This window comes from Physcomitrium patens, chromosome 4, assembly GCF_059467195.1.
Source record: "Physcomitrium patens ecotype Gransden chromosome 4, ASM5946719v1, whole genome shotgun sequence".
Taxonomy (NCBI): Eukaryota; Viridiplantae; Streptophyta; class Bryopsida; order Funariales; family Funariaceae; genus Physcomitrium; species Physcomitrium patens.
Genome location: NC_143413.1, coordinates 16998511 through 17058915, shown reverse-complemented (window position 1 = coordinate 17058915; position 60405 = coordinate 16998511). Strand labels below are relative to the sequence as shown.

General features: G+C 33.0%; 4 protein-coding genes across 5 annotated transcripts; 2 read left to right on the top strand and 2 right to left on the bottom strand.

The window, feature by feature from the left end:
- Window positions 1-11062: 11062 nt before the first annotated feature.
- Window positions 11063-16916, top strand: LOC112281799 (CDPK-related kinase 5). Its single transcript, XM_024518695.3, has 11 exons — window positions 11063-11956; window positions 12554-12684; window positions 13180-13221; window positions 13531-13639; window positions 14006-14084; window positions 14450-14746; window positions 14913-15022; window positions 15277-15384; window positions 15600-15662; window positions 15857-16024; window positions 16219-16916. The coding sequence occupies exons 1-11, from the start codon at window positions 11411-11413 to the stop codon at window positions 16357-16359; spliced, it is 1794 nt and encodes a 597-aa protein (XP_024374463.1). The 5' UTR covers window positions 11063-11410; the 3' UTR covers window positions 16360-16916.
- Window positions 16917-22388: 5472 nt separating this feature from the next.
- LOC112281760 (rho GTPase-activating protein 5) lies at window positions 22389-26545 on the top strand. Of its 2 annotated transcripts, XM_024518634.3 has the most exons (7): window positions 22517-22658; window positions 22982-23062; window positions 23382-24020; window positions 24185-24305; window positions 24505-24624; window positions 24876-25106; window positions 25301-26545. In XM_024518634.3, exons 3-7 carry the CDS (start codon window positions 23758-23760, stop codon window positions 25934-25936), a joined length of 1371 nt encoding a protein of 456 aa, XP_024374402.1. In that variant the 5' UTR covers window positions 22517-22658; window positions 22982-23062; window positions 23382-23757; the 3' UTR covers window positions 25937-26545. The 2 variants fall into 2 exon arrangements, with proteins under 2 accessions (XP_024374401.1, XP_024374402.1); XM_024518633.3 differs by lacking the exon at window positions 22982-23062 and having other exon boundaries at window positions 22389-22658.
- A 4274-nt stretch (window positions 26546-30819) lies between these two features.
- LOC112281593 (lachrymatory-factor synthase) lies at window positions 30820-31977 on the bottom strand. Its single transcript, XM_024518244.3, has 3 exons — window positions 31633-31977; window positions 31303-31402; window positions 30820-30857 (listed from the first exon to the last, which is right to left on the bottom strand). Exons 1-3 carry the CDS (start codon window positions 31975-31977, stop codon window positions 30820-30822), a joined length of 483 nt encoding a protein of 160 aa, XP_024374012.3.
- A 6982-nt stretch (window positions 31978-38959) lies between these two features.
- Window positions 38960-39921, bottom strand: LOC112281152 (co-chaperone protein p23-1). Its single transcript, XM_024517369.3, has one exon. The coding sequence runs from the start codon at window positions 39721-39723 to the stop codon at window positions 39253-39255; it is 471 nt and encodes a 156-aa protein (XP_024373137.1). The 5' UTR covers window positions 39724-39921; the 3' UTR covers window positions 38960-39252.
- Window positions 39922-60405: the final 20484 nt, after the last annotated feature.

Below are 60405 nucleotides of genomic sequence, written 5' to 3'. Positions count from 1 at the left end.
AGCCCTTTTATTTTATTTTTCTTCAATTGCTCAACGTGACTAGATTTTTTTGTTTTTTTTTATTATTATTTATTGTTGTTATTTAATTATATAAATACAATCAAGGTGCCTGAAAATGCATGTGATTTAAGTGTCAAAAAGGATATTTACCCTAAAAAACTGACCCGGAAATGAAAGAAGTTTGATATTTAAAAACACATACAAAAAATGATTTAGACTTTCACATATTCAAATATTGGTTGTTGAGCACTTTGAGTTCTTGTATCAATTAAATGCAAAAAATTAAAACATTATAAATGATTAATACAATATGAAGCAAAACCTATTAATAAATAATAAAATTTACCATTTGAGTTGAAATGCATTGATTTTTCATAAGACCACAGATGAATAAACTGTACATATATATATTTATATATATATATATATATATATATTGTTTTACTAAGTTCAAGTGAGACCAAAGAGACATGTAAAGATATAAAATTTATAATTGGTAAATATATTAAAAAAAACCTCAAGTTGGTTGAATTTTATTTCAATACCAGAAAAATAAAGTTCATGTATGTAAAGACAAGTTAATATTATTCTTGTTAACACAAAACCAAGTTAGAATGTCATACAAATCTAGATTTGAATTTCTAAATAGATTTTGAATACGCTTATTTACTAAAAAAGAGAATATCTACTAATTGATGTTCGACTCAAAATTTTAATTCTAATTATATAAAAATATTAAATAAAATAATTATTTTATTTTTTGTATAAATTATATATTTATGTACTACTGGTAATATTTAATTATGCAGGAAAAAAATTTTAACATCCACAAACTTGGCATAAAGTGGCTTAGACAGTATATCCATTCACAACCAAGAAATTAGCATTTAAAAATACCAAATTATGATTATAGTCTATCTGAGGAAGCAGTCTTAATTAAAATAATTAATTACAACTTGCAGATAATAAGTCAAGACTAACACCATTCTCAATCTTTTCAACATCCCTATTATTATATAGTCTTCAGTTTCTAATTTCTTTGTACTCAAAACAACCCAATTTAGTTTTGTTCATCTGTTAATTTTAACTTTTCATTCTTAATAATTTCTTTTCATCCTTAGTTTTATAATTTAAGCTATATTTTTTCTATTAATATATGTATATAACTAATACTATTAACGGTTTAGAACTAGTGCTATAGTTAACATTATCATTTTACATTCAAAGCAAATGAGAATAATATTTCTCCTTGGAAGCATGAAATTATATTGGATGGGTTAGATTATCCTCATATAAATTCACATTGTCTCAAAAATAAATAAATAAATAAATCAATCAATGCTAATGTAGAAATTCCTAGTATACTAAAGGTCGCATATTCATGGCATATTCAATAAACATAGGAGTTTTGTAGCAAAAATACAACTACATGTTTATTTGACTCAAGAATTTGATTATCATGTTTATAATAAAATTTCCAAGTGGACATATGCTTCTTGGATTTTATTCTTTTTGGAAGAAAAAACTGTATTTTTTTAATACACACACACACACACACACACACACACACATATATATATATATATATATATATATAATAATCTGGATTCATTTCTAGCAAAATTCAATACTTGAGATTCTTCAAAATATAATATCTTATGTTTAAACAAAAAGTTCATGGTAAAAGTAATATATACAAGTATTTAATATTTCTATTTTATTTTAAAAAAAAATTAAATGCTCTAAAAATATAGTTATACAACTTAACTGTTACATGAAGAATTTAAAACATGTCAAGGATTAATTTTAATAAATTAACCGTAACTACACTGCTTTAATTATTTATGATTATATTTTTAATTTTCTTTAAAATTTTATTAAATGTATCATATGATTTTTATCATTCAAAAATATAAATATATATATAGGTATACATATTTTGATATTTGGTTCTTGTTGAGGTTTTCAAGATGTGAAAAAGTTCATCTATTAAGTGAAATCATTTAATCAATTATTTAAAAGTTTATAATAAAAAATAATCCAAAATATCTTTCTAAATTTTTTTGGTATAAATTTGTAAATTTACAATAATACCATAGTATAGTAAAATGTTCAGAACAACTAACAATTATTTTTCAAAAAATGATTTTTAATGTTTTTCTTACCATTTGTAAAATAGTTTATGACAATGAAGTATCTACAATGAAATGTAGTGTATTTTTTATTTTAAGAAAATAAAATAAACAATTTTATTATCACAACATATTCTAGTTATGTACACTATCTAAGCAAATGATTGAACACTAAACCTAATTCATTTGAATAAAAGAACTATTTAGAGAAAGTATGAAATTAACAAATCAATTCAAAAGCTGTTGTCTAATCTAAAAAAACGTAATTGTAAAGGCACATGGGTTTCTTCAAAAATATTTATATAAATTAATATTAATATGCAAACAAAAAATCAAAGATTATATTGTATAAAAAAGATTATTAAAGTTTCTTTTAATAAGAAGCTAACCCTTAAGATATTTATAATTAGAAAAAAGAAGAAAAAATCCAATAGTAGTTTTTTTTTTTTTTTTTTTTTTTTTTGCAATCAAGTCTTGTCATTAGAATATTAGATTGTCAAATTGAAAGATCTACATGGATTATCAACATCCCAAACTTGAGATTTCTTTGTTGTAATTGTTTGTTATTTTAGCACATAAATGTCTTTAAGATGAGGCAAGACTTTTTGAGCATTGGATGTGATCTTGCTACAAGGACCACCTCATACTATGGCCAATTATTGAGTGGACAAAATAAAATCAATTAAAAAAAAGGTGTGAAATGAATTTGGCCATTTTTTATCTGATTATTTAACTTAATTTTAAAATATCACAGTTTAAATGATAAAAAGATAGCCAAATTAATATAAGATTATATATATATATATATATATATATATATATATATACACAAAATGAATTTATTTTTTAAATAATTCCAAAATTAAAAATTAAAAATATTTATTATAATAATAAATAATACATGGAATTCAAAATTTCACAAAATATTCATTTGAGATTATTTGTGATTTTCACTACAAACTATCGGGGTTGTTACTTTACTTTTATTTATTTATTTATTTGTTTGTTTGTCTTGTTTCATTCCATCTCACATGATTTTGACATGTTGATGAATTATATTCTACCATAGTTGTCATTCATTATTAACATTCATTTTTCAACAAAATCAATGCTTATAGTGTGTTAATCATGATATATATATATATATATATATATATATATATATATATACTTACACACACACACACACATCTATTACTTATTTATGTTGTAACCACTTCCATTAATATTTTAGTTAAGCTTATGTTGTGTGTTTGTGTCAAGGACAAAGACTCGATGACGGAAAATATACACCAAAAGGCTATCTCGATATAATAAGTCAAAATATAAACAAGTAGGTATATTAAAAGGAAACTGGAATGGCTATTGCCACAAGACAAGAAACTAAAGACTCTTGAACCTGGACTAGAAGCAAGAAAGGAGTTGACAAGAGTGAAGAAGCCTTCACTCTTGTCTCTATATATACTATCTAACTAGGGGCTATGTGGCGACGTTCTATAGGACCTCCAATATGTGTTGACTTTGTAGGACACATGCCTTGACTTACAAGACAAGTTTTTCTACGTATGGGCCACATAGTTAGCTTGATCTTCAAGCTAACAACATGTGTGGCACATGGCCAACTTGTTGATCACGTTTCTAATCCAAAAAGTCAATTAAAGACACCTATGAAGTCAAAGCAGCGTCTAGGAAGTTTCTAAGAAGCTTCTATATTAAATATTATACAATTAACTTACTTTTATCTACTTTTACTTACTTCTACCTATTTCTATATGTAATTATTAGCTTACATGATTATGGCCGTGACATTACCCCCCCTTCTAGAGACGAGTTCCACGAGGAGCGGTCATCATATGTTGAGGAAATCTATGATGCGACGAATTGTATTCGCCACATACTCTGATCTTTGTTCTCTTCGAAGATGATTGATAGGGCCTCTCAACCATCGGTAGTATCCCATACCAGAGCGGGAAGACCACCCAGTTATTTGATCATTGTTGAGGCCTTCGTAACTTCCTTCGAATAGAATATTCGGAACACCATCAGGAGTTGTTCCTACTTCTAGCAAAATCACCAAACATCGAGAGTCCCTTCCCAAATCGTGATACCAAACGCGTTGTATCTCACCATCTGTTCGAGGAAGAACATGTCGTTCTTGAAGATCTTCATCTCGATTGCGTCGTCTTGAAGGTTGTGACAATCGTAATGTCTCGTCCGATAGGTCAGCAAACGAAGGTTCTTGAGTTGAATCCGCTGGTTGTTGGCTCTCCATCTAATTAGCGTCACAAATGCAAAGAAGTTACAAACAAGGATAGGAAATTGAATGTTATCTTGCGTCAATCTTGTCTCTTTTATAAGAGAGATTTTCATCTTAGTTTTGATGGATGTCGTTGATGAAAAACTTTGACTTTAGCTGATGCATTTGCTAGATTCCTGGATGGCTCCCATGTGCGTTCACTAATATCATATCCACGCCAATGAACAAGATATTCCAGCTTATTTCGGTGTCGCCTTGAGTCTAATATCTCTTCCACCTCAAATTCTTCATTATTATCTACTTCTATAGGAGGCGGTGGCATTTGTCTTCTTCCTTGTATATCCACTGTCTTATATGGTTCAAGAAGAGACACGTGGAATACAAGATGGATCTTCATTGACTCCGGTAGATGTAACCGATATGCAACTGGGTTGATCTGTTCAGAAACAGAAAAGGGGCCAAGCCTACGATAGTCCAACTTGTCACAAGGTCGAGTAGTCTTGATATTGCGATGAAGTAGCCATACCTTATCACCCACGTTGATTTGTGGTTGTTCCTTATGATGTAGATCTACGTTTATCTTTTGTCGTTCTTGAGCTTCCTTCAATTGCGTCTTCATTATTGCATGTAACTCTAACAACCGATTTGCCCTATCTTCTGCTGCAGGATTATCAACTTTTGAAAAATCAAAAGTATCAAGTTGTGGATGATAGCCATAATTGGCAAAGAAAGGTGTTTATTACGTAGAAGAATGTACCGTATTATTATAAGCAAACTCTGCCAATGGCAGAAGGGTTGTCCAATCATCTTGTTGGTAGTTGATAGTACACCTTAAATATTGCTCCAAGACTTGGTTTACGCGCTCTGTTTGTCCATCAGTTTGAGGATGAAAAGCCGAAGATAGTTTTATGTCCACTTTTAAAATCTTGAAAAGGGTCCTCCAAAATCTTGACACAAATTGAGTTCCCCTATCTGATATGATATCTTTAGGTAATCCATGATAGCGATAGATATTATCAATGAAAAGCTTAGCTGTTTCTTCACCTGTGATAGATTTTGTACATGGCACAAAATGTGCCATCTTGGTGAAACGATCTACTATCACAAATATAGAATCATAAGATCTTGAGCTTGGAAGATCTGTGATGAAATCCATAGAAACAAAAGACCATGGTTGTTCTGGTATAGGTAATGGCTGAAGAAGTCCGTAAGGTCGATGACGAGGAATTTTTGATCTTGAACAAATATCACATGATTGTACAAAGTCTTTGACTGACTTCCACATTTGTGGCCACCAAAAATCTTTTGATATGGGTTCCAAAGTCTTATTATATCCAAAGTGCCCTGCTGCTGGAAAATCATGACGTGCTTGAAGAACACGTAAACGTGCTTCTCCTTCTGGAACATATAGGCGTCCTTCAAAATATAATAGATTATTCTTGAACTCGAACTTAGAAGGATCATGAGACTTAGAAGAATTATTCTCGATATCAAAAACAAGAGGATTTGAGGACATACTGGACTGGATTTGCTTGAGAAAAGTTGAATCAACAGTCAATGTTGATTTCATTGCTCGGAGATGAAATTGCTCCGGTTTCAAGAGGACCGTTCTTTGTTGCTCAAAAGCTGCATCTCCTTCTTTTGGTGCAAAATAAGAATGTTTAAATAGGGCATCAAACAAACCTTGTTGTTATCTTGGCCGATAAGTGATAATGAACTCGAATCTTGATAAAGACATACTCCAATGAGCTTGACGACGATTCAATACGCGTGCTGACATGAAATACTCGAGGTTCTTGTGATCTGTATACACAGTGACTGGACTAGAAGCGCCTTCTAGATAATGACGCCATTCTTGAAAGGAATCCACGATCGCAAGAAGTTCTTTATCGTGGATCTCATAATTGATCTCGGCTGCTGAGAATTTTCTTGAATAAAAAGCTATCGGATGAAGTTTGTCATCTGTTCCCATTTGTGATAAAACTGCACCCAAGGCAAAATCTGATGCATCTGTTTCCATAAAAAATGCCTTGGAAAAGTCAACACGATATAAGACTGGTGCAGAGACAAACGATGTCTTCAAGGCTTCAAATGCTGCTTCCCCTTCTTGATTCCATTGGAATTTATCTTTACTAGTCAAGCGTGTAAGTGGAGCTGCAACTCGTGAGAAATCTTTGATGAAGATCCGATAGTAATTGGCAAATCCCAAGAAACATTGGACATCTCTTACTGTCCTTGGAATCTTCCAATCCATGATTGTTTGGACTTTCTTAGAATCCATCATGAGACCATCATTTGAAATGATGTATTCTAAAAAGTCAACTTGAGTAGTGTGAAATACACACTTTTCCATCTTGGCGTACAATCCTGCATCTCTAAGTTTTTGTAATACTTGACGAACATGTATTTCATGTTCTTCGACGTTCTTAGAATAGATCAGGATATCGTCTAGATAGCAGACAACAAAATTGTCTAAGAATTCATGAAATACATCATTCATGAGATGTTGAAAAGCAGCTGGTGCATTCGTGAGTCCAAAGGGCATGACATTATATTCGAAATGTCCATACTTGGTTCGAAACGCAGTCTTCCATTCATCTCCTTCTTTGATCCGTACTAGATTATATGCTCCTCTTAGATCTATTTTTGTATAGATCTTAGCTTGATTCAACTGGTCAAGGAGTCCTGATATCAAAGGTAATGGATACCTGTTCTTGATTGTGATCTTATTGAGTCCTCGATAATCAATACACATTCGTAAAGATCCATCTTTTTTCTTTACGAATAGAATTAGAGCTCCTGCTGGAGATTTTGAATGGCGTATAAAATTCTTCGCTAAATTCTCGTCAATATATGTCTTGAGTTTAGCCATCTCATCTTGCGATAAACTGTAAATTGGTCCAAATGGTGGCTGAGTTCCTTCCTTGAGGTCGATTGAACGATCATATGGGCGATGCTCAGGAAGAATATCTGCATTCTTTTTCTCAAAAACGTCTTGATACTCCTGATATTGACTTGGAATGCCAATTGAAGTCTTTACGTTTTCAGAAATAGGTGCAGCATAAATAGCAAAAGTTGATCCTTCTTTTGCTGCGTGTATAAATGCTTTTGCACCTATCAGTACGGGTTTTACTATACTAGAATTATAATTTTTTACTTGGTTGGTAGAACTATTAATAACGCTTTGGGAAAAGTCAAGTTTACGCGAATTCCAATCTATTCGAGGGTTATATTTTTCTAGCCAGGATAAACCTAAAATAACTGGATTGGACGGGGATTTAATTATGTTAAAAGCTATGTAGCTATCATGACCGTCTATTGTTACTTTTATAGGATGAGTTTCATGAGTGACATCTCCAGAAGACAAGGGACGATCATCTATGACTTCTACATGTACTGGTTTAGGTTTCTGTACAAAGGGTATTTTACGACTTTTAACAAATTGTTCATCTAAAAAACATGCTGAGGTTCCCGAATCTAATAAAGTAGAGGCTTTGTAATTCTTAGGTCCTAAATATAAGTCTATTATAAAACAAGGAGAGGGTTCTGAGGAGAGGATAGGACCTTCATTAGGAATTGTACAAGGTTCCAGCTGCACGGTCCCTATTGTAGCTGGACGAATCCGTTTTCCGACATGTTGTCTTCTTTGACCGTCGTACCCCTCATTTTATAGTTGCGTCGTTTCTTTGGACAATGTTGAGCAGTGTGCTTAGGTTCTCCGCAATATAAACATAATCCTTCTTAACGACGATGAATCTTTTCTTGCTCAGTTAGGGATTTAAAATGTACCGCGTCAATTTGCATGTCTTCTGCTTCTGAATGTACGTTTGGCAAAGATGTTGATGTTGCCATTGAGTAATAATATTGAGGTTTCCGTGAATGATTCTCGGATCGAAATTCGAAAAGTCGATTATCACATTTTACCGCAAAATCGATTGCTTGACTCAAAGTTTGAGGATCAAGTAAGTTGAGCATCAATTTCTTTACTTCGTATTATAATCCATAAAGAAATTGACTGATGAGTGCAGCATCATCCCACTTCATGTCAATTGCAAGTTGTCAAAATTGTGAAGCATATACTGTTACTGAGCGATTTCCTTGTCGCAGAATTCGGATCTTATTTGTTGCAACACGAGTTGTATCGTGTTCACCATACATAGATCGAAACTCCGCCAAAAAAGCTTCCAAATTGTCCAATATTGGATTTCGTTGTTCAAGAAAAGACGAAAACCACGATAATGCAGAATCAGAAAGTAGAGTGCCAATAAACCTGACTTGTGATCCTGGAGTTGGATAGCTTTGCGGTTGAAGTTCAATTGCCAATTGTACTTGATTGATGAACCCTCGAAACTTTGATCTCGTACCATCAAATTTCTTAGGTAAGACAATTCTTGGTTCTCTAGTGCTTATAGGGTGTTATACAATTGGAGAAGGAACGTGATTTGTTGTAGATATTGAAGCAGCTCCGATCATCTCTATATCTCCACTTTCTGCTATTCTTGTTCTTTCCTGTGTTGGTGAATTGAGTTGATGCATCGCAAGCATTAACTCCCTCATTTGCTCTTGCATTTGTGCCATTGCACTCTTCATTTCAACAAGCTCTGCCATAATGACACTAAGAAGAAAAATTTGTTTGATATTGCTCAAGACAAAAGAAAAGAAAGACTTCATATCAAAGAAGATACTAAGAACAATATCAGTTTAGAAGTGGGTAATCCGCAAACTTCTAATACGCTTATGTCTTGTCAAGAGAAAGGGGTAATCCACTCTTACTCAAGAAAAAACAAAGCTCTGATATTGTAAGTGTACTCTTCTCAATCTGTCAAGGACAAAGACTCGATGAGGGAAAATATACACCAAAAGGCTATCTCGATATAATAAGTCAAAATATGAACAAGTAGGTATATTAAAAGGAAACTGGAATGGCTATTGCCACAAGACAAGAAACTAAAGACTCTTGAACCTGGACTAGAAGCAAGAAAGGAGTTGACAAGAGTGAAGAAGCCTTCACTCTTGTCTCTATATATACTATCTAACTAGGGGCTATGTGGCGACGTTCTATAGGACCTCCAATATGTGTTGACTTTGTAGGACACATGCCTTGACTTACAAGGCAAGTTTTTCTACGTATGGGCCACATAGTTAGCTTGATCTTCAAGCTAACAACATGTGTGGCACATGGCCAACTTGTTGATCACGTTTCTAATCCAAAAAGTCAATTAAAGACACCTATGAAGTCAAAGCAGCGTCTAGGAAGTTTCTAGGAAGCTTCTATATTAAATATTATAGAATTAGCTTACTTTTATCTACTTTTACTTACTTCTATTTATTTCTATATGTAATTATTAGCTTACATGATTATGGCCGTGACAGTTTGTCATAAAAATTGTTTTTTTCATGCTTCATGATTAGCACATAAATGTTTTTCGATTTAAAAAATCTATATCATATGGTCATATGGTACACTATTTTATTTGTAGCACTGAGTTGTTGGTGGTTGAATTTTTACAGTTGCTTTGAAAAATCTTATTCTGTATCTACACAAATCCACATTAATAATATCTAATTTCATATATATCTATATATATAAATTTTTCCCCAATTTAAACAAAAAAATCACAACAGTTTATTTATCAATGATGATATTCTCTTCATTTCAAGTTTGAGTTTAATATTTTTGTTCAGTTAGTATGTAAAGTTGGTACAAAATTCTAATTTTATCTGAAAACTTCATGACAAACAAATAAAAATCTTGTATTTACTTTGGAGTCGAATGTGCTCAAAATCAGATTTATCAAAGAGTTTGCAAAATCACAACAACAATACTTTTGTATTTTTCATTCTCATTTTTTGCAAAATGCATTTCCTGTAATCATGTGTTCCAAATTTCACCCAGCCATAAACAATCTGTTATCACACTGTCTGAAAAATACATACCTCTAAAACTTAAAAAAGCTTACTATATACACGTATAATTAACAATTGACTAAAGCATGGATTTTTGACAAACTAAGAATAATTAACTACAATAATAAATAAATGTCTCAATAAATAAATAAATAAATAAATATATATTGATATTGCTGCAAAATTTCTTAGTGAGTTAATTTATAGCAGTTAACAAAATATCAGTCCCAATACTATTCAATGTTTGCAAGTGTTCACAATGCTTAGAGTATGTATCATCCAAGATTATTAGTTGACAATTCATACTAAACTAAGCCATAAAAAAAGTCGTATTAAGATTCTTAAAAAACCCTAAAATGGGTAAAATCAAGAGTCACGAACGCTAACAAAAAAAAAAAAAAAAAAAAAAAAGAGAACCAGGGAAGGGGATCTTTTGAAAACGCTTCATCTAAAAGGTCATAACACGGAAGAGGGCTATGACCAAGGAAAAGCGGTCTTAGACACCCACGAGAATGAGGTCGACTTAATCCCATCTAAATACCGTTACAGCATGGTGGTGGGGTCCGTCAAACGAACGATCGATATCAACGGATGCGGAAAGGTGGGGGCTCCGTCGGCCACGCGACGAGAGGAGGACGAACCTAACCGACGAAGTCGATTTCGACGAAAACATATGAACGAAAAGTTGGTCAGTCGGACGAAAGCACATTCAAAACGCTGGGGGGTAAAGCTCGTCGTCGTCGGCGTCGTCTGTGTCTCGCATCTCTAATGGAGCTGCTTGTTAACTCATCAGCCGGCAAATCTTAAACGCACTCAACCTCGCTTGCTCGCTTGCTTGCGCCCGTGCGTGCGTGCGTGCGTGCGTTTCTACCGTTGGTCGGAGTAATAGTGCTATGGCTATGGCCATTGCAATGGTGCTGGAAAAGCAGAGGTCATGCGAGGAAGGGAGGGAGACACGAGCACGGAGCAGCGTTGCAGAAAGCGAGATCGTGTGTTCGGTGAGGGGCGCGTGATGAGGAGCGGGGGGGATTTAGTGTTAGGAAATGTGTAGCAGAGAGTGGCGTGAAGTTTGTTAGAAGATAGGGGGAGGTGTAGGCGGGCGAGGTTCGATGCAATGGGGCAGTGTTATGGAAAGTTTGATGATGGAGGCGAAGGGGAGGATTCGTTTGAGCGGCAGAAAGTGCAGGTTTCTAGGACGCCAAAGCATGGATCGTGGAGCAATAGCAACCGAGGGAGCTTCAACAATGGCGGGGGGGCCTCGCCTATGAGAGCCAAGACGTCGTTCGGGAGCAGCCATCCGTCCCCGCGGCATCCCTCAGCTAGTCCGCTCCCTCACTACACGAGCTCCCCAGCGCCTTCGACCCCGCGACGGAACATTTTCAAAAGGCCTTTTCCTCCTCCTTCTCCCGCGAAGCACATTCAGTCCAGTCTCGTGAAACGGCATGGCGCGAAGCCGAAAGAAGGAGGGGCGATCCCTGAGGCTGTCGATGGTGAGAAGCCCTTGGATAAGCATTTCGGCTATCACAAGAACTTCGCTACTAAGTATGAGCTGGGGCATGAAGTCGGTCGCGGGCACTTCGGTCACACATGTTACGCGAAAGTACGGAAGGGCGAGCATAAGGGACAAGCCGTGGCAGTGAAGATAATCTCGAAAGCGAAGGTATGGCCGTCGCCTTTTGTTGTGGATGTTGTGGATCATTTGATGTGTTGTGCTTTAGCTGAGATAGGGGGTGAACTGATTTTGTTAGGGATCGCGGGATGGAGGGGGCTGATTAAAGACTGTAGCAAGTATGGTGTTTGTTTCATGAACAAAAGATAGTTTCTACTCGCTTGTTCATTGGGAGAGCCTGTTTTGAGTTGGCAGCAGAGGCTTCCGTGACTGAACCTCCTTGATAGAGGGGTTACTGTGTTCGAAAGTAGCGTCAGTCGTGGAGTTAAGGATTAGGTCGTGGATGGCCATCTGGCACTGTTGGTTGTGGAGAGAGGAATGTGAAATTTTTTTGCGCCCAGGCAGTCTGGTTGTCGTCCTGTGGGGACGGTGGATGCGAGGTGTCGATGAAGCATATGGTGTTGAGCACATGGATGAACGTAGTTTTTGTTGTATACAGTGTGTGCAGTGATAGACTAGTGGTTACTTATGGGGTGCATGTCGGATCGGGCAGTTGACACTTGGCTCGGTGCATTACTGAGCTACTTTTATGATTGGTTAGATAGACTTTTAGTTGTTTGATCTGAAGCTCTCGATGAGTCGTGGCAGATGACGACTGCTATTGCGATCGAGGACGTGGGACGAGAAGTGAAAATTTTGAAGGCTCTGACGGGACACCAGAATTTGGTTCGATTCTACGATTCCTGCGAGGACCATCTAAATGTGTACATTGTTATGGAGTAAGTAGTCATGTACCTGGTGAATGATTTTTGTACACAGACGATTGTGAGTGGCAATGTCGACGATGAACGCGAATTTATCGCATCTTGTAATTTTGGAGGAACTAGTTTTTTTCCTTATTTTCTGCGACATCCAGTGATCCTTAAATTCGGATTCCCTATTCGGCCCTTCAAAGGGCTTGCAATACTTGTTGCCATTCTTAATTTGTTTTGAATTTGGCGTTGTTGGCAGTTTTTTAGCCAGAAATCACTAGATGGTTTTCTATTGCCTTTTAAGTCAGAAAAAAGGAACTTGATTAACATAGTGATTTTTATTTTATATCTCATTGCGTAGCGATCAGTTTCAGCATCATGCCAATGCAACTGGGTTTTGGTTCCGAAATATTACATTTTGTGGTGTAACTTCGGGCTTTGATCCTTGCTCACTCCAGTGTCTTGCCTTGCAAGCTGCCCGAAAATACTATTTTTACCCACCGTGTCATAAAATTCGTGCAGATTATGTGAAGGAGGTGAATTATTGGATCGAATTTTGTCTCGGTAAGGATTTGTGTTTGCTTATTATGTCTGCCATCTAGACATGATCTGTGTCGATGTCTCCAGTGACGTTGCCATTGATTTTCTATGCTCTAGCAGTCGACAGCGTTGCATGGGTGGTTTTCTGGGTGGACAAGCAGCCTCAGTCGTTGAGGCTCGATTGTAGTATTCATCGGACTCCAAATGGGGCAGCCATGGCATGGCCAGCTGGTCAACGATATATATATATATATATATATATATATTTTGTGTGTGTGTGTGTCTGGTAGTGCACAGTGAAGATCTGTCTGATCTCTCGATGTGACTGATTAGGGGAGGGAAGTACTCGGAGGAAGACGCCAAGGTTGTTGTGCGGCAGATTTTGAGCGTTGTTGCGTTTTGTCACCTGCAAGGCGTTGTTCACCGAGATCTTAAGCCTGAGGTTTGTGTACTTTCAACCTTGTAGACCCGCCATGACTATAGCGCCCGTGTTTACAAGGAGGTGATCGAGAGCCTCAGCATTTTAAATCTAAGATTTCAAACTATTGATGATAAAATTGTAGTTGTAAGTATGAAGTCATACGTTAACTAAAAGCAGGGGTGGTTTACCTTATTTATTTTGAATGTTGGAGGTGTAGATTCTCCCCCCCCCCTTCTTGAAATAAGTTCTGCTCTCGCGCAGGAGTCCCCAGGTTTCTCTGGTGTTAGATCCTTGAACTTCTAAGTACCGCTACTCTGTCTTTTTGATAGTTTGAAGCTAACGCTGTCGTTGACTTCAGTTTATTCTTTTTGGAAAATTTGTATGCAGAATTTTCTGTTTACCACGAAGGATGAATATGCTCAGCTTAAGGCCATTGATTTTGGATTGTCAGATTTCATCAAACCCGGTAAGATTCCGTTTTGTCCAAATTAAACATCAAATCAAATACCTTTTTTAGGGTGATTGTGTTCTTCTCTTCGACTTTCGTATTAGGAGTGAGTACTCTTCTCTCAGAGAGTGCGATATTATTCATCTCTCATAAGTGCTGCTGTGCACGATTTTAATCTTCCGCTCAGAGTTTAGGTTAGTTACAGGTTTTCCGGCGAAGTACATTGTATGAGTTTGGTCTGTGATTTCTCTGCCTATCTTTTTGAGCATTTAAGGAATGTACTATGAGAACGTGCCTGTATACGGCAGCTCCAATGCGGACTTCGGTTCTGTTTGTGTCACCTACATTCAGAAATGCTAACAGCTTTGGTTGTCGCTTTTCAGATGAAAGACTGAACGATATCGTTGGAAGCGCATACTACGTTGCGCCGGAGGTATTGCATAGGTTATATTCAATGGAAGCTGACGTATGGAGCATTGGAGTCATCACGTACATTTTGTTATGTGGTAGTCGACCGTTTTGGGCGCGGACCGAGTCGGGCATTTTTCGTGCGGTGTTGAGGGCTGACCCGAGCTTTGAAGAAGCCCCTTGGCCTTCCATCTCTCCCGAAGCCAAGGATTTCGTGAAGCGTCTCCTGAATAAGGATATGCGGAAACGCATGACTGCTGCACAAGCTTTAAGTATGTGCTTGCTGTACAAGTTGTTAACTATCTTCATCTTGTTCTGAATTTGCCGCATAGTGACTGTTCTACTCGGAGCTCGTTGTTATATTTTTTTTTGTCGGATTAGTACAACGAGAACAATTTGTGTACGATCCTTATTTGTCATCACCTTTTGGAGTTGCAGCTCATCCATGGATTCGAAGTAACAACGTGAAGATACCTCTGGATATCTTAGTGTACAGACTTGTGAGGAATTATCTTCGTGCATCATCCATGAGAAAGGCTGCTTTGAAGGTCAGTGTAATGAATCAGTCTTCTCCCATTTCCGTCTGTTGCACCAGTGTCTGGAGGAATTATGGCTTCACACACGTACTCGCGTAGTATGAAAATCTGTTATCCGGAAAGGTTTGTAATCTGTTGGGGCATCTCTCTAATGTAATGGTTTGTGACGTCCTTCCAGAGCTATAGTTATCTCCTGGGTCGAGGCCCTTTGTACTTCACTGAAATGAATTATGTAGGTGTGTTGATTTGGGATTGGATTATCGCAGGCCCTGTCAAAGACTTTAACCGAAGACGAGACTTTTTATCTACGTACTCAATTTATGCTGCTAGAACCAAGTAACAACGGTCGTGTTACTTTTGAGAATTTCAGACAGGTAGGTGGACATCTCCCTGGAAGCCTTCTATTTGCGTTTTGTCACGTCAATGGGCAGAAGGTTTGGACATGGGTTTTGCCTTATCTAGCACAATATGTTCCCTCATGTGTTGTGGGATAGTTACTAGATATGAGTGGGTTAATGCCTTTCATCCCTCCGTTTTGCTCCATCCCTACTTGGTCTCCTCATCTTCTTGCGTGGTTGCTGATGGCCAGGCACTGCTGAAAAATTCAACAGAGGCCATGAAAGAGTCACGGGTTTTTGAAATTCTGGAATCGGTAAGTTTTTTTTTGAAAGTATCCTTTCCGTACAACTGATTCAGATTTTATATATCTACAATTAGAAGTGCTTTAGTTCTTCTGTTCGGAAATTATGATCTCATTCATGATGGTTTTTGAAGGCCACTCTGCTGTTCTTTGCCTGAGGAGGAATTAGTACCATTCTTACCTGGAAAATGCATGCATGTTTGCAGATGGATGGTCTTCATTTCAAGAAAATGGACTTTTCAGAGTTCTGTGCAGCGGCCATTAGTGTTCTCCAGTTAGAAGCCACAGAACGATGGGAGCAGCATGCTCGCGCAGCTTACGACATATTTGAGAAAGAGGGTAACCGAGTCATTTATCCTGATGAACTTGCGAAAGTAAGGCCCATTATCCCTCTCGCAAATAATTTCTGGCTGGTTTGTTCGTGGGTCGCCTTCTTTCTGATTCAATCAGAACATTCCTTTCCTTCTGTTACTATGCAAGTTTATGATCACTTAATGATTCAATTCCACTACAAATCCATTTTTAAGTTTTTTTCTTTTTTTTTTCTTTTTTTCCCCCTTTTTTTCAGGAGATGGGACTAGCACCAAATGTACCAGCCCAAGTGTTTCTAGATTGGATTAGACAGTCTGATGGTCGGCTGAGTTTCACTGGGTTCACCAAGCTGCTACATGGAATTTCCAGCCGTGCTATCAAAAATCTCCAGCAGTGATTCTTTGCATCGTACAGTTCGGAATGGAGTTTTTAAGCTCTTTTAGTTTCACTTCCGTCTTCAACTGCTGCTTCGCCTCGTCTCTGAGCTGTGATAGCGTATCTCAAGCATATGCACAACTCGCATTTTTGCTGAAGTGATTTGTCACCTCACATTAGTCGGGCCTCTGGAACTTTCACTTATTTGGATTATTTATGTAGAAGTCCAGATCAAAAAGCGAAAAGGAATGGCTAGATATTGTCACAAGAAGTAACATAGTCAAATTCAGGAGCACTTAAGCACACATTGAGTGCTTTTTATTGGAATTCTTAGATATGGAACTGATGTTTCCAAGGGAAGGGTCTATGAGGCAGAGAGTGGAATGTATAGACTGGCATATGGTTAAGTGATCATTGGACTGCCGTTCTACTCCGGTTGTCACGATCTACCCACCACGTCCGTTAGTGGTGGCAGCCATTATTAGCTTGATCCAATTTCCGAGATGATCCCTCCTCCCACATTGTATCACTGGAGATGTTCAATTATTGTTCATAATTTTGTGCCCTGATTTTCATTCATCTCTCGTGTTCTTGTCAGTGATTCTTGGTTTGGTTGACACGGGAACCTTACTTCCAGGGTCAAGAGTGGCGTAGGTTGTTGATCATTCTTGGCGCAGGGTCACGAACTGATGATTCGTTGTCACAATCAGAACCTTAGTGTTTTAGTGCCTAACTTCCTTGTGTAACTTGTGTGTTGTGCAACGGAAGTGTTTCATTCCTTCGAAAAGGAGCGGAAAAGCTCATGTTGCTGATGCAAAGCATTACTGGTATGTTGACTCCAAACCATAAGCACCATCGTGAGAGGGAAAGTGGGAGGTGAGTTGGGGCCGTCTGTGCTCACTTCTGTTAGGTTTCTATCTGCCCCAAGTTGACCCAGTGGATGGAAGAATTACGTGGGCCACATTTTGCAGGATACTCTATATTCCAGTGGTGTGAAAAGTAGTCAATCATCTATCTAGTCTTCTGAGAAGAAGAGCGACGTCGAGGTAATTCCCAATCTCTAATGATCTCAACAAACCAAATATGATTTTGACCAAGAACCCATGAATATCTACCGGTCTTGTTCCAACTTGTGGATGAGTTGTGTTGAACATAAGGAATGTGTGCAAGCTTGGACTATCATGCCCCATTCCAACCCCAGCTTTTGCCATCATCTTATGTCTTACTGTCTTACTGACTGCTCTCTTTAAGAGGATTCAGACTTGGCACTTCTGCAAAACCAAATAATTGGGGTTCAGCAGTGATATTTCCAAGATTGTGCAAAATGTCAAATCCAAAACATCACCGTTCAAACTTTATTACCACCTTCAAGTTTTTGAAGTATCACTTAATATTTTGGTGATTTGGAAAAGTCAAAGATCAATGTAGTATAGAGTCAATGGGAAGACAATTAAGGCAAGCAATACAATTTTTGATATTTCACCCACACTTCTTTTGATATTTGGATTTCAAAATCACCCCTTATTATGAGGATTTAAGTTTCCAAAGCATCACTTCATATTTTGGTGATTTAGAAAAGTCAAAGAGCAATGTGGTATGGAGTCAAAGAAGAAAGATAGTTAAGGCAAGCAAAGTAGTTTTTGATATTTTACTCGCTCCTCTTTTGATATTTGGATTTCAAAATCACCCACCTTGCAAGGTAGGTGATTTTGAAATAAGTTTGATGGGTTCAGATTTGTGAGCCTATCAATGGACGTTATGTTGAACACTATATACATCCAAACCCATGGAAACTATGCTAAGTTTTTCCACCAAGTTGTGTGATTGATGTTATACATTGAAAGTTAAGTTTGGAGCCAACTTTTACTCTTCTTCATCATTTGAATAAGTATTGAAATGTACCTTAATTACATGTAGTTTTGATGTTATGTAGATTATCACACTACCCCACAAAGCAAGAGATATTTTAAGAAATAAATGGATTATTTTTAGGTATGAATACAATCACAATCTATTTTATATTTCATGCATTTTGACTTTTCATGTCCATGCACCATCTCTTATTGAAAGCATTTTTTTTTTCTATTTCAAAATTAAGATTTACATACATGTATGCATGTATGTATACATATGTATTTACTCCTTCTTTTTGACAATTAATTAACAATTGATTCAATTTCTCTAAATATTTTCTTCAATTTTTCTTACCAATGTAAAGTCATTTTTGATATGAGATGAAATTATAGGTTGGTAGAATGACTCCATTGAAATCAATTAAGTTGCAACCTTGAATTTTATTATTATTCACATCTATTGAAGTGCAACCTCAAACATACATACATACAATAATTTTTTATTTTTTATTTTTTTTGTTTTTGTTATTTATTTATTTTTTATTTTAGAGTTTTAGGATAGAAAAATATAAAATAAGTTAAAGAATTAAAGAATTATTGTTTTTTTTACCAACCATGTGGAACACACGTTTGTGTGAAAACGGATTTGTGTAATTGGCTTTCTAGTTCAATGTTCAACTTATGATCCTCTTACCATTCCATTAAAACTGATTTAGAAAAGAATACAAAGTAGAGGAAGACTCACCATTCTACTATTTACCACTTCTAAAGATACTATGGTTTCACCAAATGAAATGAAAATGTGGTTATTAACAAAAGTCGTGCTTTTTTATGAGTATTTGGGTACCTCATAGTGACTAATCTGAGGGGAAGAGATTATTCTTTCTGTAGCATTTTGTGAGGATTTTAGCAACTTTTTTGTTTTGTTTTGTTTTTTTTTCTATTCTAAAACAAAAGTAAAGATTCAAGACACAGTTAAGCTTTTCTAAAAGTTGTTTGTTGATATATTGTTGTTTTTTGGTGTTGTTTTTTGGTGTTTTTTAGAGATCATATCCTACTCAATAAAAATAAAATAAAATAAAATAAACTAAAAATGGAATGATACCATGAATCACTGTTTTTTCGTTTGTGATTGTAACAATATTATGAAGAATTAAACCAAATATTAATAATAGTAATAATAATTTTAACTTGTTGCATTATTTGGTACTACACATGATTTTCAATACCATACAGATTCTAAACAGCTTTAATACTGAACAATTGGATTTGGAAGTGAAAAGCTTTCATTCATTTTGATGAATCAATTGGACTTCAATAAATGAATGTGTTCCTTGTGTTTGCACCATACAGTTCATGTGGTTACAACATGCATCTTTATTGATTAATCCTTAGTTTAGGTTTATTTCAGTCTGTTACTACTTTTTTATTCTTAAGTAGTAATGCTAATATTTTTTTTTTTTTTCTGTTTTTTCATTAACACTAATTTAACTTGAAACTATAGTAGTTCATACTTACCAATATATAATAAATAAATAAATAAATAAATAAATAAATGAAATAGTATGATTTATAAAAAGCATCATGTTTATTGTTTTTGCATCATTTGGTGTAATACTTTGTAAAAAACAAATATTAAAATGTTACACAATAGATACTCAAATCATAAATTATAAATATTAATTGTTTAAATGCATATTAATCATAGTCTAAGCTATCAATAGGCAAGCCTCAATGCCTAAAGCTTTGTGCCTAAGCAATCTCTTCTTTATGCTTGTGTCTTTGCTTATTGCCTCTCTGCATCTCACTTTTCAAACTTCCACTTCTTCTTTGTTTGTTTTGCTTCTCTTTTTGCCATTGTACTTATTTTGTATCTTTAATGAAGCTTCTTCTTCTATACTTTATCAAGCTATTCATGCTTTTTTAATACCCATACGAATTATAAGTTGCATTGATTCATTAAAAAGAAAATTTTGAATAAACATTTTGTTTGAAATTGGTGATGGATGCCTCATATTTTATAAAAATATTATGTTTTCGAAGTATTTTGAACTTTGTCGTGAGGTTTTGAATTGAAGTGCATTTTTGAGCTTTTGTATAACAAACCATTTGATTAGTAGTTTGCTCCGGTTGAACACAATCAAAGAAAATTGCTTTGTAAAATTATAGTAGTCATCTTTATAACCATAGTGACTAACACATAAATGTAATAATGTAGATTTTAGAGTTGGATCAATGTTGATGATGATCCAATATTTTGTAATTAATGTTCATATATTTCTAATAAACTATAGAACATAATTAGATAGTAGACTACAATTTTAAGAATATGTACATGAAAATAGCATAATTTGTCTTTAAATTAAAAATAATCATCCACATAAATATTAAAATGATCTTTTTTAAAATGGTAATAACAATAATAATATTTTTTTATAAATATAATTACAATTTTATCTATTAATATACTATTTATAATAATTAAAGATATACTAATGTTTAACCTTTTTTTATTTTTAATATTATATCATCATATTATTTTTTTATTTATCAAATATATTCTAAAAATAATCTCATATTAAAACAATATAAATTGATAAAACAATATAAAATCATAAATTTAAACCAAAATATTTCTAATTTCTACGTAATTTTTCTTTTTATTCAAAATTCAGGTACTCACAAAATAATATAAGTTTTTGTAATCTTTATAGATCATTATTATGTACTGAATTACTATATATATATATATATATATATATATATTAAAAAGAATGCATTATTTTTCAGGTTTATTTGAGATAAAATTTTAAAATAAAAACTTATAGAGGACTTGTGAAGGTCACGGATTACTATGAATGATTTTCGAACATTAAAGAAATTTTTATTATATTCTAAAATTTATAAAAATCTATAAACAATGATACAAATATATGTGAAATTCTAGAAATTTATGATTTTGTTTTGAAATGTTTAAGAAAATGTTTCCAATTATGTTTGTTGTATATGCATCACAGTTTTTTTATTTTTATTACTACTTAAAATAAATAAAAAAACAATAACTTTGGAACTTAAACAATTAAATTAACAAGACAAAAATATTAGTCTTTCAAGAATCAAGAAAAAAATGAAAATATAACAAATGAATGTTAAAGCCTTCACATTCATTTGTTATATTTTCACAAACTGTGAAAATCCTCAATTCACCTGCTAAAGTGGTAAGTGTAATTATACAAATTTAACCTCAAACTATAAGGAAGTAGAATCCCTTTCAAACCTTGTCACAAAATCTCCATGTTTAAAAATGTTTTTATTTAATTGTTCTTTCCCTAATCCCTTGCACAACTTGTGCCTAAGACCAAGCTTTTTAGACATAGTGGAAAACTCATAAAAATAGAATGTGCCACATAGGACATGAGAAATTAGTTTATTGTTACTTTATTATTATTATTATTATTATTATTAGTGGAATTAAAACCCATAAATCACAAGCCACCAATCCCTCCGCGCCCCTTGTCGGGGCTCACCATAAATAATTTTTGGCCCAATTCATTCAACATGGCATCCAAAATCATTTGCCCTCCATAAAGGCTTTGAAATTATACAAGCTCATACAACCATGGGTCTTCAATGCAATCCGACCCCCCCCCCTCCCCCCCCCACAAATCCCATTTTCTCAAAAAGAGAAAAAAAAAAAAAAAAAAAAAAAAAAAGAAGAAGAAGAAGAAGGAAAGAAAAGAAACTAAAACCAAAAAACCAAAAAACGACACAGAAAAAGACATTAAAGACATATAAAGCAATCACTCTCATGTCAGTCCCCCACACTATTACATGTGGCTACACTAATAGAACCGGGATCCCAAACTTAGCAAATCGGAGCGCTTCGATTGGTACACGTGGGCACCACCCCTTTGCCAGCTCGGCATAAAAAAGTCACGTCCAAAGGGCCCTAGAAGTCCGCAGACTGCGAACCCGCGCGATATGAGTCAAAGGGGAACAGATCTCGTGTCCGAGGGGAACACGCGCACGTTCTAGAACGCGCAGGGGAACTTGGGGTACACTATCGCCTGTGGGGATGAAGTGCCAGCTGGGTCGAAAACCGAAGCCAACTCAGCATAATCCTGATTTGGACGCGCCAGCTCGGCTTCGTCGGCGTTCTTCTTCCCCTGCTTTCCTCCTCGTCGTCGTCGTCGTTGTCACTGTTTTTGCAGCTTCAAGCTTGTTTCCGCCTCTCGGCGCCATTCGCCCTTCCGCTTCTTCCTCCCTCTCGAATTGCTATTCTCCGCGGCGCTTCTTGTCGTCCAGGCGAACAGACTCTTGTTGCTGTTTATATCCCTGTTCTGTCACTCGCTTCAGTTTTTTGATTCCGATTTCGGTTGTATTTTGGTTGGAGTCGAGAGGATCGTGTGCGGGGTTTCCTTGTTGTGGCGATGCGGGCTGTGGATGCGGCGTCACGCGCATGGGAAGGGTGAGATCACGGCGGAGAGAAGAGTGTGTTGGCTGTGAGGACCTAGTGGGACTGTGATTGTTTGTGGAGGGGAATGGGAGTGTGTTGTTGTTGACGGGGATGAAGCTGTGGTCGTTTTGCAGTGTGTCGTTTGCGTCCTTGGTGGTGCTGGTTTGAAGCCCGTGTTTTGTGGTTGGATGCCTAGGATGCATGCTTGTGTGGTTTATGGTTTCAAGGTCTGGTACTGTTGGCAGTGTTTAGGGCACTGGTCTTGCTTCATGATTGCATTAATAGTTGATTTTTATATGCAGTCGTTAGTGACGTGTGTTTTGGTGTCTGTTTAGTTGGTGTGCGCTGTTCTCAGATTGTCGAGCGGGACCGGTATACGTGGCTACAGTCTCATGGCAGAGTGACTTGTTTCAGTTGTAAGTTAGTGATGGCAAGAAATTTTAGATGCCTCTGAGAGGTAGTGAATGGAAGTATTTTTTAATGCACAGAGCTAGCGTGTTGAATTCCTAGCATGGAAATTCTAGAAATGTTGTGTTGCCTGTGGCTCGGCCTTGTGCTAGCGGTGCTGTTCTAGGGGTGAAAGTTTTCTCGTTGCAAGTGTAGAGGAAGTTGTGTTCATCTCATGGTTGCGCTATGCACTGCAACGTGGTGTGAAGGGTGAGAGGAGCGATGGTTCTGTTAGTTTACTTACCCCTTCATTTAGTCTTTAATGGCTGACTTACTTGACGTGTGCAGGTGCAAGAATTCGCATTGTTGCTTTACAGTTGAACGACAAGCATTTTATTCTTCTGATCATAGTTTAGCGGCATCAGAGCTACTGACTATGAACTTGCGCCGCACACGATTAAAAATAATGACTGGTCCATTCTTTTCGAGGGCACTCCCATGAATTTCTCAGCGATAGTGGCAGATACAGCCCAATTTTGGAACACGTATCAAACAAAGATCTGTAGGAAAACAGCGGTGCTTAATTCTTCTTCTTTCGTGTACGAAAATGGTGGCTATTTGAGGATTAATCCGGAATTCTTGGTGTGTACATTGTAGCCCAAAAAAAAGGAAAAAAAAAGAAAAAAAGAAGCACGAAAGTGCGCGGCGCGGGAGTGCAGCGTCCATGGTAGCGCTAGTGTTAGCCACTGTTAGAAAGTCGCTTCTCACGTGTCAGACTGAGGGAGAGGTTGAAGTAATGGAGATAGAGAGGGCAAGAGTCACAGACAAGGAGATGGAGAGGGGGAAAGGGAAGAAAATTAAGATGGATATTGGATGGCCGACGAATGTCGAGCATGTGGCGCATGTTACTTTCGATCGTTGCAATGGGTTCCTTGGCCTTCCCAAGGAATATGAGCATGAAGTACCTAGGCCGACACCCAGTGCAAGGTGTGTTTTTTATTTTAAAAAAAAAAGAAATCCCTGACCCTTTGACGCTACCGCTTTTTGCTTTGAGTTGTGTCAATTGTAGAGGGCGAGCAGCCAAATGGAATTCTAGATTACTTGTAGGTGTGCTTATCGCTCTATATGCTGACTGCTCAATCCATGTGCAGCCAAAATGTGTTCGGTGTCTCAGCGGAGTCCATGCAGTGTTCTGTAGATTTTCACGGCAACATGGTCCCGACTATTCTTCTGCTTCTACAGAAGCAATTATATGACCATCAAGGACTGAAGGTGTGGCTCACATCCGAATATTGGCTCAAATCAATTTTAATGCCGGATTCCTGACTGTCAAGCAACTTAACGCACGTTCAGTTAACTGGCCGTTTGTTATCGGAGTGTTGATCGGCTTATGTGTGTAGCACCGTCTCATGCGTGTATAGTTACATGATATTTAAAACCAACTTATTTTGAGCTTGCACTGTGCATTTAGGCTGAGGGTATTTTCAGGATCAATCCTGAGAATAGTCACGAGGAGCATGTGAGGGCGCAACTCAACAAAGGAGCTGTGCCTTATGACATTGACATTCACGCGTTAGCTGGGTTGATTAAGGTCGGTGTCACTCAGTTCATCATACTCCTTAAGAGCCTACTGGTTCTCTCTTGTTCCCTATTTAGCTGTTTCCTGGGTAGAATTTCCAGTTGGAGGAATGTTTTTTGAATGGTTTACTTAGTTTTGCAGAGCTATATGTGGGTGTCTGCAACGTCCTTTATATAGTAAACAGACAGTCAACAAGCACATTTAAAAAAAAAAAATTCCTGTCTTTAGGATGCGCCTATAAGTTTGTACGGTGTGGAATGCAGGCGTGGTTTAGAGAACTTCCAAGAGGTGTTTTAGATTCATTGAGTCCAGAGCAGGTTCTTGGTTGCCACGGTGAGAAGGACAGCTTGGCACTCACCAAGCAATTGCCACTCACGGAGGCCGCTTTATTAAATTGGGCTGTCAACCTGATGGCTGATGTGGTGGAGCACGAGTCGTACAATAAAATGAATGCTCGGAACATCGCTATGGTGTTTGCCCCAAACATGACACAGGTATAGTGTTGTTTCTACGCTTTTCACCCAGAGAAGCTGATGACCATTACAAGATCAGACTCGTAGAGATTTCACTACAGATGCTGTCTTCGACGTTTCATGTGCTGAATTTGAACGTAGGTATTCCGTGTTTATGGTGTTTCAATTGTTGTAGAATGTGTAACATTTATTGACATTGCTTCATTATCCTTCAGATGGCTGATCCACTGACAGCTCTGATGCATGCTGTTCAAGTCATGAACTTGCTCAAAACTCTGATTCTTCGCACACTGAAGGACCGAAAGGCCACTTTGCTGGAATCCCGTTCACCACCATCATCATCTGAATTGCCCGAGACAGAAGAACCTGAACATGATCCTCAAGCAGCTCTGTGGGTCGAGGATGCCACTGACGATGTTTACGCGGGGAATGTATTTAATCGCCATGATCGGCAATGGTCTCAAACCTCCCACAACTCATCTTCGGGGCTCCTCCGGTGTCATGAACGGAGTAGCTCTCAAAACTCGCAAAGTGGTGTCTGGATGGATCGTGAGCGAGGCAGTTCACGGTACCCTCCGCTGTGTAGGGGTTCTCACAACCGTCAACCGAGTCCTGTTTATGACGGTCCTCATAAATCAAGCCCTTACCTTAACGGCAGTGTAGGAGTCAGTTATTTCCGGTACTGCTCACAAAGTGCGTTACTTAACGGCCTTGGCAACAACAGGAAGGATTCTCACGGGAATTTCAGTCCTTTTATGCTCTACCCTCCCACGCACAGCTTCAAATCGAAGGGTGGTAGTGGCCGCATGACTCCTATAGATGGACGAACGGAACGGGTGGAAGCATGGTGACAAGGAAATGATCTTCAGTTCAATCTTTTATAGATATGGAGTTTCGCTCTTCTCTTTTGGGATTTGAGTTTTCACGAAGATAACCACATGTGGGGTTGCTTGTGTTGGTTATAGACTGCCAGCAAAGTCTGATCTCTCGACATTCAGATTTTCCTGAGGGCTAGTAGATCTAACTGGAGTTTACTTGAATCGAAGGTGATGTTTGCTGCGTATATAAATACCATCTATTGCGAAGTATCGGTTTGAGAGCGCATTTTCGGATCTCAAAATTATCGCACCATTCCTGAAGCTGAAGGTCAAAATTAGTGAGATTGTACTATTCCGATTGGCACGAAGGAGTATGCTGGAAGAATATTTCTTCAGAGGCTGGTAACACGGGCATCATTTCGCTCTTGTATACTAGTTCAAGTTAACCTAGTTGTCATGCATGTCCAGAGGCAGCATCTAACACTAGACTCAAGGAGCAAAAGACTTGCCTGTTCTTGGATCGAAGCCACCTTGTGAAGGGAGCTTTTTGATCTCAGTCAAGGCCAAGCGTTATACTCAGCATGTATGGATATGAATTTGTGAGGTCTTTTTGTTTTGTTTTGTTTTGTTTTTTTCGTTAAATCTCTTACTCGTCCTAGCAGGTTCTCGTATTTTCTGCTTACCCTGTGTAACAACTAGGCATCGAAGTAGAGAACGACTCTCAGAACTCTCTGCATGGTTGGATCCCTACAATAGTACCTCATTGCAAGATATTGGATCCTCGCTTTTGGTGTTGTCAATATTGGCTTTAGATGGTTTGTCACGTTTCTCGGACGATCTGACCACTTCATAATGCAACTCACGATTCTTCCATGCAGGGTCCTTTCAGGTCTCATTTGGGATTCATACTATTTCATCTTCAGTACGGAAATAGTAGGTGGCATAAGGTCCATTCCCATACAGCATTGGGAGTGGTGTCAGTACCTGCAGCACATGAGGTCGGTCCTCCAGTGTGTGCTCACCTTAACATTTTTCTCCCATACTTTTTCCCTTATGCCTACTTTGTCTGGTTCACTGGACATCAGAATGCTTGGTTTCAATTGTGGTGACAGTATTGGTCCTATCACCAACCCTTCAACAGAATGTAATGACTATGAGATGGGTCGGTGGGATTTGTGAATCATGCCAGCTGCTTGATTCTATGACCTGAGCTACCCAAATATTCTTTGGGCACTAGCTTCAAATGATAAAATACTACATGCATTTACAATAGTGGTTATAGTAAAAGAGCTCCTTCAACATTTACTCTCCAGATGGGTTCATGTGTTCAAGCATGTCCAATCTTGAATCAGTTGCCAAAATATAAGCACTCTGGGAACTTTGTCATCTTTATCATCCATTTCAGAAATGTGTTGTTGTTTAGTCATTACCTAATTTTGCTATGTACTATCAACATACAAAACGTGCATATATACGTATGAGTTTTTAAAAATAAAACATATAGCTTAAAAAGTGATGAAACCCTGCGATTTTTTTATAACAAGTATCAAGTTGACTTTGAAGTAATTACAACACCTACCAACATTTCACCACATTTCAACATGTTTTTGTTTTGTTGACGCCTCTGCATGTAGAAAGAAAAAGTTTCGAAATCTAATCACAACTATATCGGATAACTGTTATTGACAACGTTTTTTATAAACCAAAATGTCACAAATATGCATGTATATACATACATACATATATACATACATAGTTTGTACTTCTCATACAAATTTTGCATTATTTATTCATATATAATGACCAAGAATGCTAAATCTACACACTTTATGCAACAGATGAAGTAATGTCTAAATATTTTCTTAATAAGGCTTAAAACCACATTAAATTCTTTTTGCTAATTAACTTGTGGATTTAATTTATTCATTCATGAGAATTTATTTTGGAATTATTTTGGCTAACATATTTTTATAATAAAAGTCAAGTATGATGCAAAATCATTTGTAATATTATTACATAGTAAGATATACCACTACAAACTTCCAAAGGATTTATGCATAGCATAATTGTTCTAGCTTGTTTATAATTTCGACTAAACTTGGTAGATCTTATAAGTTTAATATATTAAAAAGAAAGTTTTGCTTCAATGCTACATAAAATCTCAAAAAATGAAAGAGATTTATAGTTTTTAAAGAATTTTCTTCAACCAAATATACCTAAGATTGGTGCAATTATAGCCACAAGAGCAAATATTATTAGATTTAGATTTAGTGCTTTGGTTTTTTGTAAAAATTGGGAGTCTTAGAAAGTATAAAAAATACTAGTATAATTAAATATAGTAGAAAAAAATAAAATTTAGACATGACAAAGATATAACATTATAAATTTTAGTGAGAATTTGGAATTGCAACTTGTAGCAAAAGGTTTAGGTATATACATCTACAATTGTAAGAAACTTCCAAGTAGAGATGTTCAAGTAAATATTATTATTAGTTTAATATTGCATGCTTAAGAAAGGCAAGATACAATAGAAGCAGACAAATAAGCTTCATGTTTGCACTTGTCACAAGCTATTATTGAAAAAAAAAACCTCTCTTTAAGATTAAATCAAGTGCTTATTAAATCTTAGACTAATCTTAATGCTTTAGTAGTTTGAAAGATATTAACACTTTAAAATCTACTTACACAAAATAATTTGAATAATCTTCAAAGAATAATGGATCTAATTTTAAGAAAAATTGTATATTTGCCATAATACAAAGTAATAGAATGGCAAAGTCATTAGTCTATCTATGACAACTTTTTAATATATTTTGGTCCAATATACAAAATTAACTTTTCTATTATATATAGTTTATTCTAAATATTTAGATCTTTATAATTATTTATGGAATACTATTTATTTGGTAGAAAAATATGATTATCAAAAAAATACAAGAAATTACTACAAAATCAAAGATATCTTACTTGTATTTAAAAAATAAAGTAGAATGAATTATTACTTATAGGTTTTAAGATGAAGTAGAAGTTTCTATGGAATAAAACTACAAATAAAAGAGAATTAGCTCTAATTTGGCATAATTGTCATAAAAGAATGGAAATCAATGTAAAAGAATAAAATAAAATGAGCAATGATGTCTTAAAAAAGACTTATGTTTCTTTTTATTCTTTACACTTTAAAATAAAATACATTATTAAATCTTATATAGATATTTTAATCATCTTATTGCATAAAAGTTTAGAAGTAGAGAACAACAATCTTCTACTCTCATCAAATAAGGTCATAATGGTAAAATAATTTACATTAATAAATCACTAAAGAAAGTATTGCCAAAAAATTCAATTGCTTTTATTTATATGGCTCCTCAAAATGAAATAAAATACCTCATAAAATCATAGAAGAGTTGGATTAAAGCAAACAATGTAACTATTCCAAACGTTTTCACCTCCATAAAATCAAACAACACACCTTCCTAACGTTTGCATGGTACATTCTGATTTTGAGCCCTTAATTAAACCAACTCGAAACTGATTTTCTCAAATTTCCACCAATCAGCAAAGAGATACACCCCCTCATGTTACGCTTCAATAAACAAGTGGAACATGAATAAATAAAATTTATTTAACAAAAAAAAAAAAAAAAAAAAAAAAAACAAGGTGATCTTCACAGGCGCCACCTCAAGATCTTTGCGTTGCAGTGAGATCGACACGGTCCAAAACTCCTCATTTGTTTGGCTGATGCCGAAACCACGATGATGAGTGCCGCAACGCAAGTCCGTAAATTTGCATCAAGGATCATGGAGTTCGAAAGAGGGCAACTGAGCAAGCATTAGCTCTCCATCAAACACGCCGTCTACAGGTGAATCTGATCCCTTTCCGTATGCTGCACAGTTTCAGCGTGTCGGTATCACCACAAACGGAGGAGGAATTTAGGAGAACAACATTGCAGGAGGTTTGTATGCGGTAAATTGGTCAGCAGGAGTGGGGTATTAATGGGTTCCCCCGTAGATGATCTTGCTGTGGTGGTGGCGAAAACCCTGGTAACGAGGACGGGGTTTGTTCGATCGGAGACCTGTTGAGCGAGACCTTCCTCCGGGAAGCAAATAGTGGCGGCCTCTTGCCTTTGTCTGTATTCGGTATTCATCCTCTTCAGGGAAGCTTACGGGGAAATTTGATACGTAAATGTATTTGTAAATAAATGAATAAATAAATAGATATATATATATATATATATATATATAAATACACACATACAAATAAATGGGCAATCATCATTCATTCATATGTCACAGTAACTGTATCCTCACATTATTAATTTAAGTTTTTCTCCACAGGGTTTGATTTTCTCCACAGGGTTTGATTTTCTCCACAAGTTTTTCTCCGGCAGATTACTATACTATACACACAAAGATGCCTTTGTTATTTCAAGGACTATTGTAAGGGACCGATCCTGTAGTATCGGTTTACCGTTTTCAGGATTTTGCTAGTGGCCTGGAGTGTATGGACTGCCAGGGAAACAGCATTATTTCAGGGTCACATTGTGTACTAGTATTTGCACCTGAAAACAATGAAGCCGACCTCCAGAAGTCTGAAACGTTTCTTACGATGTTTCGCAGACGATGGGCGTTAACCATGAGCCACAATAGATGCCTGAGAGTGGATCACTCAGTGCCCCATTATTCGAGGGTGGGCAACTAAAAACGCTGTGTAACGTTGCCCATGCATGTTCAACAGTAGCAACACTGTGGCATGATTTGAAGTTGAAGCATAGTTTGCAACCTCATTTGATGTAAAGAGATGTAGAGAAATCATTTTGTGAACCATTCTTGCATAGGGTTGTATTCTTGCTTGATTTGCACAAACTGTTTCTTAATCAGAAGTTGTCCTCTCTGATCCTTCTCTAGGCTCACCCCTACCTATTCTCTAGGCGTTACTTCAGCCTGGCTTACCCAACCTGAGCACCAACAAAAAGGGTAGCAATTGGGATGGTAGAAGACGGTTTGTTTCTCTTCAAAAAGTAATTACTTCGCTACTCTGGTTTCTTTTTCGACAAATAATAAAGGACTAATCTTGCTGCGGATTCTGCCGCAACTCAAGGAATTTCACCAGATGAACTATTTCCTTCCTCTGACGTTCTGTGTACCTTCATTCTACTTCATGCCAGAGTCGAAACTTTGCAGCAGGGACAATGAAGTCAATCTCCGTAACCGTTCTCGGTTTAATTGATCTGACGAGGGGACGAACAGCTCAAGATGTGAAGGTCTTTACCGAGTCCAAGCAGCTATTATGGTCTGTACTACATCGTTTGTTGCAGTTAAGGTTGCAAGAAGTGTTCCTAGAGGAACTGGGCAATGTATTAGCGGCTGATTGAAGGATATTGAGATTATATAAGTAAAAACCCGTCATAAAATTGGGGAATTGCTCGTAGGTCTGAGTGGCCACGGGTTGCACGGAGTATGTCCAATCTACTGAAGTCTTTCCTTTCCCTGCGGCATGAAACTGCACACGAATCAACGTCTCAAAGGTTAGTCCTTGAGTTCAGAACAAAACTCGAGCGATAAAGATCTCCATACACATGAAGAGATAAATTCTACACGTTGGAACTCCCTAAAACTCGTGAGTTTCACAGAGGGATCCTGCACAACCTTCATTTCCCCACCAGCGATTATATATCTCCGCAACAAATCAAAAAAAAAATCTTGCTATATAAAGAAATATCGGATCTACACCTGAATTTGAGAGACGTAGCCTTGAACACCTTCAGGGAACCGAAACCGGTTCCCCTCCATGCGGTACTTCAGCAGATAGTTCTCATTATCGTGCACAAGTAGCCACTCATGAACCCACGAATCTGGAAGCGTCCCTCTGCAGTACCGAACACTTCCCACTTCATTGTCTTTCCCCTCCACCAAATCACACACGGTGATTGCTGGTTTCCATTTGCACAAACCTCCGAAGTCCGAAAACAGTTTCCACGCTGCATCCCTAGGACACTCTAGAGTGACATGCACACCACCCGACCACCCCTCTTCTTCTGTTGCTGCTCCCAGATTGATCCCCATCTCCAACCCCATAACTACCGACAATCTCCTCCCAACTGATGTGAACTTCCGACACTGAATTCGCAACTCCACCGCACAAACTGATACAAGTGAGACACGAAACACAGGCCGAATTCAGCAAAACGATGCCTGATAGCTCCGAAATCGATGCACGGGAGATCACCAAAGACTCGCCGGAATGACAAGAGCAAACCAGCAGCAATTTTGTGTAATATATATATTAATATATTATAAAATTTATTTGATTAAATTACTTTGTAACATGTTCAAGTAGAATATATTGCTATTATTATAGATAATATATAATATTTCTTAATATAATAATAGATAGTATATAATATTTTAGGAAAACATCATATTTTTTTATATAAGCATGATATTTTTAGATTCTATTTATAATTTTATTTAAAGATTAATATATTATTTTTAGATGATACTAATATTTTAATATGTGTTCTATATTTTTAGATATATTGTAATTTTTAAATTTAAAATGAAGATTATTATTATTTTATTTTTTTAATAAAATATCATATTTAAAATTCTATTAAAATATGAAATTACCATGTTAATTATTAAAGATTATTAAATATTCATTTTTTTTATTTTGAGTATTTTAATTATTTAAAATTATTCAATAAATTTATTATTTAAAATTAAGACATATACATTTAATATTATTATATAATAATTATTTTTATATGTATATATATGTATATATATATATATATATATATATATATATTTTATTAATACTTGCAAATTGTTTTCAGATTTTGAATGTTGTAGAAATTATTTTGGGAATACATAAGAATGTTCGAAGTGGTTAAAATCCTCTTGTTAATTCTAATTTTTACATTGATATTGTACTCATTGCAAGATCTAGAAAAAATCAAGTTAAATCTAAAATTAATAATGTTATAACCACTTATATCCTATGAAAGCAAATCAATGATTTGTTTTAAAAAAAATTGAATAATAAAAGATAGATCTCATATACCATGGTCAGTTGATTCTATTATTAAGGGAAATAAAAAATTGAATGGTCTGCAAAAACATTTCTTATTATTAAAACGTGATATGTTTTGATTTTTTTTTTTTATAATTCTAGATCTTAAATTTTATTGTGAGACATATTAAATATTATACTGGAATAACCATAATTCTATTTGTAATTGTGTGGATATCATTGTTCATATAAGTTAGAAGATTGTAACAAAAGAGAACTCCTAAGTAGACTCCCCTCTTTTACTATGTGGACACCGCTTTGTACTGCACACTCTTACATACACATTGGAAAACTCTTATTTACACTAAAAAGTTTAAGGATAAATTAACAGTAAAAGATTTGTATACAACCACTTAGGATAGTTCTTTTTTTCTTCTTCTTCTTCTTTATATTTTCTTGCTAACTAAATTTAAAAAATATATAATATATTTTATATAGTTCTTTTACTTTCTTTAAACATTTTATTAATTTATTTTAGAGAATATTTTATTATAATTTTACTCTAATTTTTTTAATGCAAATAGGGTTTTTATTGTGTGTATGTAGGATACTTATTACAAGAGAGTATCTACATAGTAAAAAAGAAGTGCCAACCTAATAATTTTTTAGCAATATCATAAGTATTCAAAATCCAAGAGAAGATAATATTGTGTTTGATTTATTAATTATCAATTAGTATTGTACTTTTACAAAGGTAAAACAATCTACTTTAATAGTAACTACATTAAAAAGATCAAGTTTTTATATAGATAAATAGATATTACTATCATAAAAAATAAAAAATAATTATTATATGATATAGTGTGGCTTAAATATTAGATCGTAAATACTTTTCCATATGCTCTTAATTCTAGATAAGTAGTTTAAGAACATAATAAATTATACTTAGTCAAAAGAAAAAAAATGTATAATATAATTTTATAAATAACCACTTATTTATTAAATATATGATATATAGTATTATTTTTTAAGAAAAGAAACCATTAGTATATACATAAAAATATGCTTTCAAGTATTAATTTATGGAAATTATAAAATTTAAGCATTCTATTCTTTTATAAATATAATAAAAACAAATAGATGCTCTATATTCTACTGCATTTTGAGCTTGTTACAAAAAAAAAATAAAAAAATAAAAAATTGAAATGTGATAGGTAATCTTGTATTTTGATAAATTCTACATGTATTTCTAATAACATAACATATAATTATTTTTTCTTTTACATTTTTTTATTTAATAAGTAAAAAATTTAAATATATGAAAAAAAAGAAAAAAAATTAATGTACTTACAAAAACAATATTGTAAAACAAAAACAGATTTTTTCTTCAATATTGAAATATATTTTGCAAGGTTATACATAATTCATTTTGGTTACATAATCTATCTTCACAAAAACAAAATCAAGAATATAAGATCAAAAAATCAGAAAAAGTGTTAAAAATTTGAAGATACTACAATTTTTTTTATATTTGTAACAATCAAATATTTTTCAAAATAATTTATTATATCCAAAATACTATATTACTACAAAGTTATAAGTTTATTATATAAAAATAATTAAATTTGACTTTTTATAAATTTATAGTATATCATATTGAATCTATATTGTCACAAAGTGTCATAGACAACAATATTGACATTGATAATTAGGAGGATAAGAGGAATTAGATAGGAATACATGAAAGTATATTTATTTGATAATATCTTTGTGAAAATTCTTAAAAGCTTCATAGACGTGGATTTGACTTTATAAGTATTTTTAGGCAATTAGTAGGTTGAAAACTTTGCTAATATGTTACAAATATTAATCTCTTATTTTAAAATTTGGCCACATGTTGCACATGTTGGTTACTTGTGGCACAAGTTGATTACATTGTGGACATGTTAGGAACTCACCTTGAAATTAAGACACAAATTGGATGACTTATAGAATGATGCCATTTAGCTCTTTTATTAGATAGTATATATAGAAGCAAGAGTGAGACCTTTTTTTACTCTTGTCAATGCCTTTTTTGGTTCTAGTTTAGTTTTAAGAATTTCTAATCTTGTTGTCTTTGACAATAGTTATTTCTTGAATACTTATCTTTATTATTTCTTTTTTGTCATCTCTCTATGGTATACATCTTATTTTTTTTATTTACATTCCTCAAGTTCTTTTCTCTCAAAGACAAGCTCTAATAAACTTGATAAAACCTAAAACTTTATTTACAAAAATACTTGAGATTCATGTGATAGATTAAAAAAATGACAAAATTTGAAGCATTTTTATTTTTTATAAAAATATACTATTTTTTTTGTTTGTAAATAATATAATATTTTTTAGCAATTGGAATATTTTTTGAATGATAAGCAATAGAATGAAGTCAATCATCTAAATCTATTTGTCATAATATTATGCTAAATGTATATATATATATATATATATATATATATTAATAAAATATAAATATATATAGATTCAAATAATAATTAAATTAATAGATTTTTAATCTTAAATTCATAAATATATATATTTTTACAATTTATTTGTATAAATAGGATATTATTTTTTAGAAAATATTTATTAAAAAATTATAATTTTTGTTAAATATAAAAACAATATTACTTATTATATATAATTCTTAGAATTTTTCAATCCATAGTAATTTGGAACTTCTTAAAATCTATTTATAAACCATCATTTCATATAACATATTCTAAAAACTCTACTTAATTTCTATAAAAACTATATTTTTATATTTTAGAATATATTCAATAATTTTAAGTTTCTATAATATAAAATATATTTTTTATTTATATCTCTCTCTATTCTTAATAATAATGAGAATATTATTCAAATAATATCCACTAAAATTATCTAAAACTTCATCAAATACATAATTTATCAAATATTAAAAAGTGGTTAGAGCATTTATACATTCAAAAAGCATAAAATTATATTTAAAATGGCCATATCTAGTTTTAGTAATAGACTCTTATTTATATCTTTTATATATATATATATATATATATATATATATCAAATATTTAGATACTTTTAGATTTATTTTTATATAGATCTTAACTTCACTTAATTGGTAAAAAAAATTTAGATATCAAAGATTAATTGTAATAATTTTCAATGGTGGATGTGTTAAGACAACAATAATCTGTATTAAATTTTTTGCATTCATGAAAAAGATTTTTGTCCTCAGGTAACATTTTGAATATCAAATAAAGGTTTTTACAAGGAAATACTAATTTATTCTTTAATATTTTTTAATTATTATTGAAACAAGTTGTAAATTGGTTCATATATTAATGGAGTTATTTTTTTAATAATTAATTGTACAACCATTGGGTCTTTAATTTGGAAAAATATTAGTATTCTTTTTTTAAAATATTTCTTGATATTTATTATATTTTTATAGGATTCTACAATAATATCTCCTTGAATTAAAATTTGTGTTGCATAGATAACAAATGGATATCTTTTTCTTACAACTCACAAAAATAACTTTGTTCCAATATGTAGAAGATTGATTTTTATTAGAGTACAATATTCTTTAATCAATTTAATGATAATTCAAAGAAAAATTGAAATAAAAAAGATATATAATTTATTTAGAGAATATATTTTTTAACTACAATAACTCCAAAATAACAAGATTAGTTGAAAATTTTGTTAATGAGGTTTTATAAGTAATATTTATAAAAGAGAAATATTATTGAAATTAAATTATTATTCTTGTGCTTTGAAAATTTAAAGTTTTACAATCTCAATTTGTTTATTTTTATTATTAAGTTGTAGATCTTCATTGATGAAATTATTTATTACAAAAGTATAGAAGTCTTAAGGTGTTATTATACCACTATTTAATGGAAATTTCAAAAGTTAATTGTCTCTTTTTACAAAAAAATGACATCAAAATATTATTATTTTAGAAATATTAAAAACCAAAAAAGAATGATTTTTTAAAATTACATTCCAATAAATTTGACTTATGATGCTTATATTGCATTATTAAGTGATATTGATTCTTTATTTAAAAAGCTTTAATACTATGTATGTTAGTTTTGTCAAACTATTAAGGCCATGAATCTAAATATAATTCTCAAAAGATAATATACTTATGTGCCATTGAGAAGATAAAAAGTAAGCAAAGAAAAAATATAGATATCAAATAAAAAAGAACTACAATAACTTTTTCAAATGTAAAGAAACTAAAATATCTTAAACTAAGACTATGATACAACAAAGATATTCAAAAAAATGAAAACGATTTTAGTCTTACCTTTATATATACTAGCTAACAAGAAAGCCTAATAAAAGCTTCTAAAGACCACAATTTTTACATTCTAAGCATCTGAATTTTAGACTGTTATTGCAGTGGATTTCTAATATCAAAAAAACTAGTGTAATAAGTTTCAATAACTATGTGGCATTTCTAAAGTAAAAACTAGCATAAGTCTCTAACTCAAAATTATGATTTTATCTCTTTTTTTTTAATATTTTCTCTTAAATTTTATTCTATGAAATATAATGCATAAAAATAATTGTAGTAATATAAATTATAAGTGCTATTATATATTTAAAAAAATGTAATACTTAATTTATTATAATAATTTATTTAACTTAATAATACAAAAAAATTTTATATCTCATATTAGTCAACTAAAGCATAAAATATGTTTAAGAGACTCATGTTTAATGTTTATGTTTTTTGATGCAAATAAATATGATATCAAAGATATGTTATTAAATTATCAAAAAATATTAAAATAGAATACTATTAGAATTATTTTTTTAAAAAAATTAAATTTTAAATCTAATTCAAAAGCCCAATATAAAATAAGCATATTTTAAAAAATAAACAAGAAAATTTGGATTGATTAATAATCAAATCTATTGACTTAGAAGTTAAAATAAAACTAAAAAAAAACAACAACACTACAACAATTAATGCCAATTTAATTATGGTTCTATAATAATTTGTTTAAAAGAAATTAAAAGTTTTATTACTTATAGAGTTTTTTGATAAGGTAGAAGAATTACTTAGACATGTGGAGAACTTAGTTTTTTTGGAACAAATCTTTTATGTGGTTTTTAAGAAGAAAGATAGTATGTGTCACTATTTTTTTTTTGCAAATTAGGAGTTTGATATTGATTGCTTAGCATGCATTAATAGCAAAATATTAATCAACCACAAAAAAATTTCTTTCAATCATATGAATAAAAAACAATGAAGAATAGATGATAGTTTTTACTATCAATGAATTCAATACAAAAATGATTCAATGTGCATGATCTAAAAATATACATAAGATAAAGAATTGAAGTAGATGATAAAGATTTTGCCATTGACATGAAAAATTTGAAAAAAAAAAATGTCTATACTAAATACAAAACTGCATCAAACTTTTTATCCTTGATAGACAAATTACCAATGTTCAATTTATTTTTGTAGTTAAAAATTCCTAATTAATTTTATTCCTTTTTTGGCAATTTGTTCAAATTTAGTAGGTAGTCTTTTATAATTTGAGGTTTAAACATATATATATATATATATATATATATTTTTTTTTTCTTTAGTCTAATTCAGACATAACCACTCTAGTAAAATTGAACTTACTTGAAATTTTTTTAATGGTAAAGCAACAACATCCACATGAAAAAACTGCAAAGAGTTTGGTCACAAAGCAAACCGTGACAAAGAAGCCAAGGCATTGACGGTGAGAAGATGAGGCTTCGGAAGCACAAAGAGAGACGAGATTCAGTCCACATTTGCTCCGACGCTCTTCTCCTTTCTGAAGCCCTCCACAGACTAATACTGTGCGTTGTCGGCGGATCGTCACACGAACAAAAAGGACGTCAATCATGTTGATCAGGTCTACTTCGCACACACAATCTCTGCGTGTGTCTGTGTATATGTATACAAACAGAATTTGCTGGACGGAATTTGTTGGAGGTCGAAAGAAAACGCGGAAATGTACATTGTACGCATTCAAGGTCAAAAGGTTGATTGAATAAATGGATTAATCAATGTCAAGGTGACCCGGTAGCTGTGATACACAATCTTCGTTTACAATTTGTCAGGGTTTGAAATACTCGACACACCTTCGTCACGAAACAACTATCTCTTGAACTTAATCAGGGTTGTGCATTATACCGTTTCCAAGAGCGATTGCCTCAAGGCTGTTAAATGGTTTGTATCGATTACTGAATAGCTGCAAGCAAAAGGCCACGAGCATGCACGCCGATCCATGCAAATAGCATCCTGGTCACGAATTCGCACCCTACACCTCTGCCTTTTGCATATCAGGGACTTCGTCGTCATCATCGTCACTGTCCTCCGTCTCATCCAAATCCGGGTACCGGTCCATGGCAGAACTCATGTTGAACTCAGCGGGCTTCCCGGCCTCTTCCTCTTCGTCTTCGTCGATCCAGCGGTTCCAGTCCGCCTTGACGAACGGCGGCGCCTTACCCTCCTTCAGCAGCCTGTCCCACCACCCGCTCTCCTCCTTCTGAATCACACAGAACGTATGGCGGCGGCCCTCGTCGATATTGCTCACGTCCACCTTCACTCTTCCGAACAACTGAAAATCGGCCTCATACTTGGCATCCTTTGAGGAGGCCGTGAACGTGAACCGCCCGTCGGGCTGCAACTTCACTTGCGCGTTTATGGCGTCCGGGAGCTCCACGGTGAGATAGATCTTGTCGGAGCGCTGCGCCCACAGGATCTCCGGGTGACGGATACTCGTGGCCATGATCGTCCCTAAACGTTACGAAAAAAATTAACAAGATTAACAAAGAGATTAATTTTACAAAGCTTTTTTGATTATTTGTTGTTGTTGTTGGCGATGGATGCAGTGAAGCTCCCAGTTACGGTGCCGCCCAACCGTCCCCCCTTCCCCCCTCGGACGGACAAGATGGTGATGAATGATACATGGATGGCAATCATGATGCATCATGCTTGAGCGGATACCACACCCCCCACTAGCTAGAAGCTTCCGCCAGGGTTCTTCTGACGTTCCCTGCACTGGGCACACGCTCTCGTGCTCTGTTACTCAGCTTCACGTTCTCAATGTCGTGAACGTTGGATGGATGGGTGAGTGGATGGATGATATTACGGATGGATGTTCTGTGTTTTGTTTACATGTGATTATCGAAGGAGGTTGGAGAATCCTTCATCCGTCTTCTAGTTGGTGGAATCGACTGCACTCACTAGAATATCACTCTTTTCTATCTCTATGTGTTTTGTATATATTCTAGTTTGTGATTTATAATGATTTAGTTTTTAGGGTTTTCAAGTACACTGTCTTACATGGTAGAAGTATGGCTTTGAATTTTTATGAAAAATTTTGGATAAAAATTTATTCATACTAATGATACATCTATCATATATATATATGTATATATATATATATATATATATATATATATATATCTATACACACACACACACATGAATGATAAAGAGATTCTAATTTTTACTAAAGAAACCTATCCATCATCACAATTTTGTACATGAATAGTATAAATCTTCTTTATTATTAAGACTATAATCTATTTTTGGATAAATAAAATCATCATTCTAAATATAATTGTCAACAATTCTCAAATTTTTTTGATACCTAGTAATAACATTATTCTATTTCTCTTCTACTACTTTCTTTATAATTATGTGTATATTAAATTTACTTCTTCATCTTGTTCAAGTATATACTCTTTTCCAAATTGTGTGTAGTGGATAAAAGAGAGGAAATTATATATTCTAAAATTTATTTTGTATTTTGTAATGGAAAGTGAGGGATATAGTTGTGCACCATTAAAAGAATATTTTAAAAATATTGAAAAAATGAGATGTAGTATTGAAAAATTTATGTACAATCAAAGCTATATCACATAAAAAATAGTGTAAGTCATTTGACATGGTGTCTATTTGTACTGCTTGCTTGTCATTTATATAATAGTACTCAATGGCATTTGATTGTTCAAAATGCTCTTCATAACAATGGAGCTACTTCTTCTTTTTAAGGCCATTTATTTCTTTGCCATTTGTAACCAACCAAAAAAGAACTAACTTTAAGATTGCTAGCTATAGGCATTCCACCAAAAAATGATATTATTGCCTTATATAAGAGTGATACTAATAGTAAATTTATTGCTCAAACTATTAATAATAAATGACAAAAATTATGTTACATTGCACTTGTTGGACAATCATCTATTAATCTTATGCTTAAGCAATATAAAGAAGCAAGAATAAAAATTGATAAACATAATTTTTCATGCACAAGGACAATGATAAATACATTGCATCTACTATATAAGTATTAAATAAGATTTTTTTTGAAAAAAAGAGATATTTTGTCAATTAAAAATTTTCATCATTAATACTACTTAGTAAATACTTTTAACTAGTTTATTCCAATAATACCTATATTTCTATTTTTTTTTGATAGTTTACATCTACTTTATGGTGATGTTAATCAAATTTTGGTGTTTTATTTCTTCATCAATAAAAGAATCTACATAAAAGATTGGTTGAGCTTTCAACAATAACTATGCAATTAAAAAATCTATGAGTGAGTTATTTGAAGGAAAGACCATAAAGAACAAGAAATAGAACCAAAAGTGACATGCATGCAAAAGCATCAACATAATAATTTGTAATACACTTTGAGTCTATAGAAGTATCATGGATATACATATTTATTTTAATATTTATCTATATGATTAGATAGAAGTAAGTAAAAGTAGATTTATTTTATCATATTTTCCAAAAAAGCTTCATAAATGGTCCTTAGACTTTACATGTATTTATAGTTGATTAGTAGGTTAGAAACTTGATCAACAAGTTAACCATGTGTTGATAGCTTGCAAAACAAGCAAACTATGTAGTACTGTGGTAATACATGAAGTATTGCTTGAGAGTGCAATGGACACCTGGCTATAGAAGATAGAATGGAAATTACAATAAAAAAATCTTAATTCAAATAAAATACTAAATAAAATCTAAATAAACCTTAATAATAATAAACAAGCTTTAATCAAATTAAAAAAGAAACCTTAAAGAAATTACAAAAGAAAAAATAAAAAATCTTTAAGAAATTGAAAGATAATCTATAATAAACCTTCAAAGAATCTTTAAAAAGTCCTCAAAAATATTAAAATAATCACAATATATCTTAAATAAATCTCAATTAAGTTCTAATTTAACCTTAGTTGAAACCCTAATAGACTTCAATGAAATTCTAGACAAATTCTAAATCCTAAATCAAATCCTAATTAAATTTTAAATCCTAAATCAAATCCTAGACAAATCCTAACCAATTCCTAAATCCTAAACCAAATCCTAACCAAATCCTAAGGTATTTTAGAACCTCAAAATCTTTTGATTAAACCATTGATCTTATTTAAAATTTTACACACCTCTTAATCTCTTAGTTATAAACAAATATAAGAAATTTGAAAACAATCACACATACCAAATGGAAGAAAAATCCTAAAATCTGCTCAGATGTTGGCTAGCTTCTTTTTCTGACCTTAATGCTGATCTTCTAGTACTAATATCTTCTTTTTGTACTATTGAATTAATCTCAAATTTCTCATATATTTAGAAAAATAAGTCTACTATTTACATACAAAACTTTCACTTTAATCCAACTTGTAGATTGTAAGAAATCTTAGAAACTCTTATTAGACATAAAATTCTACTTTCTAAGACCTTGACCCACTTAAACCTCAATAGTCCTCAATTCAACCATTAGATTAAGCTAAAATTCTTAATATATATTAAACACAATTGTAACCATTAATTCATAAAATTTTACTTATAAATTTATTATAAAAATCCTAAAATTGTCCAAAATATCAAGCTCTTTTATTTCTTAAAAATCCAAATCATCCAAAACAAACTTGACTTTGTAAGGCTCTTACAAAGTCATTACAAATCCAAATCACACAAAATCAATGCTTATAGAAACTCTATCAAGTTTGCTATCAAATCTTATTCTTTGATCTCCAAAAAAATCCTAAAGTTGCTATAGAAGTATAATTTTATACTTACTAGTTTGACTTTAACCTAGGTTGACAACCGATCCTCTCTGGGTATCAATTCTTGACTTCTTGAAGTAAAGTTTGCTAAAATATACTCTTAATTCTCTCCTATATATGCTTATATCCTTTAATTTTCTAATTTTTTTTTTGTCTTATTTATGGCCTTATAAAAGTAAATAGATGCCCATTTTATATAAGGCAATATTAGTACTTTTTAATTTTATTATCTTTTTGACTATTATCTATATTTCTAAAATAATTTGATATAATATTTTGAATTAAGATCTTATATAATATAATTATTTTTACACTCTTTCATCTATTAGCTCTATTATATCATAGCAACATATATATAAAAAATTTGTGTTATAAGTTAAAATATGTATTTTATAAAGTCAACATGTTTTATAGGTCCTATAAGACATTGTCATATAGCTCCTAGTTAAGAGTATATACGAAGGCAAGAGTAAAGCCTTCTTCACTCTTGTCAATATCTTTTTAGTCCTTAGTCTTATTTCAAGATTTTTTAGTCTTCTTGTCTTTGGCAATAGCCATTCTAGTTTAATATTATATCTTCTTTGAGTGATTTTTTAGTCTTTTTGAATAAAATAAGAGTATATTGACATTCTAGTTTTTTGAGGTTCATGTCTTTGATAGTTTGATAAGAGTCCTAACTAATTGCTCTTATCTTATTTTAAAAGTGAGTGAATTACTTGACTTCCATAATTGAATTTTAAAGGTTGTAGATTATCCACCTTTAAACAAATTATTTAATTTTCTAACACTATTTTTTTTTCTGAAAAAAAGAATAGATTATCCCTCTTTGTAAAAATTTTCATTTGATATTAGAACTTACAAATTACCCTCTTCTTATTTGACTTGTGGATTTGTCAAATTATTTGAAATAGAAGAAAAAATTATGGATGCTATACTTCGCAAAAGTGAGAATAGATTTACAACTATTGTATATCTTTACAAAATTTTCAACACTTTTAAGATGGAAATTTTATTTATCACCACCACCAGCTAAAGAAATAATAAGCTTATACATATAAAAAAAGTCCAAAATCTGTGTTAAAAAGTTAAGTACTTGAAAGAAGGAAGCAAATAAATCTCACAACCAAATCCAAGTAGTTTTGCTTCTACAAATATAATGGAGAAAAGGATTAATAAGCCTTAGAATTTTGATGGAACAAGATCAAAATTTTGAATATTTTTGCAATAAATTAAGCTTTATCTAAGATTGCATCTCTTCTAATATCCTAATAGATTTATTCAAGTTGGATTCATATGCACATTTTTATCTAGAAGTACTTTCTCTTGGTTTACAACTTTGATAGCAAAGGATTTACTATTACTTTATAATTTGAATTTGTTCTTGAAAGTATTTACGGCTACATTTGGAGAAAGTAATCAAAAAAAATTAACAGAGATTAAGTTCTTATCTTTACTATAAGAATCATGATATGTAATTATATATGCTACTAAATTCAAAAACCTTACTTGTAACATGGATTAAAATGATAGTCCTTATCAATCTATTCTGGTATGGATTAAAAGACAACATTAAAGATTTATTATTAATAATATCAAAAGTAAAATCTTTGAAATAATTTATTGCTTAAGCCATTGCATACAACAATAGATTATTTAAAAGGCATCAAGAATAAATATTTACTTGAAGAGGAACAAGTCAAATAATGATGGTTACTCTTAAGTTTTTAGAAACTTATTCATTAAGGCCGAAACCAATGAAAATTGATATGGTATGTTTAAAACCTCTTACTAAGCAAGAAAAGACTTGTCACCATCAAGAAGATTTGTACATATATTATAAAGAATCTAAGTACACTATTCAACATTGTCCAAAGAAGCAATGCAATCACAAAATGAAGAGCATGTTTGCCAAAGAAGATAATGTATTGGAAAATAAGTCTCTTCAACTATAATGAAGATTGTGCAAGTAGAAGCTTATACAATATCAAGTAAAGATCTTATTCTTTCTTTAGATCCTTTACCTTTTTTTAGAATAGAAGTTTATTTAGAACCAAAAAATCACAAAGTCTTAATCTTATTGGATTCAAGAACCTCAGCTTGTTTTATAGGCAAAGACTTTCTCAAAAAAAAGATATATCTTTAGTTAAGAAAATCAAACTTGTGCATATAGAAGTAATAGATGGTCGTTTATTGACTTTTAAAAATATTATACATTAAACTATTCATGTAGAAGTAATAATTAGTAACCATCATAGTTTAGTAATATTTAATGTGATTAGATCTCTTTCTAATTTAATTATTTTAAGATTATTGTAGTTAAAAAGATATAATCCTATGATAGATTAGATTTTTCACAATCTTGATTTTTTCCATAATTTAGCGATATCATTTATAGATTTAAATTATAAAAATTTATAAGATTTAATATATTTAATATTAATTTTATGATAATTTACTATATAATTATATACAAATTATCTTATCAATATTATTATGTGTTATAAATTATTGATATAGTATGTCAATTATTATCACATTAAGATTGAAATATATTATTTGCATTTATGTTACAAAGAGAAGACTTTCAGCTTTAGCAGATCCTCATGATCCATGGAAAACCTTAGAGAAAAATATAAGGTATATAATAAAGAAGACTTTCATATTTGATGAAGATGATATTAATATAGACATTAAAAATCTAACATTCATTGAAGATTGTGAGCATATTCTTGATTTTTTACGTAGAATCATAACTTCTAATGAGTAATCTCAAGTTATACAAAATATATACAAAAGTGTACCAAGTACCACTCAATTACAAGTTGTAGGAGTTAAGGTACATGCGTGCAATGTTAGGATACTTAACGTTTGGCTTGATATAATATATCTTATAATATATTATATTTATTAATTAATATGCTTGTATTAATAATATATTGTTCATGTACAAGGCCCAATTGAGTTGGATATCAACATCCTCAAAGATGCTCTTCAACTTGATTACATCAAAAGAGTCTATATCTTATTGCTTGTATTTGCCTTGAAATAGATAAAGTAATACAACGATCAGTATGTCTAATGAGGAATTAGTAATACACGCTTCGTTACTGTCTTATGTTAAAAAGACATGTATGAAAAAATCTCATTATTAGTTACAGAAGCTCAATGAGAACAAAAGAGATGCATTCATTACAAAGTACTTTCAAGTCCAAGTGTGCCTTGGAAAGGATGTAGGTGTTATATCATCACAATCTATTGGTTAGCCAACTACTCAAATAGCTCTTAGTTCATTTCATAGTACTGGTACTACAGCTATAGAAGTACTTGAGGAAATAGCCAAACTAGAATCTATTTTGAATTGTTCATTCAAGCAATCAACATCGACTATATATACTATAAGAAATATAATTCCTTTAGATTTTGTGTATTTTACTATTTCGGATATAATGTCATCATATTATATAGAATATAATTTAGACTCTTGATGGTATGTAATAATAGAAAAGTTACAATGCAGGTGTAGTGTTTAAGATGATCGTTGATATCAAAAAGATGAAAGCTTATACGATAAGCTTGAAGCTGATAAGAGATAGGATCGTTGAGTCAATGTATAGAAATAATATCATATAAGTACTCATCTCTCTGGAGTTTGAGCATACTATAGATATAACAGTATAGTGTGCAACAAAAGCAAAGACATAGAAATGTACGTATATAGTCTAGTCAAAGCTATAATATTCCCTATACAAATTTATGGCATTAAAGGTATAAAACATGCAATTGTCAATAATGATGAAGTAAAGACAAAAGATTCTAATCTAATGAGTACATTGGAACTTGATTTTGTAGATGCTAAGTTCACTACCTTTGACTCAACTGTAGATATTCTAAATTATCTAAAAATAGAAGCTACAAAGAATGTATTGATAAAAGAATTATCAAAGGTACTCAAAGGCAATGTATGCTTTGATGACAAACATATTAATTTGCTTACAGACTTTTTGACAAATAAAGATAAGATGATACCTATAAATATATCTGAAATGGTTGAGAGAAGCTATAGCTACTTCACTAGAGCATCTCATGAATGGACATTAATAGAATTAGCTAGAGCTGCATGTAAGAGAGTAGTAAAATCAGTACAAAGTATATGAGATAGTATAATAATAGATAATAGATCAAAAGTAGGAACATGCATTATTGATATACTTCATTATACTTAGAAATATCATATATATATATATATATATATATATATATATATATATATATATTTTATTATAAGATGTCGATGATAAATGTACTTTAGACCCACTTTTATATTGGCCATAGATAATTCTTGAACTAGTAATTTAAAGCTGTAAGGTAAATAATGTTCCTTTGTGTTCTTTCTGTTGCAATTAATATATGGACTACTACAGTATATCATACTACAATCATGACATATCTGTATTTCATACAAATCAAAAGTATTTTTTAGTTTTTTAAAAAACATCAATGTTGCTATATGTGCTATAAGACAGTCCTTCATCTCTTCAAATCGTAGTCTTCTTTTTTTTGATTGTCCTTCAACTGATTGATTTGTAAGACTTTGTATGACACCTTTGGATATTGAATAAACTTTGTTTCTAGCTTGATGTCTAAGAGCGTAATAGTAACATATACTAATTGTAATTCTTGCTTCTATAGGTAATTTTGTGGTACCACAGTACATCTTCTCTTAAGAGAATCTAGCTATATCAACTTCAAAGCTTCTATGAGCTCTATTAAATACTATTGCATCTATACAGATGCTCTCTTTAGACTTTGGTTTTGAAAGAAGTATTGGGTCTCAAATATTATTTGAATCTAGTACATAGATCTTACTCATCACCATCTTCAGTAGGTGATCCATAGTCATCTTTCTAGATATTACATGAGGGTTGATTATAAGATCAGGTGCTATTCTATCTTTGATAAATGATAAATCTTCTTGAGAAATAATAGCTCTTATTACACCTTTTTGTAAATATTGTGATATAAATTTATCTCCTACAATAAGAAATATATATAGCAATATTCTTACTCTAATTATTTTTTTCCTTCAACACTTGTGTACTTAATTACCTTACCAGCCCGTCTTGATACAAAGCTCTTTATTACTTTCTTCTCTATATTTTGTTCTTTTTTTTTTTATTATTAATTTAACAAGAATGGTATCACCAAATTTTACTTATTGACCAACCAATACAATGCCATCATTGTGATATAAGATATCTCCATCTAGAATGTATACAAGAGTCTCGTTCATGAACTTTTTTCTATGATCTCAACAACTTCATATTTAATGCTTGAAAATAGTCTTGTGTCTATTGATAACTTGTTAAATAACAAAGAGTCTTCTTAATTGTATATTATATAATAATAAATATATCAAGATGAGCATGAGATACCATAATATAGTCATGCAATATTAATCGTCTTGGTACCTTATTTGTCTTGTATATCATAAATGCTCCTACAACTGTATCTTATATTACATATATAATAGGCATCGAATTTTGAGGCAATAAGATGTACTTATCAACAACAAGAAGTATATCACAGTGAGCTTTAGAAGGATATGATGATGTACAAAATATGTTCATTTTATCTCTATCAAAGTCTGCATTGAATGCTAAACAAACAAATGAATTAATTCTTATACTATAAGAATCAAGCATCATCCTTGCTCTGAATGCCATAAATAACATACTTTGAAGTGATAGTTGTCTATTAAGGAGTACATAATCTCCATCCTTTTACACTTTAAGATTATTACAGAAAGATATAAAAACACCTATTTTATCAATTCTATATTAAGATCAAGAGTTATTACAGCTCTTGCACAATGCTTGTTTTTCTTACTAAGGTTGTATCTTCTAAATGTACCTTCTTTTTTAGATATCCTATTTATTAGAGATCATTCATTATTCTCAAATGAGTCCTTTCTTATTATTATATAATATTCTTTATATATAACAAAAGTATTACCATTATTTCTTAGTATTGAAATGTACAATCTAGCAAGGATATTTTTAGATCTTGAAGAAAATCTGATGTAATTAAATATAATAGGTATATGATTCATTATGAAATCCTTGGGACTTGATAGATCATAGTCTATAGACCTTATTTGATCATTTGATAAAGTACTGAACATATCCTTCACAGTAGAAGTTGATATAATATAGCTTGGTTCTTTCCTATTAATAAGACACATCTTCTCAGATCAAATATATATATGCTTGTATGATCTTTATAATTAGAACATACTTTCTTTCTTTTAATCTTTTCTATAGAATCAAATGATCTGTATCTGGGACATATCATCTCTCCAACTTTTATTATCTCCTTCAAGCATAATGGATTGACAACTAATTCTTTGAGTTGTATAAATTCTATATGTCATGGACAACGTTTTGGATCAAAACATATAGAGTAGTAATCCAAAGCTCTTGTTTCCTAACCAAGAGAACCTATGTCATTCTTATTAATAATTTGTGTTGAAGATATTCAAGTAATTTTCTCTATAGAATAAAAAAAAAAGATACAATCTTGAGTTGGCTAGCCATTATAGTATTGGCAAATACTTACTAGCATGAACTATATAAAAAATCAAAAAAAAAGTCACACATGTGTAACTAAAAATAATTACATGTGGTATCCACATTCACAATTATGTTCATATCAGTGTATACAAAACACAAAAAATGGATCTCTCAATATTTATAGAAAGCATTGAAATGGACAATGATATTGTTAAGTTGTATGATATTATGATGGTATACATTGTAGATCTAATCAAGAACATAATAGTTGATAATTGTAAAGTCTTCAACAATGTATATGTCTCTTCCAATCAAAAGGTGTATTAAGAGTGTATCAACACTCTAAATACATATGAATGTAGCATCATAGCATATGACAAAGTAGTACTTATCATCCCTGTTCCTATTGGTTGTTGTTACAAACCTTCAGAAGAAGCATCAACTATAAGAAGATCATTTGTTATAAAAGGATGAAGGAAGGTCTTTATGTGCAAAGAGAGAAACTATACCTTCAGATATCTAGTATGAAAAGAAAAGTATGAACTACAACTATCAAAATGTCATTGTGAAATCTATATGATCAATGGAGTATCAAAAGTCTCTGTATTGTGTAATAACCTTGTCAACATCTTTGCTATAATGAAAGTCCTTCAAAAGACTATTGGTAGTATAAAAAAAAAAATACTATCATGGACAGAGCATGTAAAAGAAATATATTCTCACATCTGTCTTGAGTATCAAAAAAGATTGGTCCAATGGTAAGTATTGATGGTTTATAGTGATTGAGACCAAACACTCGTACGTATTTAGGACATGTAAATATAGAGCCTTTTGTAGTACGACTTGGAATAGTAGAACATAGAGCATTTAGGATATCCGTAGTATACTAGACTTTAATATGGGTTCTATAGAGTGGCAAAGATGGTAAAATAACACATAAGCAAAAAACTCACTTATGATAGTATGTTATAATAAATAATTAAGTTTGGATTGTATACTACAAATATTATACATCAAATTTGTAGCATACTTTTTATACTAAATAATGCAATGGTAGAGTAGTTTATTTATAAGAGAAAGAAAATAATGAGCAAAGATAAGGAAGAATATTTTTCTTGACTTAGAAGATGGTGAGGTCAAGATGATCACCTTTAATCTATAGTTTGCATTATACCTTAGCTATTATAAATAATATTATTCCTATAATAAATACCACACCATCTACTAGTATCTTTGCTTACTAGTCCACATTTCATACTTCTTAGATCTAAGTATAAGACATTCAATGAATCTTGGAAAGTAATCTTCAACAATAGATCCTTTAGATTAATCAGAGTCGTACTCCTCACCTTTACCTTAATAAGTATTATCTTTATCTTTTATTATTAGATTATTATTAAATGTGAATTTTTTAACTCTTTGTCCATCTTTAAACCTTTTAAGTATCTTCTCATCATAAAAGTTCCATTTCTTGTGTACATATATTGTCTTAGTTATTGTGTTCGTCTTGTAATAAGGATGATCTAAGAGATTAAAGAATTCTTCAAGCTTTCTTCTACTCTTTCTCATACTCTCTTCTAATCTTTCATTAGGTAACTTAGCTACAAGGTTCGTTGGTACATATAAAATATCTTATTACTTCATTTCTTCTTTGTATATCCTCCTTTTGAGTCCAATAAGATCTAATTTTTGTTTATTCATTAATGGCAGTCTTTCATTTAATTAATAGATATTATAAATATTACAATTAAGTATATTATAATTATATATTTCAAACCATAGAATATATTGTTATGATAATTATATAATGGATTACATAATGTTCTTTTTCTTTTGTAGAACATAATCTTATACATGTCTTTGTGAATCATTGCCATAGAGCATCATGATTCTTATTTGATCTACTTTTAGTTGTTAAGTTTGAGTTTAGAAGTAGTACACCTTGCTTGCACCATTTAGTAAGATTACCATGAGGAGGTATGTTAAAGCTTCTTATCTCATTGGATATTTCTTTAAATATATTTTTTTAATGATGGAAGAACTAGATAACTTTTATTATTAGAGAATAAAAATCCATTGGCTTTACCAATGCCTTTATATGGTTCTTGACTAATCATCACTACTCTTACATTGCTTAATGGTATTTCATAGAAAGTCCTTAAGACATCATTTAGTATTGGAAATATTATAATTTCATTATCTATTTCTCTCTTCAAAATAGTTACTATCTCATCCAACTCATCTGCCATAGAGACAATGAACTCCTTCCATCCAAAAGGCAGTGACAAAGACATGATCAAGTGATATGAGTTTAATGTTGAATGTATGATCAAAAGAAGCATTAAGGTACTAAGTATCAAATATTATGAGGACATCAATAACACTATTTTTTTTTTATATAGATTCAAAGGAATCAACAACTCTCATAGAAGAAGGTGCAGAGCATTGTTCTAAATATAAAAGCAAAAAGATAATATCCATTGATGTTCAAAAGAGATCAGCTGATGAAGGAATGATTACAATGTTCAAATGCATTGAATATAATAATAAGTGGCAAATATAATTTTATTTTTATTTTTATATCTTACTGTTGTCTAAATTATCTCTTCCATAATAGAATTGTACAATATCTACACCATCTCTTATAGTACCATCATACTATGTTATTACATCTTATATAGACTTTGACATACGTCTTTGAAAATATTCAGCATCAAAAGTAATAACACCAGTATTAATTAGTCCTTCTCTACTTCCTTTATAATAGAAGAAGTATTCAATAAGATTAAATCTTTGTGAATATGAGCTATTAACAAATCCTTGCCCTTGTAATGAATTATATGCACTATATGTTCCATCCCAAAATGTCATTAAAGAGTAATATATAGAATTTCTATACACACTATCATCGAGGTTATTAATATCTATCTTTTTATATACTTCAAGTTGATATCCTTTCATATAAGATGGAACGACTTTCATAGAACAACCTTCTAGAGTTGTTACTTCTTCTATGACTTTTGCCATGTATTGATTATTGTTCAAATATGATATTCTATCCATTATACTTCTCCTAAAGCTATCTTCAATAGAAAAGAATGATGTATCAAATTGATGATCAATATCAAGTATCAAATTAAGAATAGATAGGATCTCTTTGATTTTATCTATTATAGAAATTGTACTTAAAAGAAGTATCTTACAATTTCTAATTTAAATATTTGCTATTATATTTCAAACATATCTTTATTACATAATAAATAATATGTTAATGGATATACAAGCATCATTCTATGCTTCTTCAATACATCCAATTGATAATATAAGATACATTCTCTCATTGATTATTCTACATTGTAAATTCTATTCTTAATATTGATAAGGAATCATTGTTGATTCTTTAGCTTTTCTTATTTATTCTTCTATAGGAGGTTGATGAAGAATTACTTTTGTTTCCTTTTTTTCTTCCTCTTTCATCTTCACAACTATTTTCAACTATATAACCTCCTGCTTTAACTTATAATATCACATATAAAGATACAATTGATCAATTTATACAAAGTATTATGAATTTATATTACAATCATATAAAGTTTATGTTACAAAGGTCGTACCTTGAAGGTGACAAGGAATTTATCAACTACTACTTCTATAAGAAAAGCACGCTGTCGTGTTGTGACACGAGTATACTCTGAAAATATAAAGAAAGAGGACTTTTATTAATGTTCAGTTACCTCGAATATTGGGAGCAACGACCAATTCCAGTGCAAATACTGGGAGGCCAGGGTTAGTCACCCCGTTACAGTCAGCCAAGGCATATTGAAATGCTCCGTTCGATTCCAATAACGTGAGTCAGCTGAAAGGCGAAGGACCAATTTGATCCAATTACGGGAACATCTAGGTCTTACTACGGGCCTCTCAGCCAATCTAACGCGAGGACCAATTTGATCCAATTACGCGAACATCCAGGTTACTACGGGCATCTTACCCAATATGAGACCTGAATTGGTCGGGCGACTCAATGTAGACCCGAGTACGGAGTTTTGATTCTGTTTCAGGCTGTCCTATTCTCTGTGCCGTTTTAGGGAACGTTGTTTTCGGTAAAAAGATCTCTTAAAGGTAAAAATGGGAGAAAAAGCTCTGACGACGAGAGCCAATTTCGGATCCAAGCTCTGACGATGGGAGCCAACTCCGGATCGAAGACGAAAGATTAAAGAAATTCAGAGGATAAGGTTAGGGAAAGGAATAAGTTTTGGGAGATTTTTTTTGAGGAATCGGGGAGAACTAGCTTCATGCTTTGGGCGGAGAAAGAAGACAGAGAATTGGGGTTTTTTTCTTCATAGGGTTTTGGAAAGACTGAGGCAATCGTTGCTGAAGTCAGTGTTGTAATGGTGAATCGAGATTTTTAATGAAGTGGGTTTGATTACTCTTGACTGTTTTGTGAAATCGAGTTATGTCTGAGATTGAAGAATTAAAAGGGTATCTATAGGATTGAATATGCGGAGTGAATGAAATTTATTGGATTAATCTAACAAGACAGTCAGTGGATAGAAGATCGTAAGTACAAAGCGGTATCGAAGATTAATAGTTTGGGTTGTTCGGGGTTCTCTGTAACGTCTAGAGACCTATCGACCGAGACAAAAAGGAGTTCGGTGAGCAGTCGAAGGGCATCCGTATAGATTTACGGTGTATTCTTGCAGTCGTTTATATTCTAATAATCAAAAACAGATAGACTGCTTGACTATTGGCGAATCTCCATACTACCTTCTACAGCCAGACGCCCGACGCGTTCTTGAGCAGGAAAGCACGTAATACGACAAAAGTGGTGAACCCGACATGAAAGCTTGAGGTGGAAGGTATTGGATTTCGATTGATTTTATCTTTATTTTATGGAAAACAAAAATAAAAATTTTGAAGGATTTTTGGGAGGAATTTCTGGTGGGGATTCTTCTAAAGGATAAGGTATGCACATGGATCCATCTATTGCTAGTATGTTTCAAGCCTTCTCATTATCAATGCAGCAACAACAAAGCAATGATCGAAAGGAAGCTTTGGCAACCAAAGCATTACAAGCAGTGGTCAATAAAATTGATCAATTTGATAGAAGGAATATTTCAAGGTATTTAAGATGTTGTGTTTGTGAAATGGAATTAAATCGGGTTTCTGAGAAGAAAATGGTTGAACTATTTGGACTTGCCACGATACCGGAGATAAGAGACCATATTACATCGATTACGAATCGTTATGGGAATTCATGGGAGGTTTTTTTACATGCATTGAAAGACGAATATTTCTTGGAAGATGCTAATCGCGTTACTAAGAAGCTGTTTCTGGAATGGATTGAACGGCCCAGTAAGAATTTACAAGCAACAGAGCTACTAAGGGAATTTGAGAGGCAGTACTCTCAATTATCGAAGGTAGAAAAATTGACATTGGAGCCGAACAAAGTTGATCTATTTCTTCAAGCTGCTGATCGAGAATTGCAAGGGAAATTAGAACTCCTTCTTGAAGACAAAGAAGAAGATGAAGGATTGACAACAAAGTGGAAGAACGTTGAAGATGCGGTGGGGTTGCTTACAAAAAGAGAAAGGAGGAAGGATATGAGCAATATTTCGAAAATAGTACAAGCACCCAAAGCTCCAATAAGTACAACACCACCAACAATGCCTATAGTTCAACCTTCGACATCCTTATCGAAGAAAGCAGATATGGAGATGGAAGAAATTATACGAGGAATGCGAGATCTTCAAATCAAATTGGCAAGACTTGAAGACAATACTTCTATAAACAATTCGAAGAATGTTTCAAAACAAGGATATGTACAAAGATGCATTTGGTGTGATGACGCTTCACACATTAGAAAAGATTGAAATGAATTTAATAATATGATACGGCAGGAAATTATTTGCTGAAAAGATGGGAAGATAGCATTGAAAGATAGGGAGGATCTTCTTCAAACCAATTTTGGCAAGGGAGGAATGAGAGCATTGGTTCAAGATTACTTAAAAGAGCATGAAACAGCAGTATGCGAAAGTGCAAGTTATGGTGCTAGAGTAGATGATGAAATTGGTGGAAGTACGGAAACTAGTGAGTTTTGAGCTTCTGGCGTTTCTACAATGCAAGAAGGGAAATTACCTCGAGAAGCGTTATTGAGGATTGCAGCTATAATACAAGGTAGAACAGGTTGGGAGGATCTTGTTGAGTCTCTTTCAGTTCATGCATATATTGCTAAGAGCCAACATGAAGCTTTGATGGAAGAAAAGAGACGAGGAAATTTTGATGATACTAGAGAAGGAAATTCTTCTAAGAGGCAAACTCGAGGAGACAAGGCTCGGGAGGCAGCTTCACAAGAATTGCCTGTAAAGGATACCTCAGCATCATTGGGAGAAAAAATAAAGGAGACAAAAGATAAAGGCAAATCAATTGCTTATAAGCTACTTTCTGACATTGAAGCGGCAACAAATTTGAAAGGGGTGTTGGAAGAACGTATATTAAATGCTAAGGTGGAATTCACATTGAAAGAAGTCTTGAAAATTGCAAAGAAGGAGTTTCATGATGTTATCATTGACAGCATTAAGCGAAAGAGGCAAATAATGGGCGAAATTGGAATGAATCATGCTATTGATGCAAGAATATATAGAGATGAAGAAGAGGTTGATATTGGTTACAAGCAACCAACAAATAAAAAGAATGGGTATAATCAACGAGTACGTTTCAAAGATTCTAGTAACAAGGAAATAGAAACTTTGAATCATTATACTCGAAAGTATTGGACAAGGGCAACTACTGAGGTATTGGTGAAAGTAGGAGATATAGAAGAACCAATTGTTGCTTTAGTTGACCATGGTTCTGAAATAAATCTCATGTCTAAAGATCTTTATAAGAAGCAAAAATGGCCAATTGATATGGAACATAGATGGACAATTCGAGCAGCTAATAACACACGGGACGAATTATATGGAGCTTGTCCAAATGTCAAAATTCGGATTGAGGATGTTGCGACGGAGCAACATTTCTTTGTTCAAGATACGACGTCTTATCCGTTGATTTTAGGACAACCTTATATTACGGCAACACAGATGGAAACAAAGGTACTTGATGATGGTTCTGCTTATGCAAGGGTACGGAGCGAAGATGGGAGGAAAGCTGTACAATTTCTAACAGTACCTCCTAACCATGAACGGAATCGAGATAGGTTGAAGGAGAAACCATTGCCAAAGATTGTTGAAGGATTTAAGGATTTTGGAGAGGTACCACTGTAAAGCGAGATTATGGAGGTACAAAAGAAGAGGTACTCTCGCGAGATGAAGGTGCCTTTGATGCGAGTTTTATTGGTATATTGGAGAATGGAAATATTATGTATAAAAAAGTTGATGTTTTTAAAAGAAAAGAAAGAAAAAGATTATATGATATTGAAGGACAATTATGCAAGTTAGGTACATTGCAAGATGATGAGAGGATTTTAGGTGTTTATGAAGAAAATGGATTGGAAGATTCATTGGAATTGATTACATCTATTGGGTTAGGGGATAATGATAAGATTGTTGAGATTCATTCAAGAGAGGTTTATACCATACTTGAATCTTTTCAAGCACCAGAAGTCACTGTAGAGACAAGATATAAAACGACAGATAAGAAGGTAAAGCCTGATGGTGGACCATTACCAGAATATTCTAAAGAACAAATGGGAGAAGCATCAAAAGAAGCAAGTTTAAGAGATCCAATGAGTATTAGACATGAATTTACTAAAGAGGCTTTTGAAGAATTGAAGATTGGTTCTGATGGTTCTTTATTGCCGGAGGAAATTACTTGCTTCAAAAAGATGTTGGCTAAACAAGATAGATCGTTTGCTTTTGAATCTCATGAAATTGGGTGTGTGGATCCAAATATTATAACACCTATGGTTATCTTCACTGTACCGTATGTACCTAGAAATCTAAGACCGATTCCAATACCGAGGGCACATTTACCTAAATTGGTTGAACTATTAAAAGAAAAGATAATGATAAAAATATTGGAACCCTCGTTTGCGCCGTATTCTAGTCGATGGTTTACGGTACCTAAGAAGAATGGGTCACTACGGTTTATTCAAGATATGCAACCGGTGAATGCAGTAACTGTCAGGAATGTAGGAATTGGACCTATTGTGGATGAATTTGTTGAGGCGTTTGTTGGAAGGGAGATCTATTCAATGGGTGACTTGTATTCAGGTTATGATCAATTTCAACTTGTCGAAGGAAGTAGAGATATGACAACGATGAGGACACCACTTGGATTGGTTAGAATGTGCACTCTTCTTCAAGGCGCGACCAACTCAGTTGCGCATATGATAAATGGGATGAATAAGGTATTGAGAGATTTTATTCTGAAAAAGACTATGCCTTTTTTGGATGATGTTCCTATAAAAGGGTGCAGAGAAGGAGACAAGGATGAAACTTTAGATACGAGGGGGTGTCGCAAATATGTTGTTGATCATATACAAGATTGTGAAAAGATTTTAACTCGGCTTCGAGAAGTTCATCTTACATTATCGGGTATGAAGTCCATATTTGGAGTACGAGAGGTTGTGATTATTGGACATTTATGTGGATCTTAGGAAAGAAAACCAGATCCGACTAAAGTTGATGCAATTGGAAGGATGAAAGAGGATTGTGATTCTTTAACAGAGGTTCGCAGGTTTTTGGGTGCATGTGTATTTTATCGAATCTGGATCCCTCATTTTGCTCACATAGCGGATCCATTATATGAATTATTACGCAAGGATTACCGATTTAAATGGGAAGAAATTCATATTCAGGCAATGCAAAGATTGAAGAAATTATTGATGTCACCTCCAATATTGAGGAAGGTTGATTATAAGTGCAATAGATCAGTGATTCTTACTGTGGACGCTAGTCCAATTGCCATTGGATGGGCTGTGGGTCAAAATGATTCAAATGGGAGTAGATTTGCAGTTCGATTTGGGGCTAAAGTTTTAAGTATTCGTCAGCGTGCTTATTCGCAAGTCAAAAGAGAACTTTGGGGAGTCGTTTTGGCTATGAAAGCTGAAAAGGACTATTTGATTGGGGCAGTAGTAGTAATTGAAACAGATTGCTTGCCATTGCTTGGAATGATTATTAACTGTTCAATGCCAGATATTGCAATGTTGAGATGGGTTGCTTATATTAAGTCACTAAATCCAGAATTTAAGCATATTATTGGAAAGGACAATTTAGTAGCACACATGCTATCTCGAGCAAGATACGAGAAGGAGGACGAAATGGTTGAAGACATTGATGACGTCGAATTGAAATTCTATTCAATATCATATCTCAATAGAAAAGACAAGCTATTTCTTGGAGAATCTTATGAAGGAGAATTATTGAATATTGGTCATTACTTGAATACCTTGACTAAGCAGGGGAATTGGTCTACAAAAAAATTCAAATAAATAAGAAAAAAAGCATATGGATTTTTACTTCGAGATGGATTCTTATGGAAGAGACCGAAGAAAGGAATTGGGGTGCCACAACGGGTGATAGGCAAAAAGGAAGAAAAACTAAAATTATTAAAGGAGTTTCATGATAGTTTATGGGCAGGGCATAGAAGAATCTGGGCTACTTTTGCTAAACTCAAAGAACGATATTGGTAGAAAAATATGTATCGAGATGTGCTCTCATTTGTAGAGTCATGTGAAATCTGTCAATCATATTCTAATATCCGACATCGAGATGGTCTTCATCCTACGTATCCTCTGGCTATTCATTTTAAATGGATTGTTGATTTGGTTATTATGCCAGTTGGGTTATGGCAGATGAGATATTTGGTTTTAGCTCGTGAAGATTTATCAAATCAAGTAGAAGGAAGAGCATTGAGGACACAATCTACAGAGGGGATTTGTAGGTTTTTGCTTGAAGATGTCATTTGCCGCTACGGATGCGTAGGAAAAATCACTGCAGATCGTGGAGAATTAAATGCACAAGAAGCTAGTAAGTTCTTTGAAAGATGTGGAGTTAAGCTATCACTGACTACTGCTTATAATCCAGAAGGGAATGCAAAATGCAAACGCGGTCACCCACCGATTGTGAAAGTATTAGTTAAAGCTTGTAATGGGAAAGTTAAAGAGTGGCCACGGCTTTTGTCATTTGCATTATAGGCCGATCAAACAACACATAGTTTGGTGACAGGATATATGCTAGTAGAACTTATGACAAGTCAAAAACCAATTATGCCGATTGAAGAAAAGGTACTTGGAGTATGCTACCATGGGAAGATGGATTGACAAGAGAAGAACTTCTGGCTATTAGGATTCGATAATTGGAGCAAAGAATGGAAGATGTGCAAATAGCATTGGAAAGATTAAAAAGAGCAAGGTTACAAAACAAGGTGCGATTCGATAAGCAACATCGATTGAGACCAAAAGCAATCGAGGAAGGTGACTGGATACTTGTTTATGACAATAGTCTTAATAATCAACATAGTACTTTGCGGAAATTTTTAAAACGTTGATTTGGACCATATGTAGTAACAATTGTTCATGATAATGCGACTTACTCATTACGGAAGTTAGATGGTACAAAATTGAAAATACCAATTACAGGGAAGCGAGTAAAAATATTTAAACGAAGACATGCGGAGATGAATATGGAAGACCTTAATGAAGGTATAGAGATTCCGTAGCAAGAGATTGAAAGTGATTTGGATAATGAAGGTGACGAAGACGAACTGGACAAAGACGTAGAGGATATTTTCTAAATCAAACAGCAATTGGATAAATTGGTGCTTACCGGAGGTTGCAGAGGTTTAGAGGGAGTGGATGTCGTGTTGTAACACGAGTATACT

Excerpts from the sequence above, each read along its gene's own strand:
- LOC112281799 (XM_024518695.3), top strand. The coding sequence starts at position 11,411 with ATGGGGCAGTGTTATGGAAAGTTTGATGATGGAGGCGAAGGGGAGGAT. Across the intron at positions 13,640-14,005 it reads ACCGAGATCTTAAGCCTGAG|AATTTTCTGTTTACCACGAA; the intron begins GTTTGTGTACTT and ends ATTTGTATGCAG. Across the intron at positions 14,085-14,449 it reads GTCAGATTTCATCAAACCCG|ATGAAAGACTGAACGATATC; the intron begins GTAAGATTCCGT and ends GTCGCTTTTCAG.
- LOC112281760 (XM_024518633.3), top strand. The coding sequence starts at position 23,758 with ATGGTAGCGCTAGTGTTAGCCACTGTTAGAAAGTCGCTTCTCACGTGT. Across the intron at positions 24,306-24,504 it reads ATGACCATCAAGGACTGAAG|GCTGAGGGTATTTTCAGGAT; the intron begins GTGTGGCTCACA and ends CTGTGCATTTAG. Across the intron at positions 24,625-24,875 it reads CGTTAGCTGGGTTGATTAAG|GCGTGGTTTAGAGAACTTCC; the intron begins GTCGGTGTCACT and ends TGTGGAATGCAG.
- LOC112281593 (XM_024518244.3), bottom strand. The coding sequence starts at position 31,977 with ATGGGGTTGGAGATGGGGATCAATCTGGGAGCAGCAACAGAAGAAGAG. Across the intron at positions 31,403-31,632 it reads GCTACGTCTCTCAAATTCAG|TTTCATGCCGCAGGGAAAGG; the intron begins GTGTAGATCCGA and ends ATTCGTGTGCAG. Across the intron at positions 30,858-31,302 it reads ATTCCCCAATTTTATGACGG|GTTGGGTAAGCCAGGCTGAA; the intron begins GTTTTTACTTAT and ends GTTGGTGCTCAG.
- LOC112281152 (XM_024517369.3), bottom strand. The coding sequence starts at position 39,723 with ATGGCCACGAGTATCCGTCACCCGGAGATCCTGTGGGCGCAGCGCTCC.